The 72,089-nt window shown below is 39.9% G+C and overlaps 1 long non-coding RNA gene across 1 annotated transcript; it reads left to right on the top strand.

Moving 5' to 3' along the window:
- Nucleotides 1-30,005: 30,005 nt before the first annotated feature.
- Nucleotides 30,006-64,974, top strand: LOC149122741 (uncharacterized). The gene is made up of 3 exons (XR_016219384.1): nucleotides 30,006-30,124; nucleotides 30,418-30,493; nucleotides 64,840-64,974. It is a non-coding gene; the product is annotated as an uncharacterized LOC149122741 (long non-coding RNA).
- Nucleotides 64,975-72,089: the final 7,115 nt, after the last annotated feature.

The raw sequence follows: 72,089 nt of genomic DNA, 5'->3' as shown, positions 1-72,089 counted from the left end.
GTTGTCACCGATCAGGGAGAACATATGGTATTTGTCCCTTTGGGACTGGCTTATTTCACTCAGCATGATGTGTTCCAGATTCCTCCATTTTGTTGCAAATGACTGGATTTCGTTGTTTCTTACTGCGGTATAGTATTCTAAAGAGTACATATCCCATAATTTCTTTATCCAGTCTACTGTTGATGGGCATTTAGGTTGGTTCCAGGTCTTGGCTATTGTGAATTGAGCTGCGATAAACATTAAGGTGTAGACCGCTTTTTTGTTTGCCAATTTAAACTCCTTTGGGTAAATTCCAAGGAGTGGGATGGCTGGGTCGAACGGTAGGGTTATATTCAGGTTTCTGAGGAATCTCCAGACTGACTTCCATAGTGGCTTGACCAGTTTGCATTCCCACCAACAGTGGGTTAGTGTCCCTTTTTCCCCACATCCTCGCCAGCATCTATTGTTGGTAGATTTCTGTATGTGAGCCATTCTAACTGGGGTGAGGTGAAACATCATTGTGGTTTTGATTTGCATTTCCCTGATTGCTAGTGACCTTGAACATTTTTTCATGTGCCTGTTGGCCATTTGGATTTCCTCTTTTGAAAAATGTCTATTGAGGTCCTTGGCCCATCTCTTAAGTGGGTTGTTGGTTTTGTTTTTGTGGAGTTTCTTGATCTCTTTGTAGATTCTTGTTATTAACCCTTTATCTGCTGCATAGTTTGCAAATATATTTTCCCATTCTGTCGGTTGTCTCTTCACTCTCCTGACTGTTTCTTTTGTAGTACAGAAACTTCTCCATTTGATGCAATCCCAATAGTTGATTTTGGCTTTGACTGCCTGTGCCTCCCGGGTCTTTTCCAGAAATTCTTTGCCTGTGCCAATATCTTGAAGGGTTTCTCCAATGTTCTCTAATAACTTGATGGTGTCAGGTTGTAGATTTAGGTCTTTAATCCATGTTGAGTGGATTTTTGTGTAAGGTGTAAGGTAGGGGTCTTGCTTCATGCTTCTGCACGTGGAAATCCAGTTTTCCCAGCACCATTTATTGAATAGACTGTCCTTGCTCCAGGAATTGGTTTTAGATCCTTGATCAAATATAAGTTGGCTGTAGATGTTTGGATTGATTTCTGGTGTTTCCATTCTGTTCCATTGGTCTATCCATCTGTTTCTGTACCAGTACCATGCTGTTTTGATTACAACTGCCCTGTAGTATGTCCTGAAATCTGGTATTGTGATGCCTCCGGCTTTGTTTTTGTTGTACAAGATTGCTTTAGCTATTCGAGGTCTCTTGTGCCTCCATATGAATTTCAGCATCATTTTTTCTAGATCTGAGAAGAATATCTTTGGTATCTTGATTGGGATTGCATTGAATCTATAAATTGCTTTTGGGAGAATGGACATTTCGATGATATTGATTCTTCCAATCCATGAGCATGGAAGATTTTTCCATTTCTTGGTATCCTCTTCTATTTCTTTCTTTAAGATTTTGTAATTCTCATTGTAGAGATCTTTAACATCCTTGGTTAAATTTATTCCAAGGTATTTGATTGTTTTTGTAGCTATTGTGAATGGGATTGATCTTAGCAGTTCTTTCTCACCCGTGGCATTGCTTGTGTATGCAAAGGCTGTTGATTTTTGTGCATTGATTTTATATCCTGCCACTTTGCCAAACTCCTCTATGAGTTCCAATAGTCTCTTAGTAGAGTTCTTTGGATCCTCTAAGTAAAGAATCATATCGTCTGCAAAGAGGGATAGTTTGACTTCTTCCTTCTCAATTTGTATTCCTTTGATTTCTTTTTCTTGTCTGATGGCTCTGGCTAAAACTTCCAGAACTATGTTAAATAGCAGTGATGAGAGTGGGCATCCCTGTCTGGTACCAGATCTCAGTGGAAATGTTCCAACTTTTCCCCATTCAATAGGATGCTGGCCGTGGGTTTTTCATAAATTGCTTTGATTATATTGAGGAATGTTCCTTCTATACCCAATTTTCTTAGAGTTTTCATCATGAAAGTGTGTTGAATCTTATCGAATGCTTTCTCTGCATCTATTGAGATAATCATATGGTTTTTCTTTTGCAGTCTGTTAATGTGGTGAATCACATTGATTGATTTGCGAATGTTGAACCATCCCTGCATACCAGGGATGAATCCCACTTGGTCTGGGTGGATGATTTACCTGATGTGTTGTTGTATTCTGTTTGCGAGAATTTTATTGAGGATTTTTGCATCTATGTTCATCAGGGATATTGGTCTATAATTTTCTTTCAGTGCTGCATCTTTCTCTGGCTTAGGGATTAAGGTGATGCTGGCTTCATAGAAAGAATTTGGAAGGATTCCCTCTTTTTCGATTGTTCTGAATAGTTTGAGAAGAAATGGAATTAGTTCTTCTTTAAATGTCTGGTAGAATTTAGCAGTGAATCCATCTGGTCCTGGGCTTTTCTTTGTTGGGAGGGCCTTTATTACTGTTTCAATTTCTGTTTCAGTTATGGGTCTATTTAGGTTTTCTGTGTCTTCATGGTTCAATTTAGGTAGATGGCATGTGTCCAGGAATCTATCCATTTCTGGTAGATTTTCTTGTTTGCTGGCATACAAGTCCTTGTAGTAATTTCTGATGATTCTTTTTATTTCTGTGGTGTCTGTTGTTACGTTTCCTTTTTCATCTCTGATTTTATTGATTTGGGTCTTTTCTCTTCTTTTTTTAGTTATTTGGGCCAATGGGGTGTCAATTTTGTTTATTTTTTCAAAAAACCAGCTCTTTGCTTGGCTGATTTTTTGTAATTTTTTTTGATCAATCCTGTTGATTTTTTCTCTGATTTTAATTATTTTTCTTCTCCTACTAGAGTTGGGTCTGGTTTGCTGCAGTTTTTCTAGGTCCTTGAGATGCGCTGAAAGCTCATTTATTTGGTGCCTTTCAATTTCTTGATATAGGCCCCATTGCTATAAACTTGCCTCTTAATACTGCTTTTGCCGTATCCCATAAGTTTTGATATGTTGTGTTGTTATCCTCATTTACTTCCAGAAAGTTTCTGATTTCTCTTTTGATTTCTTGAATGACCCAGTGTTCATTCAGGAGCATGTTGTTCAGTCTCCATGTGTTTGCATACTTTCTGGGGTTTCCTGAGTTGCTAATTTCCAGCTTCATTCCGCTGTGGTCTGAGAAGCTGCATGGTATGATTCTAATTCTTTTAAATTTGCTGAGACTTGCTTTATGACCTAGTATGTGATCAATCCTAGAGAAGGTTCCATGCACTGCTGAGAAGAATATAAAGTCTTTAGATGTAGGGTTGAAAGTTCTGTAGATATCTGTTAGATCCATTTGGGTAATAGTGTCAATTAAATCTGCTGTTTTCTTGTTGATCTTCTGTCTGGTTGATCTATCTATTTCTGAGAGTAGAGTATTGAAGTCCCCCAGTACTATTGTATTGGAATCTAAATCTCCCTTTAAGCCCCTTAACATATCTTTTAAATAGACCGGTGCCCTGTAATTAGGTGCATATACATTTATAATAGTTACATCTTCCTGTTGAATTGAACCCTTAATCATTATATAGTGTCCCTCTTTGTCTCTCTTAACAGTTTTTGTATTAAAGTTTATTTTGTCTGATATTAATATGGCTACACCTGCTTTTTTTTTTGGTTTCTGTTGGCATGGAATATCTTTTTCCAACCTTTCACTTTCAGTCTGCATGCCTCTTTGTTAGAGAGATGTGTTTCTTGTAGGCAACAAATAGTTGGGTTTTGTTCCTTAAGCCAGTCAGCAATCGGTGTCTTTTAACTGAAGAGTTAAGTCCATTAACGTTTAATGTGACTATTGATACATAGTGACTTTGCCCTGCCATTTTCCCGGAGATATTTTCTAGTATATGCTTTGAGCTTCCCATGCTCTTTTACTGGTAGGTGTTCTTCCTTTCCCTTCTTTCATATTGATGGCCGTGTTTCTCTGTTTCTGAGTGTAGCACATCTTTAAGTATCTTTTGCAGGCTCGGACGAGTGGCCACAAAGTCTTTCAACTTCTGTTTGCTATGAAAGGTCTTTATTTCACCTTCATTCACAAATGAGAGCTTGGCAGGATATAATATTCTGGGCTGGCAATTTTTCTCTCTTAGCACCTGTGCTATGTCTCACCATTCCCTCCTAGCCTGTAGTGTTTCTGATGAGAAGTCAGCTGTGAGTCTGATTGGAGATCCTCTGAGAGTAATCTGATGTTTCTCTCTTACACATTTTAGGATCTTTTCTTTATGTTTCACTGTGGTGAGTGTAATTACAATGTGTCATGGTGAGGATCTCTTTTGGTCATGTTTATTGGGGGTTCTATGAGCTTCCTGTACTAGGATATCTCTGTCCTTCTCCAAACCCGGAAAGTTCTCTGCTAGTATCTCACTAAAAAGGCCTTCTAATCCTTTCTCTCTCTCCATGCCTTCAGGAACTCCTAGAACTCGAATGTTGGTTTTTTTTTTAATAGTATCCTGTAGATTCCCAACAATATTTTTTAGATTTCTAATTTCCTCTTCTTTTCTTTGGTTTGACTGTATCCTTTCCTGTGCTCTATCTTCTAAGTCCGATATTGTCTCTTCTGCTTCACCCATTCTGTTTTTCAGGCTATCTAATGTGTTTGTCATTTGATCTGTTGAGCTCTTCATTTCATTTTGATTTCTCTTCACTATCACACTTTCCTGTTCTACTAGTTTCTGCGTTTCATTTAGATTCTTCCTTAAAATTTCCTTTTCACGAGAGAGATTTTCAATCCTGTCCAATAAGGATTTCTGTAGTTCAAGGATTTGCTTTTGAAAACTTCTAAATGTTCTTATCATAAATTTTTTGAAATCCGTATCTTGCATTTCTTCTATCTCATCATCTTCATAATCTTGGTTTGGGGTGTTTTGTTTATTTGGAGGCGTCATAGTGTCATCGTTGATCTTGTTCCCTCAATTTCTGTGTTTATTGCTTGGCATGGTTAATTCTTTTTCCCTCACTGTGAGGTTTTTTTTTTTTTTATACTATGTCTGTGTTAAGTGGACTGCCTGCTGTTGGAGGAGCCTTGGAGGCTTCAGATGGGTGTGGCCTGAGAGCTCTGCTTGGTTCTTCAGGGTTACAGGTGTGCAAAGGTGACACCCTCAGGTTATGCGTGGTAAATCTCTCTTTATTTATTCAATTATTCATTTATTTTATTTTTTTTTTTTATTTTTTATTCAGGAGGTAAGTAACACTGCAATGCTGAGCAGAATGGATGGTATTTAGCTTCCGATATCTGGCTTCTACCCAAAGAGTCTGTGCAGGCTCGGTTTCTCCTGCGGACTCCCACTGGGTTGCCTAGGCTACTGAATTGTAGCCTTAACTCTCTCCTTTTATTATGTATATCCCAGCTCTTTGTCTCTTGCTCGCCTTTGCAAGGTTGGCGGAGAGAGGAACTTGTCTGTACCAGTACGCCCCCACCTTTTTTTTTTCCTTCTCTCCTGTAGTCAGTCTGTTGAACTTTCCCGCTTCAAAGCCCACTTCCCTCTAAAATTCTGTCTGCCGTTTCCCCGCCAATGTCTCCGGTTACTGAGCTCACCTCCGCTTCTAGCGCCGATGTGTGGACTCGGAGCCCTGGGCGTGCCTCCTCTCCCTGCTGGTGTCTGTGTCACATCGACTCCCCTTCCCGCACTGGCGCTCAGACTCTGTGGCTCCCGCGGTTCGGCTTCCGCGCGGTGGGCGACCCTGCTCTCCCAGTATGTCCTCTGAGTCTCAGCCACTAGCTCCGGAAGAGTTTCCTCTGAAATTTTTTCCTGATCCTTTTTCTGAGGCTACCGTAATTCCGCTTTTATTAAACTAAATTTTCCCAGACTATCGGTGCGCGCCCTCACTATTCTGCCATCTTGGCTCTGCCCACCTGTCTCTAAGATCCTGAATTTCTTTTGAAATCAAAAGTATACAATAGGATTATGAGAAGTAATTACTATTGATTTTATATGTTTTATTCCTTATCTAGAAGGATAGTAAGTAATTGCATAAACTTTTTTTCCTGCTGGGAATGTGTTTTCCTCTTTGGATGTTTGAAAGGAAGGAGATATCAGAGAAAAGTAAAAAAAAATGACCATTCTAGTATTACCTTATTGAGCAATAACTCTGCTGTGAACGCCAGAAGATCAGGAAAACAAGTTCTCCTAGTCAATCTGTGTTCATCAGCCTTTACAAAAACTTACTTAAATGTAATAAAGATTGATGTACAGTCCAGGATCCTAATTTACTGATATTTATTGAATACTATGTAACTATTTATCAAGACAGCAGGATTCTCCTGTAATTCATGTTGTCCTTTTAGCAGAAGTAATTCTGGATTGCATGGGCGCTCTAATATTGAGCAATAAGACAGCTGATTCTACTAAGGGTTGAAAGCAAAATGGTTGTAGTACAATTGAACTGTACAGATACACATAATTGGAGATCTAGAAATGTGGGTTGACTGGCCTTTCTCATGACTTAGAGAACTTTGAAAGATTATTTAACTAGACCTATAATAAAATAGTTCCCTATATATGACATGACATTATGTTGATATATGTGGACTTCTGTGATTGAGAATTCCAGGAGGTATCCCTTTACACAATTGTCATACAGAAATATTCTAAAAACTTAGACACTCAAAATTTGATGCAGTATCTACATTTATAACTGTCCTTGTTACCAATTCGTGATTTTCTCTAAATCCATGTAGAAAAGTTAATTCCTAATCTATTAGAATTCTTAGTAACTATAGATCTAAAGTTAAATAAGAAACAGCTTTCAGCCAACACAATCAGTAGTCTCTAATTTTGCCAAAGGTTCTCATCCCATGTATCTCTCTACCAGAGAGTACATCGGGTAAGATATTTCATGAACACAATTTTGAAGTGAAGAATCTGCTTTGGGAAGTAGACCTAGCTCTAGCTGGTTATAATCGATGTAGTTGAACATATCTGGAAGCAATCTCAGAAGGCTTCCTTAGGGTCATATCTCTATAGAAGAGAGAACTATTAAAAAGAAAGCACAGAGAAACCATAATCTGGCCCTTGTGAAAGATTTGCCTTAGAAAAGCAAGCAACACAAAATATTCTGGTCAACATCCTATGAATGAACTTACCCCTAAGATGAGAAAACAACATTTCACTCAAAGATATACTGATAAGAATCAACATCAAGTTCAAAATTTGAGTTGTCTACATTATGTGAATATTTGTTATTATGTGATTCAGTATGTCATCTGTGAGTAGTGAAAAAGGAAATTAAAGATGAGCTTAATAAAGAGGAAACATTTCTAAGCAGTCTGATCTGAAGACATGGTATTTAATGAATAGTGAGAACATCTTTAAAGGATTTGAAAAAGGAATAAAATTTGAAGGCTTCTGCATTTGAAAGGGACACTGATATTAAATCAGAACCAAAAATAAAAGCTATACCAGCACAAATCAAATAATTTAATAATTTAAAATGCACTGAATCTATGAATCAGTCATAGCTGAATATGGTCACATACAGAGCCAGGTAATTTAAAAAAGTGTGTGCCCAATAGCTCAGAAACATACTTAGTCAGAAGGAGGTACCTTTCTCTGAAGGGAGGAGAGAACTTCCACTTTGACTATAACCTTGTCTAAATAAGGTAAGAGTCGGTGAACTCAAAAGGCTTCCATAGCCTTGGAAACTCATGACTGGAGCATAGGGAGATTACTGATGCCATAAACAAGAGTGTCAATTTGTTAAGTCAACAACAGGAGTCACTGTGCACTTACTCCTCATGTAGGATCTCTGTCCTTAATGTGCTGTACATTGAGATTTAATGCTATAACGAGTACTCAAACAGTATTTTTCACTTTGTGTTTCTACGTGGGTGCAAACTGTTGAAATCTTTACTTAATGTATACTAAACTTATCTTTTGTATATAAAGAAAATTGAAAATGAATCTTGATATGAATGGAAGGGGAGAGAGAGCGGGAAAGGGAGGGTTGCGGGTGGGAGGAAAGTCATTGTGGGGGGGGAGCCAATGTAATCCAAAACTGTACTTTGGAAATTTATATTCATTAAATAAAAGTTAAAAAAAAAAGAAACATACTTTGTCTCCAGGGGGAAAAAAGATGGTCCTAGGCAATAATTTACTTAAAGACACTGTTCTACCAGTGAAATTTTAAGTTAGAAAATTGTTAGTGCTCATACATATAAACTCATAAAAGGATTTTATATTCCTAAATATTAATGTTCATGCCTTTATCATGAAATATTTTAACTCTGATGATGTTGATAGAAATGCTCATTCACAGAAGGCTTATTAAGAATTTAAACATTCAGTTTGCTGGGTTGCCTTGACAGTTCCCCCTACATGTCCTGATGAACGAAAGCATGGATTTTATATCGGTCAATACTTTTCCTTTGAGCTTTATATATCTATATATGTATATATTTGCCTATAGATATGTGATTTATTTATTTATTTGAAAGGCCGAGTTACAGAAAGGCAGAGGCAGAGAGATAGAGAGGAGGGAACCTCCATCTGCTGGATCACTCCACAAATGGCCTCAATGGCTGGAGCTGGGCCATTCCAAAGCCAAGAGCCAGGAGCCAGAAACTTCTCCCAGGTCCCCCATGTGGGGACAGCAGCCCAAGGACTTGGTCCATCTACAGCTTTCCCAGGCCATGGCAGAGAGCTGAGTCAGAAATGGAGCAGCCAAGACATGAACTGCCACCTATATGAGATGTTGCCCATGCAACTGGTGGCTTTACCCACTATGCCACAGTGCTGGCCCCCTTTTTATGATTTTAGATGGTGTAATTTTATTTTCATTCATGCCAATTTGTCTTAAACATGAAGATACCTCAGTATCAACTGATGTGGTTTTTTTTTTGTTATCTCAGAGTCATTCTTCAATGGAATCTCCTAATAAATTCTGGACTTTGCAAAAATTTGGATATTCTTACCAAATCCACTTTCATTTAGTCATTGATACTTTACATTTCATTTTGGACATTTTTAAACAAATAATTTGCCTGTTTTCATTTCAACACTCCATTCCTGTTGTTTGTGTTTAACTTGTTCAGTACAAAGACTGTACTGTGACTCATAGATTAGGCATTGGATCTCCAGTTTCAGAGGTATGAAACTCTCATGATTAATGACTAAGAGTTGTGTGAGAAAGAGAAGAGTGTTGCAGGAACTGATATCAGGAAGGAGTTTGAAGACCAGGTTTGCCTAGAGCAGTGTTGGGGATCATCCACTGTGTAATCATTGTTTTTAAAAATGTATTTATTTATTTGAAAGTCAGAGCTACACAGAGAGAGAAGGAGAGGAGAGGGAGAGAGAGAGAGACCCTCCATCTGCTAGTTCAGTCTCCAATTGGCCACAAAAGCCAGAGCTGTGCCAATACAAAGCCAGGAGATGGAGCTTCTTCTGGGTCTCCCACACATGTGCAGGGGCCCGAGGACTTGGGCCATTCTCACTGCTTTCCCAGGCCACAGCAGAGGGCTGGATCAGAAGGGGGCAGCCAGGACTTCAACTCGCATCCACATGGGATACTAGTACCACAGGAAGCAGCCCCACCCACCATGCCACAGTGCCAGCCCCTGCCTAATCATTTGATATGACCCTGCCAAGGCCACACACGTGGGTCATGAAATTTGATACAAATATATCAAGCTAATTTTTGAGCTGATAACTTCACATGGTTCGTGAATGATGCTATCAAGAACCAAATGTCTCTTGGTAGAGAAAAAGATTCCTATCCATAGCCTGGGGCCTTAAGGCCTTTAGAATTTCACTCTTTTTCTGAGATAAGACTCTTTCTTTTTTTTTTCTTTCTTTCTTTCTTTTTTTTTTTTTTGACAGGCAGAGTGGACAGTGAGAGAGAGAGACAGAGAGAAAGGTCTTCCTTTGCCGTTGGTTCACCCTCCAATGGCCGCCGCAGCTGGCGCGCTGCGGCCGGCGCACTGCGCTGATCCGATGGCAGGAGCCAGGAGCCAGGTGCTTTTCCTGGTCTCCCATGGGGTGCAGGGCCCAAGCACTTGGGCCATCCTCCACTGCACTCCCTGGCCACAGCAGAGAGCTGGCCTGGAAGAGGGGCAACCGGGACAGAATCCGGCGCCCCGACTGGGACTAGAACCCGTTGTGCCGGCGCCGCTAGGCGGAGGATTAGCCTAGTGAGCCGCAGCGCCGGCCCGAGATAAGACTCTTTCAAAAGGATTTTTTTTTTAACTTTTATTTAATGAATATAAATTTCCAAAGTACAGCTTATGGAGTACAATGGCTTCCCCCCGATAACTTCCCTCCCACACGCAACCCTCTCCTTTCCCGCTCTCTCTCCCCTTCCATTCATAACAAGATTCATTTTCAATTCTCTTTATATACAGAAGATCAGTTTAGCATATATTAGGTAAAGATTTCAACAGTTTGCACCCACATAGAAACACAAAGTGAAAAATACTGTTTGAGTACTCGTTATAGCATTAAATCTCAATGTACAGCACATTAAGGACAGAGATCCTACATGAGGAGTAAGTGCACAGTGACTCCTGTTGTTGACTTAAGAAATTGACACTCTTGTTTATGGCATCAGTAATCACCCTAGGCTCTTGTCATGAGTTGCCAAGGCTATGGAAGCCTTCAAAGGCTTTGAGCATAGACTTGAGAATGAGTGGAACTCGAGTTATTAAATTTGCAAATGGAAACAATTCAATACTAGATCCATACCAGTACATACTCAATGCTATGGTACTTCAGTAGGTTGCTAAATGCCAATTGATCAGGAGAAACAATAAACCACATTTCTTGCTTAGGCAATGTGATACTGTTTGTGTAGGAATATAGCATTTTGTGTTACTTGAGCTCAGTAATCAACAGGAATGTCTAGACATGAAAGGAATGGGTAATTGATACATGGGATATTACTCAAAGCAGAGATACTCCTTGGCATTTGATAAGGTGATCCCCTAATAAACTCATTGTAAACAGGAAAATAGCATGAGTAGAAAATGCACTTAATACATCTATCCTCAACATCCTAGCTTTGTAACACAGTACAGTATTAAGTGTTGGTCATTTCCATTGTGTGTCTGGGAGCTGCAGTTCACTGCTGTTGCCCAGTACTCTGAGATGGTACAAAATGGCATATTGGTAGCTTAGGAAAAGATTTAAAGTGTGTGTCCTATGGAATGTGTATCACTTATGCGCCATCATAAAGATAAAAAGTCGTAAACTACCACAAGTGTGGGACTGATGTATGTATCCTTGAATTTAGTATTATAGGCATTATATAAAAATAAGGTGATTTATAAAATAGTAACAGAAATACTCTAACAGGTAGATGTGAAACACCTTGGAAACCAAGTTGACAAAACTCAGAAAAGAGAGTCTACCTCGGAGACTTCACTGGCATGTATATCACATTGTTGTATTACGCTTTGGCATGAAATAAATGATTTGAAGAATAAATTAGGTGAAATGCAAAGACAAGTAAGTGTGATATTTAACATGTCAACAGGAAACATTTAGCTGGATGAATAATGTCTTAGGAAACACGCTTCAGTAATCACAGAATTCTTTATTATTGCCCTTGCAAGTTTAGTACAATCGTGTCATTATAGTGTACTTTAAACTCTTTCAATCTACCTATTTTCCTAATAATTACATTATTTTTAGAATATATGAAACCTGTATAACAAATAAATTTAAAAAAATAATATTTACCTTCTAGTAGGTTGAGAATTGTACATCACTTTTCATGGATGTTAGAGACCTTTTTCTGTTAGATAATACCTTTTTGTTGTATCAGTTGCTGTGGTCAAACAGGGTAGATAAAATCAGAAGTTAAAATTTAGTATAGTTTTCCAAACAATTCTCTTCTTATTTTCACTTATATGAAAGGATACAAAACTTATGTGTTTAATTTCATGTGTTTAAAAGTAAATTCCACAAAAATTTAGTTATACTTTTCTGAAAATGCAAGTGTTTGATTGGGTAATAATCTGAACAAATATGGATTTTCTCCTTATATAGCATATGTTTATGAACACACATACTTATACATGTAAATGTTCAGATCATGTGTAGGATATAATCTAAATAGATAATTAAATCAATTTGATAATTTCTCACTGTGTTTTTAAAATTGATTTATTGAGATGTTATGGGTCTTCATGAAGTTCTTTTTTTTCTTTTTTTTAAACTTTTATTTAGTAAATATAAATTTCCAAAGTACAGCTTATGAATTACAATGGCTTCCCCCCCATAACTTCCCTCCCACCCACACCCCTCCCATCTCCCGCTTCCTCTCCCATTCCGTTCACATCAAGATTCATTTTCAATTATCTCTATATACAGAAGATCAATTTAGTATATATTAAGTAAAGATTTCATCAGTTTGCACCCACACAGACCATAAAGTGTAAAATACTGTTTGAGTACTAGTTATGCCATTAATTCACTTTGGACAACACATTAAGGACAGAGATCCTACATGAGGAGTAAGTACACAGTGACTTCTGTTGTTGACTTAACAATTTGACACTCGTGTTTATGGCGTCAGTAATCTCCCTAGGCTCTAGTCATGAGTTGCCAAGGCTATGGAAGCCTTTTGAGTTCACCGACTTTGATCTTACTTAGACAAGGTCATAGTCAAAGTGGAAGTTCTCTCCTCCCTTCAGAGAAAGGTACCTCCTTCTTTGATGGTCCATTCTTTCTACTGGGATTTCACTCGCAGAGATCTTTCATTTAGGTCTTTTTTTTTTTTTTGCCAGAGTGTCTTGGCTTTCCATGCCTAAAATACTCTCATGTGCTCTTCAGCCAGATCTGAATGCCTTAAGGGCTGATTCTGAGGCCAGAGTGCTGTTTAGGACATCTGCCATTCTATGAGTCTGCTGTGTATCCTGCTCCCCATTTTGGATCGTTCTCTCCCTTTTTAATTCTATCAGTTAGTATTAGCAGACACTAGTCTTGTTTATGTGATCCCTTTGACTCTTAGACCTATCAGTGTGATCAATTGTGAACTGAAATTGATCACTTTGACTAGTGAGATGGCATTGGTACATGACACCTTGATGGGATTGTACTGGAATCCCCTGGCAAATTTGTAACTCCATGAAGTGCTTAAAAAATGTTCACAGTGAAAACATGCACATTTACTTTTTAAACTTTTGCACTCTAACTCTTAATAAGTCCATTTTTGTGCAAAATTTTAAAAATATCTTCACTTGTTTCTTATAACAGAGTTCACCCACTGAAACTAATAAAATCTAGTGTCCTTCATTAGATGCCTGAAGTTATGTAACCCCTACCACATCAATTTTAGAATACATTGATTAACTTGAAAAGAGAGCCTATATCACACATGCATCAATCACCCTTTTATTTGCTCTGTCTCCCCTAGACTTATGCAAGCACCATTCTGAGATTTGTCTCCAAAGATTTTCCTTTTCTTTCCAAATTTATATTATATATAAACAGAGCTCTCTAATGTGTAGCCATGTATGGCTGGATTCATTTATTTAGTACACAATTTTCAATACCCATCCATGCTTTAGTATATATTAATATTTTGTCAAGTAAATTTGTTCTGTAGTAGAAGACTATTATGTTTATGAACTGTCCATTCACCTATTCATGAATATTTAAGTTGTTTCAATTTCCATTTTTTAATTTTTAAAGATTTATTTATTTAAAAGAGTTAGAGAGAAGGAGAGACAGAAACAGTGAGTGAGGAGCTCCAACTGTTGATTCACTCCCCAGAGGGCTGTGATGGCTGGGAAGAGGGTAGGCAACTCCAGGAACCAGGAGCTTCATCTAGGTCTCCCACGTGGTTGATGGGGGCCTACATTTTGGCCATCTTCTGCAGTTTTTCCCAGGCCATGAGCAGGGAGCTGGCTTACAAGCGGAAAAACCAGGACACCTGCCAGCGCTCATTAGGGATGCCAGTGATGGCAGGCAGTGGCTTTACCTGCTACACCATGATTCTGATACCCTCTTTGTACTTTTTTGAAACATTCTTTTTCAAGTTGTGTGGAAATACTTTTTCCTTCCTTACCACTGAATTTAATCTAATTCTGAGTTCATTGGGCCTATTTCCCAATCTTTCCAACTTTTTCTTGCTGCTCTTTCTGTTTACTTTCTGTTCATCTAACCTCTTTTTTCAGACAAAACACAAAGTTTCCCTTTTGTCAGTAGGCTTTTCCTCTTGTAACACTTGGATCTCAAGAGTCCTCACTCTTTTCTGTGCTTGTCACCTAGTTTGTGCCCTTAATACTACATTTGTTTATTTTCATGGCAGATAATCTCTGAATGTAATTTTTTCTTGGGGGACGTGATCTATTCTGCCTATCCTCTTTCCCTCACCTGTCCTAGTAAAATATTTTAGCTTCACAGTTGTTAGGATAAAATTAAACCCACTATACCATAACAAATATTTTTCTATAAGACATTAACATAAGCATTATGAATAAAGCTTCAGGATAACTCTAATACTCTAAATGACTTTTATGCAAATGAATACAAAATTAAAATATTGGATTCCAGTAGAGAATTTAGCTATCAAATATTCATATGTTATTCACTGAGGAGAAGAATCTAAATGTACATTCCTTTAATATATAGCCAAAAATGAGATTTAAAATCCCATAGGCCTTTATGCTCTGCCTATAGCAATTCTCATAGGGCAAACTGTAATAACCTTACTCTACCCTCAGATTGCTTGCTAAAGAAGCACAGGAATAATCTGATTTGAGAAACTTGATTTAACCATAGACTCCTGTATTTGTAGGTGTGGCTTTCACCTGTCTCTGGTGGTCACATAAGATGTTTGCAGCTCAATCTAGGAATCCTCTGTGTGTTGTATTTTAGCCTCATTGCCCATGATGTAGAACCAAGAGACAGTAATCTTTAACTTGTAAGTGGGTAAAATAATGCTGTCACTTACTGTAATTGATGAAAGTTTTATGCAGTACTGAGGATGTGCTTTGGTCATCATGTTCCCCATTGGATTCCATTTCTAATGGCGAAAGCAAAGATTTGGTGTGAAATGTGTTTGGGACCAGTTTCATTGGCATGCCACCTCTCTATGAAATGTTACTGGAGCATTAAATCAATAGTAATAAATCTAGAGCAGATAGTAGTGTTTTGGATGTGAGGCACATAATCCCTGTTTCAAGAAGTCACCTCTATCATTACAATAGAAACATAGCAATGACCAATGTGCAAATGATGAGATGTTACTGTGCTCTAATACAATTTCATTGTAAAACCAGATAATGAAATGATTTTTAAAAGGTATTAATAAAGTTTGTGTTTCTTTATTTCTTCATTTTAGTTCCAAGAAGCAGAAGCACAACACCAGGAAGTTGAAAACAGTGCTGAAAATTCAAAAGAACATCTGACAATCTGCAATTCAAAGTACCATGCAAAATAATGAGTCTTTATAAACCATATAAGATGTAAACTATGATATATAGAGCAGTTTTGTTCCTAAATACATCTATGTGAAGTGAGGGAAATGTTAGCTTTAAGGTGTATTAAATGTATACTTTTATATACATATTTAAATATGGTACATCATCCAAAAAACACACCTAAAACTGATACACTGTCACCAATCATTTGCTTGTTAAATTTTTATGAACTTTGCTTGTAATATGTTGGTGATTATTCAGTTATGTGTCTCTTTAGGTTGATGTGAGAATAACAATTTTTAAATTACATTTTAGGCTTGAATGTGAAAATTCCAAGTTAAAGGAAATAATCAAAAAACAAGAGGGTACAATTGAACATCTTCAGGAAAATCTCACAAGACTAATTTCAGTAAGTCCATCTCTTAATGTCTGCCTTAGCACATGGAGTCTTTAGTTTCTAATTGGAAATTGTGAGAAAATTTTTGATAATGTGAAAAGCTTCATCAATAAATAATTTAATGTATTCATATGCTCTTCAACATCCTTAGGGTGATGCTGCCCCACAGATTAGAAAACAACACTAGTTTCAAAGACACATCCATAAGAACCAACATAGCAAGTACAAAACAGACTGTCTCTAAAAGTAATCCTCATAAAGTGAGTGCTTATGAGTGTGTGGTTGAAGATACAGTCTATGAGAAGTAAATGGAAGTAAGAGATAAAGTAAAAATGACCTCAGTAAAGTGGACAAGGGTAAAATTATAGAATTGGTCTTTGGAGTTAGTTGATGACTTGAATAAAGGAACTCAAACAATTTTAAAAGGAATAGAAAGGCCGGCACCATGGCTCACTAGGCTAATCCTCCGCCTTGCGGTGCTGGCACACCGGATTCTAGTCCCGGTCGGGGTGCAGGATTCTGTCCCGGTTGCCCCTCTTCCAGGCCAGCTCTCTGCTGTGGCTAGGGAAGTGCAGTGGAGGATGGCCCAAGTGCTTGGGCCCTGCACCCCATGGGAGACCAGGATAAGTACTTGGCTCCTGCCATCGGATCAGCGCGGTGTGCTGGCCGCAGTGCGCTGGCCGTGGCGGCCATTGGAGGGTGAACCAACCAACGGCAAAGGAAGACCTTTCTCTCTGTCTCTCTCTCTCACTGTCCACTCTGCCTGTAAAATTAAATAAATAAATAAATAAATAAATAAATAAATAAATAAAAGGAATAGAAAAGCATGGGGCTACAATTCAAAGCAGCTGCATTTTAAAATGGAGTGAATATGAAAATCACAAGGTGCAGGGAATTATAAATACCAGGGACAATAAAGTAATTTTAAACTCCCTGAAAGAAAATGCACTTAGATTTTATTATGGCTACATATTGAATATAAACCATATAGCTCATAACTATATCTGCTAATCAGCTAAATAATACCATTATATTCAGGAATTAAAAAACCCGAGAGATATTTAAGGTAAAGACACTATTCCATTTCTGAAATTTTGAGGTAAAAAAGTCATTGATACTGATACACACAGACTAACAGTAGTAATTAATTCCATACTTGGGAAATAATCACATTGCTATCTTCATCTTAACACACTTTATTTTTTTTTAAGATTTATTTATTTTACTTGAAGGTCACAGTTACACAAAGAGAGCAGGAGAGTCAGAGAGAGGGAGAGCGAGAGGGGGAGAGGTAAAAAGGGGAAAGGGGGAGAGAGAGAGGGGGGAGAGAGAGAAAGAGAGAGGTCTTCCATCTGATGGTTCACTCTCCAGATGGCCACAATGGCCGGAGCTGTGCTGATCTGAATCCAGGAGCCAGGAGCATCTTCCAGGTCTCCCATGTGGGTGCAGGGGCCCAAGGCCTTGGGCCATCCCCCACTGCTTTCCCAGGCCATAGCAGAGAGATGTATTGGAAGTGGAGCAGTCAGGTCTTGAACTGGCGACCACATGGGATGCTGGCTCTGCAGCGGTGGCCTCCCCTGCTATGCCACACTGCTGGCCACATCTTAACACACTTTAAGACTGTGTTAGAGGCCGGCGCCGCGGCTCACTAGGCTAATCCTCTGCCTAGCGGCACCGGCACACTGGGTTCTAGTCCTGGTCGGGGCGCCGGATTCTGTCCCGGTTGCCCCTCTTCCAGGCCAGCTCTCTGCTGTGGCCAGGGAGTGCAGTGGAGGATGGCCCAGGTGCTTGGGCCCTGCACCCCATGGGAGACCAGGAAAAGCACCTGGCTTCTGGCTCCTGCCATCGGATCAGCGCGGTGTTCCGGCTGCAGTGTGCCAGCCGCGGCGGCCATTGGAGGGTGAACCAATGGCAAAGGAAAACCTTTCTCTCTCTCTCTCTCTCTCTCTCTCTCTCTCACTATCCACTCTGACTGTAAAAAAAAAAGGAAGACCTTTCTCTCTGTCTCTCTCTCTCTCACTGTCCACTCTGCCTGTCAAAAAAAAAAAAAAAAAAAAGACTGTGTTAGTCAATAGAAATGCTCAATCCAGCAGGAAGTATCTTTGAAATTAACATTCAATTAAATCTGTCCTGTGGACAGTTCATCCCAGCTTTGATGCTATATCTCATAACTTTTCCTTTGTACCATGTTTATATATTTGTAGTTTATATAAATTGGTTTTTATTCATGCCAATTTGTTTTAAACCTAATGGATTCTCAGTCTCAGTTGATGTGTTTATGATCTCTCAGGAATCCTTTAATGGTTCCTATTATTAATAAATTGGATTTAATTTTCTCATTGATATTTGTTAAGTACATTATACATTTTTCCAATAAATTTATTAAATATTTTTATGTCAAGGCTCATTTTTCATCATTTATGCATAAAAAGACCAATACAAAGATAATTGCTGTTGTCTGTGGTTTGTTAATATGGCATCAGATCTCTGTTTTCAGAGTCATGAGAGCTCTTGTGTCATGAATCACAGTGATGTTTTGAGTAGAGGAGGGAGGTGTAGGAGCCGATGTCAAGAAATGAGTTGAAGACTGGAGTTGTCTTGTGCAGGGTTGAGGATTTTCCAGTTGCTTAATCATTTGCTCTGACTCTGTCAAGGCAACCAAACCTGGGTCTTGAAATTCAATACAAATATGCCAGGCTATTTTTTTTTCTAGTTTTATTTATTTATTGGAGAAGCAGAGTTAAGAGAGAGAGGGAGTGACAGAGAGAGAGGTCTTCCATCTGCTGGTTCACTCTACAAATGACCACAATGGCACAGAGCTGGGCTGATCAGGAGCCAGGTGTTTCTTCTAGGTCTCCCACATAATTCCAGAAGCCAAGCACTTGGGGCATCTTCCACTGCTTTCCCATGCCATTAGCAGGGAGCTGGATCAGAAGTAGAGCAGCTGGAACAGGAACAGGTACTCATGGGATGCCAGTGCTGCAGGCAGAGGCTCAGCCTACTATGCCACAGCATTGACCCCACAGGCTAATTTTTAAGTTAATTTTGTGTGGCCAGTGAATGATTTTATAACTCTCCAAATAGCCATTGGTAGAAAATAAAAGTTCTCACTCCTGGTTGAGGACTGTAAAAGCCATTAAAATCTCTAGTTCTGAAACACTTTTTCTGAGCTATGTTCCTAAGAATGATAATGAAAGTATCTCTGTGGGCCGGTGCTGTGGTACAGCAGATTAAAGCCCAGGCCTGAAGTGCGGTATCCCGTATCAGTGCTGGTTTGAGTCCAGCTGCTCTACTTCCAATCCAGCTTTCTGCTATGGCCTGGGAAAGCAGTAGAAGGCCTAAGTCTTTGAGACCCTGGACCAATGTGGGAGACCTGGAAGAATCTACTGTTCTTGACTTTGGATCGTCTGAGCTCTGACCTTCGCAGCCATTTGGGGATTGAATGAGTAGATGGAAGACCTCTCTCTCTGTTTCTACCTCTCTCTGTAACTCTTTCAAATAAATAAAAATAAATATTTTAAAAAAAGGTCATTATGTCATTGCTAAATTTAGAGGTGGAAATAATTCAACACTATAGCATTATACCAATCACTCACATAGTCATTGCTCTGATACTTCAGAAGTTTGCTTAAATGTTGCAGTTTTATCAGGGAAGAAATAGTGAACTGAGTTTTCTGGGTAAGTTTTGTAACACTAAGTAGGCAGGAAGATAACACCTTCTGTGTGTTACCTGTGTTCATTAATCAACAGGAATATCTAGACATGAAGAAAAGAAGAGGAATTGATTTGTGTGGTGATATTATTCAAAGCACAGATGCCCCTTAAACTCAAGATTCTTAACTGGAAAATGTAAATGAAGAGCACATTTAAACACCTAACCTCAACATCCTCATTTTGCAATACAATATTCTGTGAAGTGTTGGTCACTTCCATTGTGATCTTGTGACTGCCTGGGAGCTGCAGTTCACTGCTGTTGTCCAGCACTCTCAGAGGGTACAGCATGGCATATTGCTAGCTTAGAAAAAGATTCAACTTGTGTGTCCTATGGAATGTATCTCTTATGTGCCTTCATAAAGATGAAAAGTCGTATGTCACACTATCACAAGTATGGGACTATTTGCATAAGCCATTGAATTTAATATTGTAACAGTTATCTAACAGTAGCAAATATTTTATCAGGTAGATGTGAAACATCTTCAAGAACAAAGTGATAAAATTCAGAGAAGACAGTCTACATCAGAGACTTCACTGACATGTTGTTGCAATAAGGTTCTTCAGGAGACAAATGGTTTTAAGAATGAATTAGGTGAAATGAGAAGACAAGTACATATGATATTTAGTATGTCCACAGGAAAGTTGTAGGTGGTTGAATAATATAAGTGTCTCAGGGTAGGACCTTCCCTAACCACAGCTCTCTTCAATATTTTCATTACAATTGTAGACAAATTTTATGATAACAATGTACTTTTAAAATTTTTTCTTTATCTAAAGGGAATACATTTCATGTATTTAATGTAACAGTTTTAAAAACATAATGATACTTATCACCCTTAACCTTTTCATTTTTCCTTATTATTATATTATTTTAAAATGTTTACCTTTCTATAAGTTAAGTTATATATCTTACCTCATGGAAGTTCTTTTTTATTAGATAATACTTTTTGTGATATCAATTGCCATGGTTAAACAAGGAAGGTAAAATCAGAAGGTAATATTTATTACAAGTTTCTAAAAAATATTTCTTATTTTCACTTGTGATTGTTTACGAAACTTAAGTGGATACTTTCATGTATCTCGGAATAAATTCTTCAGAGCCAGCACAATGTTTCCTTTTTGTCAATAAACTTTCCCTTCTGGGCCGGCGCCGTGGCTCAATAGGCTAATCCTCCACCTTGCGGCGCCGGCACACCGGGTTCTAGTCCCGGTCGGGGCGCCGGATTCTGTCCCGGTTGCCCCTCTTCCAGGCCAGCTCTCTGCTATGGCCAGGGAGTGCAGTGGAGGATGGCCCAGGTGCTTGGGCCCTGCACCCCATGGGAGACCAGGAAAAAGCACCTGGATCCTGGCTCCTGCCATCAGATCAGCGCGGTGCGCCGGCTGCAGCGGCGGCCATTGGAGGGTGAACCAACGGCAAAGGAAGACCTTTCTCTCTCTGCCTCTCTCTCTCACTGTCCACTCTGCCTGTCAAAAAAAAAAAAATAAACTTTCCCTTCTGTAACACTGTTGACTCTCACAGTCTTGACTCTTGCCATCCAGGTTGTGAAGCATAATAAAGACCTGTGCTGCAATTATTTTATTTATATTCATGACAGATAATACAACCAGAATGTAAATTTTCCTTGGGAGAGAAGACCTTTTATGCATGTCAAATTTCTTTGTATAGATTGAAAATACTTTCACCTCACAGACATTTGGATAAAATTGAACACATACACCATACCAAATATTTCTTCTTTGAGGCATTAAGAACAAAGCTACAACATAACTCTAAATGCATTTTAAGCAAATAATTGCAACATTAAAGTATTCAATTCCAGTAGAGGAAAATTTATGAAATATTTGTATGTTATTCATCAAGCAAAAAATTAAATTTACATTGCTTTAAATAAAAAAACTGGGATTTACAGTTTTATAACCATCTATGGTCTGCCTACAGAGGTTCTGACAGCAACATTGAATAACCTTAGTCTACCCTAAGAGAGCTTGTGAAAGAAGCTCAGGATTGAACTGATTTGAAAAAGTTGATTTTTTGTGGCTTTTGCCTGTCTTTGGGGGTCATGCAAGATGTATACAAATCAATCTAGGAAGCCTCCATGGGTTGTACTTTAGGATCATTGTCCTCTACATAGTGTCATGACACAGTAATTTTTATCTAATGAGTTGGGAAAAATACAGTTATCTAGCCTAATTGGTGAAATTTTTATGAAGTATTGGGGATATATTTTGGTTTTCATGTTCTCTATTGGATGCCATTTTCAATGGTTGAACAATTATTCAGTGTGACTTGTGTAGGAGACCACTTTTGTTGGCATGCCATCTCTCTAAACTATCAAATATTACAGAAATATGAAATAAATAATAATAACTGTAGATCAGATAGCCATGTTTTAAATCGGGAGCCACATGATCCTTGTTTCAACAACACATCTCTACTCTTACCACACAAATGGCACAATGACCAATGTGCACATGATGAGATGTTGCTGTGTTCTAATACAATTTCATTGCAAAACCAGATAATGATTAGATTTGTAGTTACCAGTAAAGTAAAGCTTCTTTTTAAAATTTCTTCATTTTAGTTGCAAGAAGCTTTAAACAGTTCTGAAAAGTCCAAAGAATACCTGGAAACCTACAATTCAAAGTACCATGCAAAATAATGAATCCTAATGAATCTTTATAATGCACACAAGCCATAAACTATGATATATAGTGTGGGGAGCAACTCGGACTAGACTAAGTTACTGGAATTAAGACTTATTCTATGCATCTGCTCTCCCACAATATGGCGCTGGGAGAGGAGAAAACAGCTTCTACGCAGCTGCCTCTTGCCAACTTGAGTGATGACCTCCAGGAGCTGATCCTGCTCCTGATTGGAGGAGAGCAGCGTACTCGGCGTGTGGGCAGCCGAGTTGGGATTGGCGGAGGAGGACTATAAAGGAGGAGAGAGACGGCATGCACCAGGAACATCTAAGGGGAACATCTGAGGGAACATCTAAGGGGAACACCTGTGCAGCCCCTGAGAGAGCCGGCCGGCGGTGTGCCGCTCCCCCACGGAAGTGGGGAATGTGGCAGGGGGAACCGCCCTTCCACGGAGGTGGAAGGGACGGTGGCCAACCCGGGAAGAACCAGCAGCAAACCCGGGAAGGGCCGAGCAGACGAAAGAACAGCGCAGGGTCCTGTGTCGTTCCTCCACGAAGACGGGGAGCGACATAATGGTGCCGTGACTCGGATATGAAGCCTAGGCAGGGCTTAGTGTCGTTCCTCCATGAAGAGGGGGAGCGACAATATAGAACAGTTAAGGTCATAAATACGTCTAAGTGAAGTCAGGAAAAATGTTCAATTTCAGGTCATATCGAAATGTATACTTTTTATAAACTCCTTAGGCGATGCATATTATCCTCAAATAGAAACATAGAAATGATATAGGATTGCCAATCATTTCCTTGTTAAATTTTTATGAATTTCCCTAATGATGCTCCCTAAGATTATCCATTTATGTACCTTTTAGACTGATGTGAGAATAAAAAATTTTAAATGTATATTTTAAGCTTGAGTGTGAGGTTTCCAAGTTAAAAGAAACAATCAAAAATCAAGCAAGCACAATTGCACACCTTCAGGAAAATCTCACCAGACGAACTTCAATAAGTCCAACTCTTAATTTCTGCCTTACTGAATGGATTTTTACTCTCTAATAGAAAATTGTACGAATGTTTTGATAATATGAAAAGCCTCATTGATAATTGTGTTTAGTGTATTCATACCATTTTTATTCGCTACTACCAGTTCAAGTCTAGTTAGTTTTACAAAAATCAATTTTTATTAAGTTAATGATATTGGTAATAAGGTTTCAATTAAAAAATGTGATGTCTATATTTTAGGGATTTGTTTGTTTATTTGAGAGAGTTATAATGAGAAGTGAAGAGACACACAGAGAGAAAGAGCTCTTCCATCTGCTGATTCACCTAACATGGCTGCAATGCCCATGGCTGGGCCAGGCTAAAGCCAGGAACCAGGGACTTCCTCAAGATCTCTCACAGGGGTGCCAGGGGCCCACACACTGGGGCCTTCTGCTGCTGGCCATAGGCCATTAGCAGAGAACTGGATCAGAAGTGGTACAACTGGGACAGGAACAGGCGCTGGTGTCCCAGGGGGTGGCTTTACCCTCTATGCCATGAAGGCATCCCCTATTTCACTTTTGTGAAACATTCATTTCCTAGTTGCTGTGTGGAAATAATATTTTTCTCCCTTACCATTGGGTTTAATTGAACTCTGAGTTCACTGGGCCTGTTTCTCCATCTCCAAGATTCTTCACGTTGCTCTTTCTGTCTTCTCTGTTCTGTTCATCTAATGTCATTTCCCTGGACTCTGCAAAAAGTTTCCCCCTTTTCAGCAGACTTTTCTTCCTGGGAAACTTCCTCACTCTTTTCAGTGGTTGACTATCCAATTTGTGTAGCATAATCCAGATCTAAGCATTATATGTCTTGTATGGTTTTTTGTCAGATAATCTTTTTCTGAATGTAAATTTTCCTTGGGGAAGATCTATGATGGATGTCACCTTTCCTTGTATAGATTGAAATATTTTAGTTCACAGTTGTCTGGAAAAAATTAAACACACAGCCCCATACTAAATATCTCATCTTGGAGGCATAGACTTAAGCTGAATAAAACTTTAGGATAATTCTTATACTCTAAATGCATTTTAAGCAAACAATTACAAAATTAAAATACTCAATTCTCATATAGGAGAATTTGTCAAATATAAAAATGTTACTAACAAAAAAAAATCCTGGATTGACATTCTTTTAGTACATAGCTAAAGGTGGGATTTATAGGTTTATACTCTTTATGCTCTGCATACAGCAGCTCAGGTAGCCAAATATAAGCTTACTCTACCTTCAGAGTGCTTGCAGAAGAAGCCAAGGAGAGAACTGATTTGGGAAACAAGGTTTAGCCACAGCCTCCCAAATTTACAAGTCTGTGGCTTTTACCTGTCTCTAATGGTCACAAAGATATGTGCAACTCAGTCTAGGAATCCTCTCTATATGTTGCATTTTAGGATCATTGCCCACTTCATATTACTAAGAGTCATCTATAACTTGTTGGTTGGGGAATGAAGACTGTTACCTAGCGCAATTCATGGAAGTTTTATGTAGTCTGGGGATATATTTGGGCCTTCATGTCCCCTTTGGATTCTGTTTTCAATGGTTGAACAATGATTCAGTGTGACTTGTGTAGGGGACCACATTTGTTGGCATGCTACCTCTCTAAACTATCAAATATTATAGAAATATGAAATCAATAATAATAACTGTAGACCCAGATAGCTGTGTTTTAGATTTGGAGCCACATGATCCTTGTTTCAACAACACATCTCTACTCTTACCACACAAATGGCACAGTGACCAATGTGCACATGATGAGATGTTGCTGTGTTCTAATACAATTTCATTGCAAAACCAGATAATGATTAGATTTGTAGTTACCAGTAAAGTAAAGCTATTTTTAAAATTTTTCATTTTAGTTGCAAGAAGCAAAGGCACGATACCAAGAAGCTGTAAAAAGTGCTGAAAAGTCAAAAGAACACCTGGAAACATATGATTTAAATGACCATGCAACATAATGGCCCCCTAAAATGCACGTAAGCCATAAGTTATGATATATAGAGGACTTATGGTCATAAATATGTCTGTGTAAAGTCAGGGAAAATGTTCAACTTCAACTTGTATTTAAGTGTATATTTTTTACATACTCCTTAAGTGTTGTGAATTATCTTCAAAAATATACATAGAAATGTTTTAGGGTTGCCAATCATTTACTTGTTAAATTTTCATGATTTTCCCTAGTAGCACTTCATAAGATTATCCACTTATGTGCTTTTTAGATTGATCTGAGAATAAATTTTTTAATTGTATATTTTAGGCATGAGTGTGAGATTTCTGAGTTAAAAGAAACAATCAGAAAACTAACAGGCACAATTGCACCCCTTCAGGAAAATCTCATGGGATTGACTTCAGTAAGTCCATTTCTTTATTTCTGCCATGGTAAAAGGAGTTTTTATTTCTCCATTAGGAAAATATAAGAATATTTTTGATAAGGTAAAAGGTGCCACTGACAGGTATATTTGTTATATTCAGATGGGTATTACCTGCTATTGCAGTACCAATCCAGTTAGCTTTATGGAAGAAATTGACTAATGTCATAAAATGCATGATACATGTAGTAAAGTTTCAATTCAAAACTATGATGTCTAAAATCAAATTTTATGAATACTACTTTCATCCATTTTTGATTTTGAGTTATTTCCACCTTTGGGATATTATTAATAATGTTGCTTTGGACACGGACGGAAGGCTATCACTTGGAGTCCCAAGTGATATAAGCAAATATATATGTATGAAACAAAGCAAATATAATTATTGGACCTAGAGTTGTGATTATCTTTTATAATCTGGTGTCTTCAAGGGAATTTTGAAATGTATTATTATTGCTTTTTAAATTTCTAAAATATATATTAAGTCCTTATGCAAGCTTCTCCCTCAAAGGAATACATTTTCCTCTGGATTTTTAGGAGTAAAGTGATGTCAGGGAAAATAGAGAACTGCTTCAGCAGAGTAATACACAGTATATAATATTCCTAGCACTGCAGGTTCAGAAGCAAAATTTTCCCATTAGTCTGTATTGTCAGCCTTTATATAGATGTGGTTCAATTTCAGAAAAGATTTGTGTGTGATCAAGGATCCAAGTTTATTGATATATAATAATACCATGCAACTATTTATCATAAAAACAGGATTCTCCTGTCATTCACATTTTCCTTAAAATCAGAAGTAAGACTCAGGATTGCATGTAATTTCCTGTATTGAAAATGAAGTTGTTGATGCTACTACTTAATTTCTCTATCAGTGGTAAGGGATTAGTTGCAGTACACAAATACTTTTGTCTAGGGATCTAGAACATTTGTGTTGACTAGTCATTTTCATGAATTGTGAAATAAGGAAAGGTTATTTTTCTCTAGACCTTTGATAAATTAGTGTCATATGTGTGAGTTGCGAGTATTTTGATAAAAGGTCTTCTGTGGATGAAAATACCAAGAGACATCCCTTTACAAAATTATCCTACTGAAATATGTTAGGCAAGTAAAGATTCAAAAGTTTGTTGTAGTACCTGATATTCATTGAGCAGGTTAAAATATATAGATGTTTTCCTGTAAATTCATATAGAAATGAGTTAGGAATATGGCATAGAGTTGTTAGACACTTAGAAGTCTAGCCTGTGACTCAAAAGTTCAATAAGAAATAGCTAACAACCAACTCAATAAGTAGCCCCTCACTTTTCCAGAAAGTTTTCATCCTATAAATCCCTCTGCCAGAATGTACTTGGGTTAAGATGTTTTGTAGATTCAGTTTTGAAGTGATGACTCTTCATTAGGAAGTAGACTGCCCTAGCTGACCTCATTTGATGTAGTGGAATGTGTATCCGAAAGGAATCTCAGAAGAATTACCTAGAGCCTATCACTGTTCAAGGAGGGAAATACTCAAAAACAGAGGTAAACTGTAATCTGGCCCTTGTGAAAGCTTTGCATTAGAAAAGGCAAACAAGACAAATCTGTTGTTCAACATCCTTATAGTGATGCTGCCCTCACAATTACAAAGCAACACTAGATTCAAAGACATGCTGTTAAGAACCAACATAAAACATACAAAATAGACTGTCGACAAAATGAATCCAGAAAAATGAGTGTTTCTGAGAATGTGGTAGAAGATAGCATCCATGGGAAGTAAAATAGAAAAAGGAGATAAAGTAAATCAACCTCATTAATGGGGACAAAACTCAAATGATAGAGTAGGCGATTTGAGTTGAAGACTCGGATAAAAGCCACTCAGAAATTTCTAAGAGAAATAGAAAAGGATGGGACTACAATTAAAAGATCCTACATTTAAAATGGACGTGAATAGGAAAGTTATAAATGAGAAAGTAAGTTACAAGTACCAGGGACAAGGATATCATTTTAAATTCCCTGAAAGAAAATTCAGCCATGTTTCCTTATGGCTACATATTAAGTCTCACTGAGTATCAAAATATACACATCATGAGAGTATTTTTTCATCAGCTCAAAATATATACCTTGTATTCAGGAAATAAAAGACCTGAGAGATGTTTAAGGTAAGGGGGGAGTTCCACTTGTGAAATTTTTAGATTAAGAAATCATTGATATACATATAGACTAATGTTGAAAATGATATCTTTACAAACGGGTCATCAAAGAAGGAGGTACCTTTCTCTGAAGGGAGGAGAGAACTTCCACTTTGACTATGGCCTTGTCTAAATATGATCAGAGTCGGTGAACTCAGGGGGCTTCCATAGCCTTGGCAGCTCATGACAAGAGCCTACGGTGATTACTGATGCCATAAACAAGAGTGTCAATTTCTTAAGTCAACAACAGGAGTCACTGTGCACTTACTCCTCATGTAGGATCTTTGTCCTTAGTGTGCTGTACATTGAGATTTAATGCTATACCTAGTACTCAAACAGTATTTTTCACTTTATGTTTCTGTGTGGGAGCAAAGTGTTGAAATCTTTACTTAATGTTTGCTAAACTGATCTTCTGTATATAAAGAGAATCGAAAATGAATCTTGATGTGGATGGAAGGGGAGAGGGAGTGGGAAAGGGGCGGGTTGCAGGTGGGAGGGATGTTATGGGGGGGGAAGCCATTGTAATCCATAAGCTGTACTTTGGAAATTTATATTCATTAAATAAAAGTTAAAAAAAGAAAATTGTTATAATATATATATATAATATAATATATATAATCATTATATCTTCCTGTTGAATTGATTCCTTAATCATTATATAGTGCCCCTCTTTGTCTCTCCTAACAGTTTTTGTGGTAAAGTTTATGTTGTCCGATATTAAGATGGCTAAGCCCACTCTTTTTTCATTTCTGTTGGCATGGTATATCTTTTTCCAGCCTTTCACTTTCAGTCTGTATGGATCTTTATTGGAAAGATGTGTTTCTTGTAAGCAGCAAATAGATGGGTTTTATTCCTTAAGCCAATCAGCCAATCGGTGTCTTTTAACTGGACAGTTCAGGCCATTACGTTCAATGTGACTATTGATAAGTAGTAGCTTTGCCCTGCCATTTGCCAAAGATATTTTCTGATATATGTTTTGAACTTCCTGTGATCTTTTGGTGTGAGATTTCCTTAATTTACCTTCTTTCATATTGATGACCGTGTTTCTGTTTCTGTGTGCAACACATCTTTAAGCATCTTTTGCATGGCTGGACGAGTGGCCACAAAGTCTTTCAATTTCTGTTTGTTGTGAAAGGTCTTTATTTCACCTTCATTCACAAATGAGAGCTTAGCAGGATATAATATTCTGGGCTGGCAGTTGTTCTCTTTTAGTACCTGGGCTATGTCTCGCCATTCCCTCCTAGCTTGTAGGGTTTCTGCTGAGAAGTCAGCTGTGAGTCTGATTGGAGATCCTCTGAGAGTAATCTGACGTTTCTCTCTTGCACATTTTAGGATCTTTTCTTTATGTTTCACTGTGGAGAGTTTAATTACAACGTGACGTGGTGAGGATCTCTTTTGGTCATGTTTATTAGGGGTTCTATGAGCTTCCTGTACTAGGATGTCTCTGTCCTTCTCCAAACCTGGGAAATTTTCTGCTAATATCTCACTAAAAAGGCCTTCTAATCCTTTCTCCCTCTCCATGCCTTCAGGAACTCCTAGAACCCGAATGTTGTGTTTTTTAATAGTATCCTGAAGATTCCCGACAATATTTTTTAGATTTCTAATTTCCTCTTCTTTTCTTTGGTTTGATTGTATATTTTCCTGTGCTCTGTCTTCTAGTCTGATATTCTCTCTTCTGTTTCACTGATTCTGTTTTTTAGACTTTCTAATGTGTTTTTCATTTGATCTATTGAATTCTTCATTTCATTATGATTTCTCGTCACTATCACAGTTTCATTTTCTACTAGTTGTTTCATTTCATTTTGATTCCTCCTTAATATTTCATTTTCAAGAGAGAGATTTTCTATCTTGTCCATAAGGATTTCTGTAGTTCGAGAATTTGTTTTTGAGAACTTCTTAATGTTGTTATCAATTTTTTGAGATCCACTTCTTGCATTTCTTCTATCTCATCATCTTCATAATCTTGAATTGGGGTGTCTATTTCATTTGGGGGCGTCATAGTGTCTTCCTTTTTTTTATTACCTCGGCTTTTGTGTTTGTCATATTGGAGATATTCTTTTTTTTTTCTTTTTTTTCTCATTATACTGTGACTCTAGATTAAGACTACTGTCTGCTTTTGATGGATCCTTAGAGGCTGTGATGAGTGTGGCCAGAGAGCTGTGGTTCTACAGGGTTAAGGGTGTGCCAAAGGTGATTCACCCTGATTGTTCTCTTGCTCGAGCTCTCTCTCTCTCTCTCTTTTTTTTTTTTTTTGACTCAGTTTGGAAGTAATTCCACACAGCTGAGTGGAATTGAGAGTAGTTGATGTATGAAATCTGGCCCCTGTGGGTATTCGTTTGCTTACCAGAGTCAGGTTTTTCTGCTTGGCTAATGAGAGACATCCACTTTACATATGCAAAATGGCGTGCACTGCTTTACTTACGTAAAATGGCGCCTGCCCTTTGTCTTGCTCAGCTTTGTAAGGTGAGTGGAGAGAGAGGCTAAATGTCCATGCTGGTTCCCCTTATTTATTCGATTTTTTCTCTCCTCCAGCCAGCCTGGTGAACTTTCCCCAATGGGGTTTCAAGCCTCGTTCTCTGCAGGCTTTTTCTACCTTTCCCCGCCAATGTCTCGGGTTACCGAGAGGTTTTTAGCTCACCTCCCCTTCCAGCGCTGGCGTGCAGACTCTGCAGCTCTGGTGGGTCCGGTGGGTCCGGTGCCCTGGTGGCTCCCATGGCTCAGCTTCCACACAGTGGGCAACCTTGCTCTCCCCTTAGGTCCTCCGAGTCACAGCCACTAGATCCGGAAGAGTTTCCTCTGCAGTTTTTCCCTGATCCTTTTCCTGAGGCTACCGTAAGTCCACTTTTATTAAACTATCTTTTCCCGGACTATCGGTGTGCGCCCTCACTATTCCGTCATCTTGGCTCTGCCCCACAATGTGCTCTTATGAATGGCCAATAATTTTTAAAACTAATTTAACCAAAATTATTTAAGTAGTATTGTGTTTGCGTGCATTGTTCACATTTTGTCTTTAGCTATTGAAAATTTTCACATTCTTTTTAATGTTTAATTCTTAGTCTGAAGAAAACATATCTAAAGTATTTCATAGATAAAATTCTAATAAAACATACTTTCTTCTCTCTTTGCCTCAATCATCATTCCATCCTTATTTTCTTTTTTCTTTAATTTTCACAATGATTTTTTTAATTTTCACAAACTAACGAAGCAGTTTATTAATTCACCAGAATAAAATGAAATGTAAAAAACTTAATATGCCTATTATAAACTTAATATGCCTATGATACTTATTGTTGGGGCTGACATTGTGATACAGCAGGTTAAGCTACCATCTGCAACACCAGAATCCCATATGGGCACCAGTTCAAGACCAGACTGCTTGCTTGCTTGCTTGCTTGCTTTCTTTCTTTCTTTCTTTTAAGAAGGTTTTACTTAATGAATACACATTTCATAGGTACACCTTTAGGAATATAGTGTTTTTTTCCCCCCATACCCACATTCCCACCCCCACTCCCGTCCCACCTCCTGGGTATACTTTCGGTATACTTTATAGTCACAGGCTTAAAAAGCACCACTAACCGTAATGTCTAGCAAGTCAAAAGAATTAAGAGTACTATTCTATGGGAATACAGTTTAAGAATTACAAATAATAATCAAATCCAAAGATGTTAGTTTCATTCTTATATTTTTTTGCATTCTATATTAATTTCCACAGCAGAGATGACATATGATATTTGTCTTTTTGAGACAGGCTTATTGCACTAAGCATAATGGTCTCTAGCTATATCCATTTTGTTGCAAAAGATAAGATTTCATTCTTTTCAGAGATGAGTAATATTCCTCGGTGTATATATAATACATTTTCTTTATGCCATCATCAGTTGATGGACATCTGGGTTGATTCCATATCTTAGCTATTGTAAATTGAGCTGCAATCAACATAGGTGTACAGAAAACTCTTTGATAAGCTGATTTCATGTCATTAGGATAAATTCCCAGTGCTGGGGTGTATGGGGTGTATGGTAGATCTATTTTCAGATTTCTGAGAAATTCTCATATGTCTTCCATTGTGGTTTTACTAGTCTACGTCCCCACCAGCAGTGTATTCTGGTGCCTTTTTCTCCATGTGCTCAGCAGCATTTATTCTTTTGATTCTGGGATGACAGCCATTCTAAGTAGGGTGAAGTGAAAACTCACTGTGATTTTTTTGCATTTTCTGATGGTTAGTAGTCCTGAGCATTTTTTATATCTCTAGGTCATCCTTTGCAAAATGTGTGTACATGCCCTTTGCTCATTGCTCAACTGGATGATTTGTTTTGCAGTTGTTGAGTTTCTTAAACTTATTATATTTTTTGGATATTATTCTGTTAATGGATACATAGTTTGCAAAATTTTCTCCCATTTTGTTGGTTGTGTCTTCACTTTGTTATTGAGTTTTTCCTATGCTATGCAGAACCTTCATAGCTTGTTGTAAACCCTTTTGTTTATTTGTGCGTTTATTGCCTGTTTCTGGGGTCTTATCTAAGAAGCATTTACCTATTCCATCATGTTGCAATTTTCCAATATTTTCTTTTAGATTTTGTTTTTATAAGGTGTAATGTCTAGTTCTTGTTTCATTCTTCTGCATGTAGAAATCCAGTTTTCCCATCACAATTTGTTGAAGAGAGTATCCTTTCTCCATGGATAGATTTTTAGCTCCTTTGTCAAATTTTTGTTGGTTGTAGATGTGTGAATTATTTTCTGCGGGGTTCTATTCAGTTATATTGGTCTACTTTTATGCCAGTACCAGGCTGTCCTACATTATGTCCTGCACTATGTCATGAGATCTGGTACTGCTATGCCTGTCTCTTTTTTGTTGTTTAGCTTTGCTTTAGCTATTCAGGGTCTCTTGTGACTCCATATAAATTTTAGCATCAATGTTTTCTAGATCAGAGATGAAAATCCTCAGGATTTTGGTTGGGATCTCATCGAATCTGTACAATGCTTTTGGTATTTTTTTCACTTTTATTTAATGAATATAAATTTCCAAAGTACAGCTAATAGAGTACAATGGCTTCCCCCCAATAACTTCCCTCCCACCCACAACCCTACCCTCTCTCCCCTTCCATTCACATCAAGATCCATTTTCAATTATCTTTATATACAGAAGATCAATTTAGCATACATTAAGTAAAGCTTTCAATAGTTTGCACCCACACAGAAACACAAATTGTAAAATTTGAATACTAGTTATAGCCTTAAATCACAATGTATAATTTCTCTTGGTATTATGGGCATTTTCATAGTATTAATTCTTCCACTACATGAAAATGGAAGATTTTTCCATTTTTCTGTTGTCTTCTATTTCTTTGTTCACTGTTTGGCCATTTTCATTGTAGAGACCTTTCACATCCTTGGTTAAATGTTTTCCAAAGTATTTAAGTTTTTGGCAGCTGGATCAAATGAGCCTGATATGGCAACTTGTTTCTCAGCCAAGGCATTGCTTGTTTAAGCAAATGCTATTGATTTTAATGTGTTGATTTCATGTCCTGAAACTTTACCAAACTTTCATATGAGTTCCAGTAGTCTCTCAGTGGAAGCCTTCTAGTTCCTCCTACATATAGAATCATTTCATCTGCACACTAGGAAAATTTGACTTTTTCCTTCACAGTTTGTTTTCCTTTGATTTCTTTTTATTTCTGAATAGCCCTGGCTAAAACTTCTAGAATTATATTGAACAGCAATGGCAAAAGTAGGCATCCTTGACTGGTTCTAGGTCTTAGTGGAAATGGTTGCAGCATTTCCCAATTAAATATGCTGCCATGATTGTGTTGAGCTATGTTCCTTCTAGATCCAATTTGCTTATTTTCTTAAAATTTTATTTAAGTTATACAAGTTCCATGTGTTTCATATATACAGATTTAGGAACATAGTGATGCTTCTTACCCTACCCTGATTCCCACCCACACTGCAACCCTTATTCCTCCTCCCTCCTCATTTCCACTCTGTTTTTTTACACAGATCTACTTTCAATTTACTTAATGATTGTAGAGTTAATACCATACTAAGTAAAAGAGTTCAATAAATACTATGAAAGAAAAAACTGTTCTTCAACAAGAGACGGAGGCTGTAAAAAATCATTGAAAAGATGCTGTGTTTTATCAATTGCTTTCTCTGCATCTATTGAAGTAATCATGGTTTCTGTTCTTTGATGTATTAATGGTGATGTATCACATTTCTTAATTTGGGTATGTTGAACTATCCCTGGAATATATAGTATAAATACTATGCAGTCTGTGTGAATGATCATTTTGATATATTGTATCCAATTAGACGGTACCTTGTTAAGGGTTTTGCATCAATATTCATCAGTGGTATAGTTCTTTAGTTCTCCATATTTGTTGTATTTTTATTCTGGTTTTGGAATTAAGATGCTGCTGGATTCATAGATGGAGTTTGGCAGAATTTCCTTCCCTTTCAATTGTTTTTGAGTAGTTTAAGATGAATTTGGGTTAGTTCTTTAAAGTTTTGGTAGAATTCAGCAGTGAATCCGTCCAGGTCTGCGTTTTTGTTTGTTCAGAGTCTTTATTAGTGATTCAGTGTCCATGTTTGCTATTGGTATATTTAAGTTTTGTATGTTTTCATGCCTCAATTTTGGTAAATTATGTGTGTCCCCAGAAATCTATCCATTTGTTCTAGATTTTCCAATTTGTTTGCAAATGACTATAATTCCAGTGGTGTCAGCTGTAACATCTCCTTCTTCATCTCTGACTTCAATTTGAGTCTTATGCCTTTTTTTGTGAGTTGAACCAATAGTTTATCAATTTGTTTATTTTTTCAAAAAACAGCTCTTCATTTCACTGATCTTTTCTGTCATATTTTTCATTGTAATTTTATTGGTTGTTCTCTAATTTTTATTATTCCTTTCCTTCCAATATTTTGGGGTTTCATTTGTTCTTGTTTATCTGCATCCTTGAGATGCATTGTTAGGTCATTCATTTGATATCTCTTCAATTTCTTGATTGTAGGCACCAACTGCTGTAAACATTCCTTGTAATATTGCTTTGCTGAATCTCATAAGTTGTGATATGTTTTATGGACTTCTTCATTTGATCCAAAGAATTTATGATTCCTCTTTTGATTTCTTCTATGACCTACTGTTCATTCAGGACCACATTTTTCAGTCTCCAGATGTTTGTTTATTTTCTAGAGTTTCTCATGTTGCTAAATTTCAGCTTCATTCCTTTGCTGTCAGAAAAGATGCATGATATTTTTTCAGTGTTTTTGAATTCGTTGGGACTTGTTTTATGGCCTAGCATATGTTGCGTCCTAGAGACTGTTCTTTGCAATGATTTATTTATTTATTTATTTAATGAGCATAAATTTCCAAAGTACAGCTTATGGGTTACAATAGCTTCCTCCCCCCCCATAACTTCCCTTCCACCCACAATGCTCCCCTCTCCCACTCCCTCTCCCCTTCCCTTCACATCAAGATTAATTTTCAATTATCTTTATATACAGATCAATTTAGCATATATTAAGTAAAGATTTCCACATTTTGCTCCCACACAGAAAGTGTAAAATACTATTTGAGTACTAGTTATAGCATTAATTAAACACCTAAGAGTAATTGTGTATTAATTACAGAGTTCAACCAATAGTTTTAAGTAGAATATAAGGAATAGAGAGGGAGGGAGCACAGCGAAGGTCCACTAAGGGAAGGTTCAAAGAGGGGTGAGAATTTGTAGTTTTTAAGGATTGAAAAGCCCTTCCTGAAACTGGGGAGATAGGGTGGACACGCGAGGAGGACGCGGACAGCTGAGACTCAGGACACCAGCAGGAGTGTGTTCGCACCAGTGCTGGAAGCCGAGGTGAGACGGGGCACTCGCCCAGCACTGTGGCACAGCTGCCGCCGCCCCTCCCCCACCACACCCTGGGACGGACACTGAGACACGCACGACTGAGTGGGGGAGGAAATAGAAAATGGAACAGAGTGAGTGGCGCGTGTGGAGAGAGTGCAGGATTCAGGGGTACTAATTGAGAGACTGAGTAAGCCAGTATCTCTTGGCGCCTCCCCCAAGCTCCAGTGGGCGGGAAGCAGCCATTTTGTCTGTTTACATTTGGGCTTAAAGGAGAACTGTCTTTGCCTCCATACTAACCTTTGGAGGCGGAGCCCAAAGGTGGAGCAGAGCAACAGGACACTTCTTGCTCAAGGGAGGGCAGCTCAAAGCCCTGACACCCGACTACTCAAGTTACAAGAAAAAAAAAATGAATAGCGCCTGCCAGTGAGGAAAAAGCACAGGATCCAGAGCTGCAGTGGGCAGAGAGCAGCCATCCTGTCTGTTTACCTGCAGGCTGTGTAGAGCAGCCTGATTACACTCACAGCAGCCTATAGTAGAGGGAAATCAATTAGATCCATTGGATCCATATTGCAGATTAGCTTTGTTGTTGCTTTGATTTTTTTGCCTAGTTGATCTGTCCATTAGTGAAAGCATGAGTTAAAGTATGCCCTATCATTGTATTATAGTGTATTGTCTCCCTTTAGATCTATTAACATTTGTTTTAAATAGTTGAATGCGCTAGCATTGGGTCTATCTACATTTACTCTAGTAACATTTCCTGTTGAGTTGCTCACTTAATTATTACATGATGACCTTCTTTATCCTTTTAGCAGTTTCAATAAAATATATTTTGTCTGATATTTAGAAAACTTTTCTCTTTAGTTTTTATTTCCATTAGCCTGGATTTTTTTTTTTTACATTGTTTCACTTAAGTCTATGTGTGCATTTGTAGGTGAGGTGTATTTCTTGTAGGCATCATATAGATGGGTCTTTTACAGAAATCCATTCTGCCAGTCTGTATCATTTAGTTGAAATGTTTAGTGCATTTACACTCAAGATTATTGTTAATAAGTAATGACTTGATCTTGCCACTTTTCCGTAAATATTCCTCTGGTTTGTTTTGGATTTCCGTTGTACTGTGATTAGGTTTTCTGCCTTCACATGTTTCATTATGCTGGTTATCTTTCTCTATTTCTTTTTTTTTTAAGATTTATTTATTTATTTGCTTCACTTAATATATACTAAATCAATCTTCTGTATATAAAGATAATTTGGCCGGCGCCATGGCTCAATAGGCTAACCTTCCACCTGCGGTGCTGGCACACCGGGTCCTAGTCCCGGTTGGGGCACCGGATTCTGTCCCGGTTGCCCCTCTTCCAGGCCAGCTGTCTGCTGTGGCCTGGGAGTGCAGTGGAGGATGGCCCAAGTCCTTGGGCCCTGCACCCTTGTGGGAGACCAGGAGAAGAACCTGGCTCCTGGCTTCAGATCAGCACAGTGCGCCAGCCACAGCACGCTGGCCACAGCGGCCATTGGAGGGTGAACCAATGGTAAAGGAAGACCTTTCTCTCTGTCTAACTCTGTCTTTCACTATCCACTCTGCCTGTCAAAAAAAAAGATAATTGAAAATGAATCTTGATGTGAATGGAATGGGAGACGGAATGGGAGATGGGAGGGGTGCGGGTGGGAGGGAAGTTATAGGGGGAAAAGCCATTGTAATTCATAAGTTTGGAAATTTATATTTACTAAATAAAACTCTAAAAAAAGATTTATTTATTTATTTGAAAAGCAGAGTTATAGAAAGGCAGAGGCAAAGAAAGAGAGAGAAAGAGAAAGAGAAACAGAGAGAGAGAGAGAGAGAGAGAGAAAGGTCTTCCATCCACTGGTTCACTCCCCAAGTAGATGCAATAGCTAGAGCTAGGCCAAATTGTAGGCAGTATCCAGGAGCTTCTTCCAGGTCTCCCATGTGGGTGCAGGGGCCCACGGGCTTGGGCCATCCCCCAATGCTTTCCCTAGCCATAAGCAAAGAGTTGGATCAAAAGTGGAGTAGCCAGGACTGGAACCAGTGCCCCTATGTGATGCTGGCCCTGCAGGTGGTGGCTTTACCTGCTATACCACCATGGTGGCTCCTTTTTTATGTTTCTGAATGTACTGCACACTTAATATCATTTGTAAGTCTGGCTGGGTGGTGACAAATTCTTTCAATTCCCATTTGTTTTGGAAGGACTTTATTTCACCTTCATTCTTAAGTGAGAACTTTACTGGATAGAATATTCTTCGCTGACAGTTTTATTTATTTATTTTTTTCTTAAGGACTTAGAGTATGTCTTCAGTTCTCTCCTAGCCTCTGGGGTTTCTGATGAGAAAACTCTGTAAATCTATTTAAAGATCCTTTAAAAGTAACGTGGCATTCTTATCTCTTAGGAATTTTAGGATCTTTTTTTTGTCTTTTACTTTTGGAAGTTTGTAAATATTATGTCTTCATGAGCATATTTTCTGATCATGTCTATTTGTTCTATGTGCTTTCTGTAGTAAGAAGTACTTATTTTTGCCCCAATTAGGAAAACTTTATGCTGGTATTCCACTGAATAACTTTTCAATGTTATTCTGCTTTGCTACTACTTCAAAAATGTCTAAGACACATATAAGAGCACTAAGAGCACTGTTTTGTTTTTTCTTCTCCTTCTCTTCCTCCTCCTCCTCCTTTTTCCTCAAATTTCTTCCATTCTTCTTTCCTTCCTTCTTCTTAACTGAGCTTTTTCAAAAGCTTTGTCTTTCAGTTCATATATTCTTTCTTCTGCCTCACTGAATCTGTTGTTCAGGCTTTCCACTGGATTTTTTATTTAACACATTGACTTCTTCATTTCTAATATTCCCAATTGATTTTTCTTTACTATTTCTGTTTCTGGAAATTTTTCTCATCCATGGCATTCAGATTGCTATAATTCATGTAATTGTCTGTTTTTGAGTAATCTTACCATCTTGCTTTTGAATTCCTTTTCAGGCACTTCATCAATCTCAACTTCACAGTCTATTATTGATAATATTGATAATTGATAATAAATTGTTGCATTTCCAGCTTCATTCCACTGTGGTCTGAGAAGCTGCATGGTATGATTCTAATTCTTTTAAATTTGCTGAGACTTGCTTTATGGCCTAGTATGTGATCAATCCTAGAGAAGGTTCCATGCATTGCTGAGAAGAATGTAAAGTCTTTAGATGTAGGATTGAAAGTTCTGTAGATATCTGTTAGATCCATTTGGGCAATAGTGTCAATTAAATCTGCTGTTTCCTTGTTGATCTTCTGTCCGGATGATCTATCTATTTCTGAGATGGAGTATTGAGGTCCCCCAGTACTATTGTATTGGAATCTAAATCTCCCTTTAAGTCCCTTAACATATCATTAAATAGACCGGTGCCCTGTAATTAGGTGCATATACATTTATTTTTTTTTAAGACTTCTTTTTTTTTTTGTTGATTAGTATTTTTTTTATCTTTTATTTAATGAATATAAATTTCCAAAGTACGACTCATGGGTTACAATGGCTTCCCCCCCCCCATACCGTCCCTCCCACCCACAACCCTCCCCTTTCCCACTCCCTCTCCCCTTCCATTCACATCAAGATTCATTTTTGATTATCTTAATATACAGAAGATCAGCTTAGTATACCTTAAGTAAGGATTTCAACAGTTTGCTCCCACACAGAAACATAAAGTGAAAAATAATAGATGATTTTTTTTAAATGATGATGAAATCAGATCAGACCTATTGTCATGTTTAATCCCAGTGAGAGTCAAGTTGGGAATTGATAATTTCTTTTTTTTTTTTTTTTTTTTTTTTTTTTTTACAGAGGATCAGTTTAGTATACATTAAGTAAAGATTTCAACAATTTGCACCCCCATAGAAACACAAAGTGAAATATATTGTTTGAGTACTCGTTATAGCATTAAATCTCAATGTACAGCACATTAAGGACAGAGATCCTACATGAGGAGTAAGTGCACAGTGACTCCTGTTGTTGACTTTACCAATTGACACTCCTGTCTATGGCATCAGTAATCTCCCTATGCTCCAGTCATGAGTTTCCAAGGCTATGGAAGCCCTCTGAGTTCTCCGATTCTTATCTTGTTTAGACAAGGTCATAGTCAAAGTGGAGGTTCTCTCCTCCCTTCAGAGAAAGGTACCTCCTTCTTTGAAGACCTGTTCTTTCCACTGGGATCTCACTCACAGAGATCTTTTGCCAGAGTGTCTTGGCTTTCCATGCCTGAAATACTCTCATGGGCTTTTCAGCCAGATCCGAATGCCTTTAGGGCTGATTCTGAGGCCAGGGTGCTATTTAGGACATCTGCCATTCTATGAGTCTGCTGAGTATCTCACTTCCCATGTTGGATCACTCTCCCCTTTATTTATTCCATCGGTTAGTGTTAGCAGGTACTAGACTTGTTTATGTGCTCCCTTTGACTCTTAGTCCTTTCATTATGATCAATTGTGAACTGAAACTGATCACTTGGACTAGTGAGATGGCATTGGTACATGCCACCTTGATGGGATTGAATTGGAATCCCCTGGTATGTTTCTAACTCTACCATTTGGGGCAAGTCAGCTTGAGCATGTCCCAAATTATACATCTCTTCCCTCTCTTATTCCCACTCTTATGTTTAACAGGGATCACATTTCAGTTAATTTTCAACACTTAAGAATAACTGTGTATTAATTACAGAATTAAACCAGTCATATTAAGTAGAACAGACAAAAAAACTACTAAGAGGGATAATGTATTAAGTTGTTCATTAACAGTCAGGGCTATGCTGATCAAGTCACCGTTTCCCATAGTGTCCATTTCACTTCAGGAGGTTTCCTTTTTGGTGTTCAGTCAGTTGTCACTGATCAGGGAGAACATATGGTATTTGTCCCTTTGGGACTGGCTTATTTCACTCAGCATGATGTGTTCCAGATTCCTCCATTTTGTTGCAAATGACTGGATTTTGTTGTTTCTTACTGTGGTATAGTATTCTAAAGAGTACATATCCCATAATTTCTTTATCCAGTCTACCGTTGATGGGCATTTAGGTCGGTTCCAGGTCTTAGCTATTGTGAATTGAGCTGCAATAAACATTAGGGTGCAGACCGCTTTTTTGTCTGCCAATTTAAATTCCTTTGGGTAAATTCCAAGGAGTGGGATGGCTGGGTCGAACGGTAGGGTTATCTTCAGGTTTCTGAGGAATCTCCAGACTGACTTCCATAGTGGCTTGACCAGTTTGCATTCCCACCAACAGTGGGTTAGTGTCCCTTTTTCCCCACATCCTCGCCAGCATCTGTTGTTGGTAGATTTCTGTATGTGAGCCATTCTAACTGGGGTGAGGTGAAACTTCATTGTGGTTTTGATTTGCATTTCCCTGATTGCTAATGACCTTGAGCATTTTTTCATGTGCCTGTTGGCCATTTGGATTTCCTCTTTTGAAAAATGTCTATTGAGGTCCTTGGCCCATCTCTTAATTGGGTTGTTGGTTTTGTTTTTGTGGAGTTTCTTGATCTCTTTGTAGATTCTGGTTATCAACCCTTTATCTGTTGCATAGTTTGCAAATATTTTTTCCCATTCTGTTGGTTGCCTCTTCACTTTCCTGACTGTTTCTTTTGCAGTACAGAAACTTCTCAATTTGATGCAATCCCAACAGTTGATTTTGGCTTTGACTGCCTGTGCCTCCCGGGTCTTTTCCAGAAATTCTTTGCCTGTGCCAATATCTTGAAGGGTTTCTCCAATGTTCTCTAGTAACTTGATGGTGTCAGGTCATAGATTTAGGTCTTTAATCCATGTTGAGTGGATTTTTGTGTAAGGTTTAAGGTAGGGGTCTTGGTTCATGCTTCTGCACGTGGAAATCCAATTTTCCCAGCACCATTTATTGAATAGACTGTCCTTGCTCCAGGAATTGGTTTTAGATCCTTGATCAAATATAAGTTGGCTGTAGATGTTTGGGTTGATTTCTGGTGTTTCCATTCTGTTCCATTGGTCTATCCATCTGTTTCTGTACCAGTACCATGCTGTTTTGATTACAACTGCCCTGTAGTATGTCCTGAAATCTGGTATTGTGATGCCTCCGGCTTTGTTTTTGTTGTACAAGATTGCTTTAGCTATTCGAGGTCTCTTGTGCCTCCATATAAATTTCAGCACCAAGTTTTCCAGATCTGAGAAGAAGGTCTTCGGTATCTTGATTGGTATTGCATTGAATTTATAAATTGCTTTTGGGAGAATGGACATTTTGATGATATTGATTCTTCCAATCCATGAGCATGGAAGATTTTTCCATTTTTTGGTATCCTCTTCTATTTCTTTCTTTAAGGTTTTGTAATTTTCATCGTAGAGATCTTTAACGTCCTTGGTTAAGTTTATTGCAAGGTATTTGATTGTTTTTGTAGCTATTGTGAATGGGATTGATCTTAGAAGTTCTTCCTCAGCCATGGCATTGTCTGTGTATACAAAGGCTGTTGATTTTTGTGCATTGATTTTATACCCTGCTACTTTGCCAAAATCTTTTATGAGTTCCAATAGTCTCTTAGTAGAGTTCTTTGGGTCCTCTAAATAAAGAATCATGTCATCTGCAAAGAGGGATAGTTTGAGTTCTTCCTTCCCAATTTGTATCCCTTTAATTTCTTTTTCTTGCCTAATACCTCTGACTAGAACCTCCAGAACTATATTGAATAGCAGTGGTGAGAGTGGACATCCCTGTCTGGTCCCAGATCTCAGTGGAAATGCTTCCAACTTTTCCCCATTCAATAGGATGTTGGCTGTGGGTTTTTCATAGATTGCTTTGATTGTATTGAGGAATGTTCCTTCCAAACCCAGTTTGCTTAGAGTTTTCATCATGAATGGGTGTTGTATTTTATCAAATGCTTTCTCGGCATCTATTGAGATAATCATATGGTTTTTCTTCTACAGTCTGTTAATGTGGTGTATCACATTGATTGTTTTGTGCACATTAAACCATCCCTGCATACCAGGGATAAATCCCACTTGGTCTGGGTGGATGATCTTTCTGATGTGTTGTTGCATTCTATTGGCGAGAATTTTATTGAGGATTTTTGCATCTCTGTTCATCAGGGATATTGGTCTGTAATTCTCTTTCAGTGCTGCATCTTTTTCCGGCTTAGGAATTAAGGTGATGCTGCTTCATAGAAAGAATTTGGGAGGATTCCCTCTTCTTCGATTGTTCTGAATAGTTTGAGAAGAATTGGAGTTAGTTCTTCTTTAAATGTCTGGTAGAATTCAGCAGTGAATCCATCTGGTCCTGGGCTTTTCTTTGTTGGGAGGGCCTTTATTACTGTTTCAATTTCTGTCTCAGTTATGGGTCTGTTTAGGTTTTCAATGTCTTCCTGGTTCAATTTAGGTAGGTTGCATGTGTCCAGGAATCTATCCATTTCTGATAGGTTTCCCTGTTTACTGGCATACAAGTCCTTGTAGTAATTTCTGATGATTCTTTTTATTTCTGTGGTGTCTGTTGTTACGTTTCCTTTTTCATCTCTGATTTTATTGATTTGGGTCTTTTCTCTTCTTTTTTTAGTTAGTTGGGCCAATGGGGTGTCAATTTTGTTTATTTTTTCAAAAAACCAGCTTCTCGTTTGGTTGATTTTTTGTAATGTTTTTCTTGATTCAATCCTGTTGATTTCTTCTCTGATTTTAATTATTTCTCTTCTCCTACTAGATTTGGGTCTGGTTTGCTGTAGGTTTTCTAGATCCTTGAGGTGAATTGAAAGCTCATCTATTTGGTGCCTTTCCAATTTCTTGATGTAGGCACCTATTGATATAAACTTTCCTCTTAACACTGCTTTTGCTGCATCCCATAAGTTTTGGTATGTTGTGCTGTTATCCTCATTTACTTCCAGAAAGGTTTTGATTTCTCTTTTGATTTCTTCTATGACCCAGTGTTCATTCAGGAGCATGTTGTTCAATCTCCATGTGTTTGAGTATGCTCTAGGGATTCCTGAGTTGCTAATTTCCAACTTCATTCCTTTATGGTCTGAGAAGCTGCATGGTATGATTCTAATTCTTTTGAATTTGCTGAGACTTGCTTTATGGCCTAGTATGTGGTCAATCCTAGAGAAGGTCCCATGTACTGCTGAGAAGAATGTAAAATCTTTAGCTGTAGGATTGAAAGTTCTGTAGATATCTGTTAGATCCATTTGGGCAATAGTGTCGATTAAATCTGCTGTTTCCTTGTTGATCTTCTGTCCGGATGATCTGTCTATTTCTGAGATGGAGTATTGAAGTCCCCCAGTACTATTGTATTGGAATCTAAGTCTCCCTTTAAGTCCATTAACAAATCTTTTAGATAAACCGGTGCCCTGTATATTTAGGTGCATATACATTGATAATTGTTATATCTTCCTGTTGAATTGATCCCTTAATCATTATGTAGTGTCCCTCTTTGTCTCTCTTAACGGTTTTTGTGGTAAAGTTTATGGTGTCTGATATTAAGATGGCTACACCCGCTCTTTTTTCATTTCTGTTGGCATGGTATATCTTTTTCCAGCCTTTCACTCTCAGTCTGTATGGATCTTTGTTGGAAAGATGTGTTTCTTGTAAGCAGCAAATAGATGGGTTTTGTTCCTTAACCCAATCAGCCAATCAGTGTCTTTTAACTGGACAGTTCAGGCCATTCACGTTCAATGTGACTAATGATAAGTGGTAACTTTGCCCTGCCATTAGCCAAAGATAAGTTCTAATATATGCTTTGAATTCCCTGTGATCTTTTGCTGTGAGCTTTCCTTCCTTGGTTTCCTTCCTTTACCTTCTTTCATATTGATGACTGTGTTTCTGTGTTTCTGTGTGTAACACATCTTTAAGCATCTTTTGCAGGGCTGGACGAGTGGCAACAAATTCTTTCAATTTCTGTTTGCTATGAAAAGTCTTTATTTCATCTTCATTCACAAATGATAGCTTTACAGGATATAATATTCTGGGCTGGCAGTTGTTCTCTCTTAGTACCTGGGCTATATCTCACCATTCCCTCCTAGCTTGTAGAGTTTCTGATGAGAAGTCAGCTGTGAGTCTGATTGGAGATCCTCTGAGAGTAATCTGACATTTCTCTCTTGCACATTTTAGGATCATTTCTTTATGTTTCACTGTGGAGAGTTTAATTACAACGTGTCGTGGTGAGGATCTCTTTTGGTCGTGTTTATTAGGGGTTCTGTGAGCTTCCTGTACTAGGATGTCTCTGTCCTTCTCCAAACCTGGGAAATTTTCTGCTAATATCTCACTAAAAAGGCCTTCTAATCCTTCCTCTCTCTTCATGCCTTCAGGAACTCCTAGAACCCGAATGTTGGTTTTTTTAATAGTATCCTGAAGATTCCCAACAATATGTTTTAGATTTCTAATTTCCTCTTCTTTTCTTTGGTTTGACTGTATCCTTTCCTGTTCTCTGTCTTCTAAGTCGGATATTCTCTCTTCTGCTTCACCCATTCTGTTTGTAAGGCTCTCTATTGTGTTTTTCATTTGATCTATTGAATTCTTCACTTCAGTCACTATCCCAGTTTCCTGTTGTACTAGTTGTTTCATTTCATTTTGATTCCTCCTTAATATTTCATTTTCACGAGAGAGATTTTCTATCTTGTCCATTAAGGATTTCTGTAGTTCCAGAATTTGTTTTTGAGAACTTCTTAATGTTCTTATCAATTTTTTGAGATCTGCTTCTTGCATTTCTTCTATGTCATCATCCTCATAATCTTGAATTGGGGTGTCTTTTTCATTTGAGGGCATCATGGTGACTTCCTTGTTTTTTTTTTTAATTTTTATTTTTTTTATTTTTTGACAGGCAGAGTGGACAGTGAGAGAGAGAGACAGAGAGAAAGGTCTTCCTTTGCCGTTGGTTCACCCTCCAGTGGCCGCCGCGGCCGGCGTGCTGCGGCCGGCGCACCACGCTGATCCGATGGCAGGAGCCAGGAGCCAGGTGCTTTTCCTGGTCTCTCATGGGGTGCAGGGCCCAAGCACCTGGGCCATCCTCCACTGCACTCCCTGGCCACAGCAGAGAGCTGGCCTGGAAGAGGGGCAACCGGGACAGAATCCGGCGCCCTGACCGGGACTAGAACCCGGTGTGCTGGCGCCGCTAGGCGGAGGATTAGCCTAGTGAGCCGCGGTGCCGGCCTTCCTTGTTTTTATTACCTCGGTTTTTGCGTTTGTTATTTGGCATATTGGAGATATTTGGTTTCTTCACTGTGGTGCTTTTTCTTGTTATACTATGACTCTAGATTAAGTGGACTATCTGTTTTTGATGGAGCCTTAGGGCTTGAGATGGGTGTGGCCTGAGAGCTCTGTTTGGTGTGCCAAAGGTGACACTCCCAGGTTAGGCATGATAAACCTCTCTCTCTCTCTCTCTTTCTTTTTTTTTTTAACAAAAGGCAAGTAATTCCGCACAGCTGAATGAAGTTGGAGGTAGTTAGCAGGCAAATGATATACCCACAGGAGCCAGAGATCAGAAGCTCTTTCCCAAGGACCACACAGGGAATCTGTTCTGCCCTCAGAGTGGGCTCAAATTCTCCTTCAGTCTCCCACTGGGTTGCCAAAGTTACGGAATTGTAGCGTCTCTGGAGAGTGCTCACGTGAATTCCATGAGTTCTCTCCCCCACTGTCTCTTTTTTCACAGTCTCAGTTCAGTAGCACCACAAATTTACTAGGTCCTAATCTCCTGTTAATTCGCCCCACCCAGAGTCAGGTTTTTCTGCTAGGCTCAGGGCCGGTGCAGACCTGAGGTCACTCTGCTTATGACGTATGTCCAAGATGGCGCCTGCTCTTTGTCTTGCTCGCCCTTGAGTGGTGAGCGGAGAGAGAGAAACCCGTGGCCGTACCAGTCACCTTTTTTTTTCCCTCTCTCTCTCTTCCAGTTAGCCTGGGGAAGTTCCCCCCCCACCCGGGGTCATTCCCTCTAGTCTCCTCTCTCCGCTTGCCTGCTGGTGTCTCAGGCTATTGAGGTTCGGCTCACCTCGCGTTCCAGCGCTGGTGTGTTGAGTCTGCCACTGGTGTCCTGAACTGTGGGCTCCCACGCTCTCCACGCAGGTCCGCTCCCCTTCCAGCGCCGATGTGTGGACTTGGAACCCTGGACGTCTCAAGTCTCCCCGCTGTTGTCTGTGTGGCACGCACTCCCCTTCGAGCACTGGCACGCAGACCCTGCAGCTTGCGCAGCTCGGTCCCGCGGCTTGGCTTCCGTGGCTCGGTCCCGCGGCTCGGCTTCCGCGCGGTGGGCGACCTTGTTCTCCCAGTAGGTCCTCCGATTCACGGCCACTCAATCCAGAAGAGTTTCCTCTGCAATATTTTCCTGGTTCTTTTTTCTGAGGCTACCGTAACTCCCCTTTTATTAAACTAAAATTTCCCGGACTATCGGTGTGCACCCTCACTATTCCGCCATCTTGGCTCCCGGAGAACAAGACTCGTGCATATATATTTACAATAGTTACATCTTCCTGTTGAATTGAACCCTTAATCATTATATAGTGTCCCTCTTTGTCTCTCTTAACAGTTTTTGTATTAAAGTTTATTTTGTCTGATATTAATATGGCTACACCTGCTTTTTTTTGGTTTCTGTTGGCATGGAATATCTTTTTCCAACCTTTCACTTTCAGTCTGCATGCCTCTTTGTTAGAGAGATGTGTTTCCTGTAGGCAACAAATAGTTGGGTTTTGTTCTTTGAGCCAGTCAGCAATCGGTGTCTTTTAACTGAAGAGTTAAGTCCATTAACGTTCAATGTGACTATTGATACGTAGTTACTTTTCCCTGCTATTTTCCCAGAGATATTTTCTAGTGTATGCTTTGAGCTTCCCATGCTCTTTTACTGGTAGGTGCTCTTCCTTTGCCTTCTTTCATATTGATGGCCGTGCTTCTGTGTTTCTGAGTGTAGCACATCTTTAAGTATCTTTTGCAGGGCCGGACGAGTGGCCACAAAATCTTTCAATTTCTGTTTGCCATGAAAGGTCTTTATTTCACCTTCATTCACAAATGAGAGCTTAGCAGGATATAATATTCTGGGCTGGCAATTTTTCTTTCTTAGCACCTGTGCTATGTCTCGCCATTCCCTCCTAGCCTGTAGTGTTTCTGATGAGAAGTCTGCTGTGAGTCTGATTGGAGATCCTCTGAGAGTAATCTGAAGTTTTTCTCTTGCACATTTTAGGATCTTTTCTTTAAGTTTCACTGTGGAGAGTTTAATTACAACGTGTCGTGGTGAGGATCTCTTTTGGTCATGTTTACTGGGGGTTCTATGAGCTTCCTGTACTAGGATGTCTCTGTCCTTCTCCAGACCCGGAAAGTTCTCTGCTAGTATCTCACTAAAAAGGCCTTCTAATCCTTCCTCTCTCTCCATGCCTTCAGGAACTCCTAGAACCCGAATGTTGTTTTTTTTTTAATAGTATCCTGTAGATTCCCAATAATATTCTTTAGATTTCTAATTTCCTCTTCTTTTCTTTGGTTTGACTGTATCCTTTCCTGTTCTCTGTCTTCTAAGTCCGATATTCTCTCTTCTGCTTCACCCATTCTGTTTTTAAGGCTCTCTAATGTGTTTGTCATTTGATCTGTTGAGCTCTTCATTTCATTTTGATTTCTCTTCACTATCACACTTTCCTGTTCTACTAGTTTCTGCGTTTCATTTAGATTCTTCCTTAAAATTTCCTTTTCACGAGAGAGATTTTCAATCCTGTCCAATAAGGATTTCTGTAGTTCAAGGATTTGCTTTTGAAAACTTCTAAATGTTCTTATCATAAATTTTTTGAAATCCGTATCTTGCATTTCTTCTATCTCATCCTCTTCATAATCTTGGTTTGGGGTGTTTTGTTTATTTGGAGGTGTCATAGTGTCATCGTTGATCTTGTTCCCTTGATTTCTGTGTTTATTGCTTGGCATGGTTAATTCTGTTTCCCTCATTGTGAGTTTTTTTTTTTTATACTATGTCTGTGTTAAGTGGACTGCCTGCTGTTAGAGGAGCCTTGGAGGCTTGAGATGGGTGTGGCCTGAGAGCTCTGCTTGGTTCTTCAGGGTTACAGGTGTGCAAAGGTGACACCCTCAGGTTATGCGTGGTAAATCTCTATTTATTTATTTATTTATTTATTCATTTATTTATTTTCTTTTATTTTTTATTCAGGAGGTAAGTAATACTGCAAGGCTGAGCAGAATGGATGGTATTTAGCTTCAGATCTCTGGCTTCTACCCAAAGAGTTTGTGCAGGCTTGGTTTCTCCTGTGGACTCCCACTGGGTTGCCTAGGCTACTGAATTGTAGCCTTAACTCTCCCCTTTTATTATGTATATCCCAGCTCTTTGTCTCTTGCTTGCCTTTGCAAGATTGGCAGAGAGAGTAACTTGTCTGTAACAGTACGCCTCTCCTGTAGTCTGTTGAACTTTCCCACTTCAAAGCCTGCTTCCCTCTAAAATTCTGTCCGCCGTTTCCCTGCCAATGTCTCCGGTTACTGAGCTCACCTCCGCTTCCAGCACCGATGTGTGGACTCGGAGCCCTGGGTGTCCCTCCTTTCCCCGCTGGTGTCTGTGTCACATCGACTCCCCTTCCCACACTGGCGGTCAGACTCTGCGGCTCCCGCGGTTCAGCTTCCATGCGGTGGGTGACCCTGCTCTCCCAGTAGGTCCTCTGAGTTACTGCCACTAGCTCCGGGAGAGTTTCCTCTGCAATTTTTTCCTGATCCTTTTTCTGAGGCTACTGTAACTCCACTTTTATTAAACTAAATTTTCCCGGACTATCGGTGCGCGCCCTCACTATTCCGCCATTTTGGCTCCGCCCCCCAACTGGGTTCAGTGTACAGCACATTAAGGACAGAGATCCTACATGAGGAGTAAGTGCACAGTGACTCCTGTTTTCACTTTACAAATTGACACTCCTGGTTATGGCATCAGTAATTTCCCTATGCCTTCTTCTGTATCCTAGCCTATCACATAGTCACAAAATTCCCATAGTAACAGAGTACAGGGGATCCATACTCTGCCCTGGGAGCCTCCCCACCCAATGACAGAGCCATCCTGTCCTTGAAGCCAGGCACCTTTCAGACAGAGGGTGGTTGGTGCTCCACCCTGGTAATTTGAACCTAGTGCTGTGGTTGGGATGGGATGGGAACAACGGGAAGGGATGGGAGCAATGTGCCATTTGGTGCCATGTATCCCACTGACTGTCCATACCAGACTTCATTGCTTTATTTTGGGAAGATGCCTTTTCCCATGCTGGTCAACAGGTGCTATGGTGGGGGGAGTGGAGGGAAATGATGCATTTTCTATTCATAGATATATAGGAACCTTATCCCCCACCAGCTCTTCTACCTGGACTCAAAGTAAATGGGAGCCATTAGTTTCTCCCTCAGACAAGGTCACCTATGGAGCATAGGCATCTGCTGACTCCTGTCACCTTGCTCAGGGAAGATGGCTTCCCTGCTGCTCACTATCATGGAAGCCACTGGTGGTGTCCTGCTAGCTGCTCTGTGTCTGTGAAATTTTTGCTGCTCTACAGAGTCTCATTCTGTAGATTTTTCACTGAAAACTTTTTCACAACTGTCTCCTGGAATGCAGGTGCATCCCTGTTTTCCTGATATGTTCTCTTAATAAAAACCAGCTTGTCTTTCCTTATTCATGCATCTTGGAATTCCCCAACCTCTCAGTAATTCTTGAGTGGCACATACTTTGTTTTAAACTCTGATTTTCAACAATTGGGTGAATTTTGTTACTATGTTGAATTCAGTTTCTCCATTGGTATTTATGAACTACTTTAAACATTTTTGTGAATAATCTGACAGTTATTTTCATACCAAGGCTCAATTCTAATGATTTTTCCATAAAAGTTAATTACAGAGATAATTGTAGCTGTCAGTAGTTTGTTAATTTGGCATCAGATCCCTATTTTTATAGTGATTCATGAATTACGTTGATATTTTGAGTAAGGCAGAGGTTTCTAGTGGCTGGTATTACAAAGGAGAGTGAAGACCAGATTTGCCTAGGACAGTATCAGAGATCATCCACCTGCCTAATCATTTGTTCTGGTGGGACATGAAAATCAGTACATATATAGAAGGCTAACTTTTAAATTGATAAATTTGTATGAACCTTGAATGACATCAAAGAGGTTCTTCTTTCTTGGCTTTCAGCCTTAAAAGCCATTAGAACTTCACTCTTGTTCTGACATAGAAATCTACCAGTACAATTTGAACAAAGGATTGACAATGAGAGAAACTCTTTAGTTACTAAATTTAGACAGAGAAATAATTCATCCTGTTGAAATACAGCATCGCATACTAGCTCCACCCACATAGCAATTGCCCTGATATTTCAGTAAGTTGTTAAGTATTAGAAATTTGTTGAGAGCCAAAAAGGAAACCTGTTGAAGTGAAATGGACACTATGAGAAACACTAACTTGATCAGCCCTTGTCCTGACTGTTGATGTACAATTTAATACTTTATCCCTTTTAGTATTTTTTTTGACAGGCAGAGTGGACAGTGAGAGAGAGAGACAGAGAGAAAGGTCTTCCTTTGCCGTTGGTTCACCCTCCAATGGCCGCCGCGGCCGGTGCGCTGCGGCCGGCGCACCGCGCTGCTCCGATGGCAGGAGCCAGGAGCCAGGTGCTTTTCCTGGTCTCCCATGGGGTGCAGGGCCCAAGCACCTGGGCCATCCTCCACTGCACTCCCTGGCCACAGCAGAGAGCTGGCCTGGAAGAGGGGCAACCGGGACAGAATCCGGCGTCCCAACCGGGACTAGAATCCGGTGTGCCGGCGCCGCTAGGCGGAGGATTAGCCTAGTGAGCCACGGCGCCAGCCCCTTTTAGTATTTTTTTGTTCTACTTAATACTATTGGTTGAACTCTGTAATTAACACAGAATTATTCTTTGGTGTTTAAACTTAACTGAAAAGTGATCTCTGTTAAATATAAGAGTGGGAATAAGAGAGGGAGGAGAGGTACAATTTGGGATATGCTCAAGCTGACTTGCCCTAAATGGTGGAGTTAGAAACGTGCCAGGGGATTCCAATTCAATCCCATCAAGGTGGCATGTACCAATGCCATCTCACTAGTCCAAATGATCAGTTTCAGTTCACAATTGATCACACTGATAGGTCTAAGAATCAAAGGGATCACATAAACAAGACTAGTGTCTGCTAATACTAACTGATAGAATAAAAAAGGGAGAGAACGATCCAAGATGGGAAGTGGGATACACAACAGACTCATAGAATGGCAGATGTCCTAAACAGCGCTCTGGCCTCAGAATCAGCCCTAAAGGCATTCAGATCTGGCTTGAGAGCCCATGAGAGTATTTTAGGCATGGAAAGCCAAGACACTCTGGCAAAACCAACCAACCAACAAACAAACCACCTAAATAAAAGATCTCTGCAAGTGAGATCCCAAGGGAAAGAATGGGCCATCAAAGAATGTGGTAACTTTTTCTGAAGGGAGGAAAGAACTTCCACTTTGACTATGACCTTGTCTAAATAAGATCAAAGTAGATGAACTCAAAAGGCTTCCATAGCCTTGGTAACTCATGACTAGAGCCTAGGGAGATTACTGACGCCATAAACATGAGTGTCAAATTGTTAAGTCAACTACAGGATTCACTGTGCACTTACTCCTCATGTAGGATCTCTGTCCTTAATGTGTTGTCCAATGTGAATTAATGGTATAACTAGTACTAAAACAGTATTTTACACTTTATGTTCTGTGTGGGTGCAAACTGATGAAATCATTACATAATATATACTAAATTCATCTTCTGTATATAAAGATAAATTTTTTTTACTGACTTCTTTTTTTTTAACTTTTATTTAATGAATATAGATTTCCAAAGTACAGGTTATGGATTACAATGGCTTACCCCCCATAATGTCCCTCCCACCCGCAACCCTCCCCTTTCTCACTCCCTCTCCCCTTCCATTCACATCTAGATTCATTTTTGATTCTCTTTATATACAGAAGATCAGTTTAGCATACATTAAGTAAAGATTTCAACAGTTTGCTCCCACACAGAAACATAAAGTGAAAAATACTGTTTGAGTACTAGTTATAGCATTAAATCTCAATGTACAGCACACTAAGGACAAAGATCCTATATGAGGAGTAAGTGCGCAGTGACTCCTGTTGTTGACTTAACAAATTGACACTCTTGTTTATGGCATCAGTATTCACCCTAGGCTCTTGTCATGAGCTGCCAAGGCTGTGGAAACCCCCTGAGTTCACTGACTCTGATCATTTTTAGACAAGGCCATGGTCAAAGTGGAAGTTCTCTCCTCCCTTCAGAGAAAGTACCTCCTTCTTTGATGACCTGTTCTTTCCACTGGGATCTCACTCGCGGAGGTCTTTCATTTAGTTTTCCCCCCTCCCCCAGAGTGTCTTGGCTTTCCATGCCATAGAACCAGCTATAGCCTATTCATTTTAAATTAATAACTAAAGATTATCCACTCTTCAGCTTCCAGGCTTTGGCTTGGCCCAGCCTCTGCTGTTGTGGACATTTGGGGAGTGAACCAGAGGTTGAAAGATCTCTCTTCTTATGTCTCTCCCTCTCTAACCTTGCCTTTCAAATAAATAAATAAGTCTTTGAAGTAAAAATACATACACACACGGGCACACACACACACACGGTACCAACACAGTGGGTAAAGCCATGGCCTGCTGTGCCAGCATCCCATATGGGTGCTGATTCCAGTCCCAGCTGCTCCACTTCCAATCTAGCTCCCTGCTATGTGCCTGGGAAAGCATCAGAAGGTGGGTCAAGTGCTTGAACCACTGCATACATGTGGGAGGCCTGGAAGAAGCACCTGGCTTTAGATTGCCTCAGCTGAGGCCAATTTGGGAAGTGAAGCAGCAGATGGAAGATCTATCTCTACCCCTTCTCTGTAACTCTGCCTTTCAAATAAATAATAGATTTTAAAACTGGGGGAAAAGGGCAGTTTTGTTGCCTTCCCTTTCCCTAGAGTAAGATAATCAAAATCTGTTAGGCAAATGAATAAGGGAAATTCTGAGATCATGTATTGACCACAGAAGAGAATGGATTCCCTGTACATTTTTTGGAAGCCCATGCTAGTTGGAACCAAGGGAAGGATAACAGAAAGGGGGAGGCCTATATCCCTCTTATTTGTCTTCTTTGTTCATTGGAGCAGTGGAGAGTTGAGTAATGTAACATTGGTGTTTGTCTCCATACAGTTCACTTCTATTTAGCTGGTTCTTTTTTTGCGTTTCTTTTTTATTTATTTTAAGAGATTTATTTGAAAGGCATAGAGACAGGGGTCTTCCATCTGCTGGTTTTATCCCCCAATGTTTGGTCAAGGCTGAAGGTCCACGAGCCCCCGCCCAGGTCTCCCACGTGGCGCGGGTTCCAAGCACCTGTCCATCACCGCTGCACTCATTGGCTGGAGTGGTACAGAGAGTGGGGCGGCAGGGACTCAAACTAGCACCCATGATGCGGGCCCTGCAGCTGTGGTTGCACCCCCATGCCATGGTGCCGGCCTCGATAAACCTTTCTATGAAGTGGCATTAGGGATAAAAACAGTCTGAGGTGCACGCGCGGTTCCGTTGTAAGAGGGGCTGAGGCCCCACGGGTGCCCGGGGGCCACAGGAACACCTGCAGCCATGGCCCGCAGGTCCCCAGTATCTCCCCTCTCCTTCCACCCCACCCACAGGCCCGGCCCAGGCCCCAGTGATGCCTCAGGGATTTCCTTCCCAAACTAGTCACTTCAGGTCATTTTGTGATTCCTGCACAGATTCAGTAATGCATTCTTCTTCTCTACTACAAAGATCTTATGTTGGTCATATTTCCAGTTACCACAATCAAATCAACTCACACCTGGACTCTGAGTATTCAATGACATTATTTATCAAAATAAATATATTCAAATATTCAAAGACCACTTCAAAGCTTAACTGCCTTCAAGAGTTTTTGGCACTTGGAACAGCCACTGTGGTTTTCTACACTTGAGCACTCACTATTTTATATACCATTTAACAATTCAAACATCACTTCAGGTTCAGCAATACACAACACTAGAATGGATGATTCTACATAATAAACATGTTACATTAGTTTGGACTTAAAACCTAGAACTAAAACCATGTGGTAACATGGATGGATTAAAGGAAAGATGTAGAGCTAGGTAGCTAAGGCCACAGGATCCCAGACCTATTGATTATAAGTGAGTCTAGATGAACAGCATTCAATTTCATTATCTTCTCACAGTCCTGCTTTTCCAGCGAGACCCATGCCACTGAGAAGCTGTAATGTGTGATGAGCTCCACCTGCCAGGTATGGGGATACTTATTTGAAAGACAGGACACCAGGAGAGGAAGATTCTCAGATTCCCTGGCCCTTGCTTTAGTCTTTTTTTTAACTTTTATTTAATGAATATAAATTTCCAAAGTACGACTTATGGATTACAATGGCTTCCCCCACATACCGTCCCTCCCACCCACAACCCTCCCCTTTCCCACTCCCTCTCCCCTTCCATTCACATCAAGATTCCTTTTCATTTTTTCAATTATTTTAATAAACAGAAGATCAGCTTAGCATACATTAAGTAAGGATTTCAACAGTTTGCTCCCACACAGAAACATAAAGTGAAAAATAATAGATGATTTTTTTAAATGATGATGAAATCAGATCAGACCTATTGTCATGTTTAATCCCAGTGAGAGTCAAGTTGGGAATTGATAATTTCTTTTTTTTTAACAGAAGATAGGTTTAGTATGCATTAAGTAAAGATTTCAACAGTTTGCACCCCCATAGAAACACAAAGTGAAATATATTGTTTGAGTACTCATTATAGCATTAAATCTCAATGTACAGCACATTAAGGACAGAGATCCTACATGAGGAGTAAGTGCACAGTGACTCCTGTTGTTGACTTTACCAATTGACACTCCTGTCTATGGCATCAGTAATCTCCCTATGCTCCAGTCATGAGTTTCCAAGGCTATGGAAGCCCCTTGAGTTCTCTGACTCTTATCTTGTTTAGACAAGGTCATAGTCAAAGTGGAGGTTCTCTCCTCCCTTCAGAGGAAGGTACCTCCTTCTTTGAAGACCTGTTCTTTCCACTGGGATCTCACTCGCAGAGATCTTTTTGCCAGAGTGTCTTGGCTTTCCATGCCTGAAATACTCTCATGGGCTTTTCAGCCAGATCCGAATGCCTTTAGGGCTGATTCTGAGGCCAGAGTGCTATTTAGGACATCTGCCATTCTATGAGTCTGCTGAGTATCTCACTTCCCATGTTGGATCACTCTCCCCTTTATTCTATCGGTTAGTGTTAGCAGGTACTAGACTTGTTTATGTGCTCCCTTTGACTCTTAGTCCTTTCATTATGATCAATTGTGAACTGAAACTGATCACTTGGACTAGTGAGATGGCATTGGTACATGCCACCTTGATGGGATTGAATTGGAATCCCCTGGTATGTTTCTAACTCTACCATTTGGGGCAAGTCAGCTTGAGCATGTCCCAAATTATACATCTCTTCCCTCTCTTATTCCCACTCTTATGTTTAACAGGGATCACATTTCAGTTAATTTTCAACACTTAAGAATAACTGTGTATTAATTACAGAATTAAACCAGTCATATTAAGTAGAACAGACAAAAAAACTACTAAGAGGGATAATGTATTAAGTTGTTCATTAACAGTCAGGGCTATGCTGATCAAGTCACCGTTTCCCATAGTGTCCATTTCACTTCAGGAGGTTTCCTTTTTGGTGTTCAGTCAGTTGTCACCGATCAGGGAGAACATATGGTATTTGTCCCTTTGGGATTGGCTTACTTCACTCAGCATGATGTGTTCCAGATTCCTCCATTTTGTTGCAAATGACTGGATTTTGTTGTTTCTTACTGTGGTATAGTATTCTAAAGAGTACATATCCCATAATTTCTTTATCCAGTCTACCGTTGATGGGCATTTAGGTTGGTTCCAGGTCTTGGCTATTGTGAATTGTGCTGCGATAAACATTAAGGTGCAGACCGCTTTTTTGTTTGCCAATTTAAACTCCTTTGGGTAAATTCCAAGGAGTGGGATGGCTGGGTCGAACGGTAGGGTTATCTTCAGGTTTCTGAGGAATCTCCAGACTGACTTCCATAGTGGCTTGACCAGTTTGCATTCCCACCAACAGTGGGTTAGTGTCCCTTTTTCCCTACATCCTCGCCAGCATCTGTTGTTGGTAGATTTCTGTATGTGAGCCATTCTAACTGGGGTGAGGTGAAACCTCATTGTGGTTTTGATTTGCATTTCCCTGATTGCTAGTGACCTTGAACATTTTTTCATGTGCTTGTTGGCCATTTGGATTTCCTCTTTTGAAAAATGTCTATTGAGGTCCTTGGCCCATCTCTTAAGTGGGTTGTTGGTTTTGTTTTTGTGGAGTTTCTTGATCTCTTTGTAGATTCTGGTTATTAACCCTTTATCTGTTGCATAGTTTGCAAATATTTTTTCCCATTCTGTCGGTTGTCTCTTCACTCTCCTGACTGTTTCTTTTGCAGTACAGAAACTTCTCCATTTGATGCAATCCCAACAGTTGATTTTGGCTTTGACTGCCTGTGCCTCCCGGGTCTTTTCCAGAAATTCTTTGCCTGTGCCAATATCTTGAAGGGTTTCTCCAATGTTCTCTAGTAACTTGATGGTGTCAGGTCGTAGATTTAGGTCTTTAATCCATGTTGAGTGGATTTTTGTGTAAGGTGTAAGGTAGGGGTCTTGCTTCATGCTTCTGCACGTGGAAATCCAGTTTTCCCAGCACCATTTATTGAATAGACTGTCCTTGCTCCAGGAATTGGTTTTAGATCCTTGATCAAATATAAGTTGGCTGTAGATGTTTGGATTGATTTCTGGTGTTTCCATTCTGTTCCATTGGTCTATCCATCTGTTTCTGTACCAGTACCATGCTGTTTTGATTACAACTGCCCTGTAGTATGTCCTGAAATCTGGTATTGTGATGCCTCCGGCTTTGTTTTTGTTGTACAAGATTGCTTTAGCTATTCGAGGTCTCTTGTGCCTCCATATGAATTTCAGCATCATTTTTTCTAGATCTGAGAAGAAGGTCTTTGGCATCTTGATTGGGATTGCATTGAATCTATAAATTGCTTTTGGGAGAATGGACATTTTAATGATGTTGATTCTTCCAATGCATGAGCATGGAAGATTTTTCCATTTTTTGGTATCCTCTTCTATTTCTTTCTTTAAGGTTTTGTAATTTTCATCGTAGAGATCTTTAACGTCCTTGGTTAAATTTATTCCAAGGTATTTGTTTTTGTAGCTATTGTGAATGGGATTGATCTTAGCAGTTCTTTCTCACCCGTGGCATTGCTTGTGTACGCAAAGGCTGTTGATTTTTGTGCATTGATTTTATATCCTGCCACTTTGCCAAACTCCTCTATGAGTTCCAATAGTCTCTTAGTAGAGTTCTTTGGATCCCCTAAGTAAAGAATCATATCGTCTGCAAAGAGGGATAGTTTGACTTCTTCCTTCTCAATTTGTATTCCTTTAATTTCTTTTTCTTGTCTGATGGCTCTGGCTAAAACTTCCAGAACTATGTTAAATAGCAGTGATGAGAGTGGGCATCCCTGCCTGGTACCAGATTTCAGTGGAAATGCTTCCAACTTTTCCCCATTCAATAGGATGCTGGCTGTGGGTTTTTCATAAATTGCTTTGATTATATTGAGGAATGTTACTTCTATACCCAATTTGCTTAGAGTTTTCATCATGAAAGGGTGTTGAATCTTATCAAATGCATTCACTGCATCTATTGAGATAATCATATGGTTTTTCTTCTGCAGTCTGTTAATGTGGTGAATCACATTGATTGATTTGCGTATGTTGAACCATCCCTGCATACCCGGGATGAATCCCACTTGGTCTGGGTGGATGATTTTCCTGATGTGTTGTTGTACTCTATTGGCCAGAATTTTATTGAGGATTTTTGCGTCTATGTTCATCAGGGATATTGGTCTATAATTTTCTTTCAGTGCTGCAACTTTCTCTGGCTTAGGGATTAAGGTGATGCTGGCTTCATAGAAAGAATTTGGGAGGATTCCCTCTTCTTCGATTGTTCTGAATAGTTTGAGAAGAATTGGAGTTAGTTCTTCTTTAAATGTCTGGTAGAATTCAGCAGTGAATCCATCTGGTCCTGGGCTTTTCTTTGTTGGGAGGGCCTTTATTACTGTTTCAATTTCTGTCTCAGTTATGGGTCTGTTTAGGTTTTCTATGTCTTCCTGGTTAAGTTTAGGTAGGTTGCATGTGTCCAGGAATCTATCCATTTCTGATAGGTTTTCCTGTTTGCTGGCATACAGGTCCTTGTAGTAATTTCTGATGATTCTTTTTATTTCTGTGGTGTCTGTTGTTACGTTTCCTTTTCCATCTCTGAATTTATTGATTTGGGTCTTTTCTCTTCTTTTTTTAGTTAGTTGGGCCAATGGGGTGTCAATTTTGTTTATTTTTTCAAAAAACCAGCTTCTCGCTTGGCTGATTTTTTGTAGTTTTTTTTTTTGGATTCAATCCTGTTAATTTCTTCTCTGGTTTTAATTATTTCTCTTCTCCTACTAGATTTGGGTCTGGTTTGCTGTAGGTTTTCTAGGTCCTTGAGATGCACTGAAAGCTCATTTATTTGGTGCCTTTCAATTTCTTGATATAGGCACCAATTGCTATAAATTTGCCTCTCAATACTGCTTTTGCCATATCCCATAAGTTTTGATATGTTGTGTTGTTATCCTCATTTACTTCCAGAAAGTTTCTGATTTCTCTTTTGATTTCTTGAATGACCCAGTGTTCATTCAGGAGCATGTTGTTCAGTCTCCATGTGTTTGCATACTTTCTGGGGTTTCCTGAGTTGCTAATTTCCAGCTTCATTCCGCTGTGGTCTGAGAAGCTGCATGGTATGATTCTAATTCTTTTAAATTTGCTGAGACTTGCTTTATGGCCTAGTATGTGATCAATCCTAGAGAAGGTTCCATGCACAGCTGAGAAAAATGTAAAGTCTGTAAATGTAGGGTTGAAAGTTCTGTAGATATCTGTTAGATCCATTTGGGCAATAGTGTCAATTAAATCTGCTGTTTCCTTGTTGATCTTCTGTCCGGATGATCTATCTATTTCTGAGAGTGGAGTATTGAAGTCCCCCAGTACTATTGTATTGGAATCTAAATCTCCCTTTAAGTCCCTTAACATATCTTTTAAATAGACCGGTGCCCTGTAATTAGGTGCATATACATTTATAATAGTTACATCTTCCTGTTGAATTGAACCCTTAATCATTATATAGTGCCCCTCTTTGTCTCTCTTAACAGTTTTTGTATTAAAGTTTATTTTGTCTGATATTAATATGGCTACACCTGCTTTTTTTTGGTTTCTGTTGGCATGGAATATCTTTTTCCAACCTTTCACTTTCAGTCTGCATGCCTCTTTGTTAGAGAGATGTGTTTCTTGTAGGCAACAAATAGTTGGGTTGTATTCTTTGAGCCAGTCAGCGAAACGGTGTCTTTTAACTGAAGAATTCAGATCATTAATGTTCCATGTGACTATTGATACGTAGTTACTTTTCCCTGCCATTTTCCCGGAGATATTTTCTAGTGTATGCTTTGAGCTTCCCATGCTCTTTTACTGGTAGGTGTTCTTCCTTTCCCTTCTTTTATATTGATGGCTGTGTTTCTGTGTTTCTGAGTGTAGCACATCTTTAAGTATCTTTTGCAGGGCCGGACGAGTGGCCACAAAGTCTTTCAATTTCTGTTTGCCATGAAAGGTCTTTATTTCACCTTCATTCACAAATGAGAGCTTGGCAGGATATAATATTCTGGGCTGGCAATTTTTCTCTCTTAGCACCTGTGCTATGTCTCACCATTCCCTCCTAGCCTGTAGTGTTTCTGATGAGAAGTCTGCTGTGAGTCTGATTGGAGATCCTCTGAGAGTAATCTGAAGTTTTTCTCTTGCACATTTTAGGATCTTTTCTTTATGTTTCACTGTGGTAAGTTTAATTACCACGTGTCATGGTGTGGATCTCTTTTGGTCATGTTTACTGGGGGTTCTATGAGCTTCCTGTACTAGGATGTCTCTGTCCTTCTCCAGACCCGGAAAGTTCTCTGCTAGTATCTCACTAAAAAGGCCTTCTAATCCTTCCTCTCTCTCCATGCCTTCAGGAACTCCTAGAACTCGAATGTTGGTTTTTTTTTAATAGTATCCTGTAGATTCGCAATAATATTTTTTAGATTTCTAATTTCCTCTTCTTTTCTTTGGTTTGACTGTATGTTTTCCTGTTCCTGTCTTCTAAGTCTGATATTCTCTCTTCTGCTTCACCCATTCTGTTTTTAAGGCTTTCTAATGTGTTTGTCATTTGATCTGTTGAGCTCTTCATTTCATTTTGATTTCTCTTCACTATCACACTTTCCTGTTCTACTAGTTTCTGCGTTTCATTTAGATTCTTCCTTAAAATTTCCTTTTCACGAGAGAGATTTTCAATCCTGTCCATTAAGGATTTCTGTAGTTCAAGGATTTGCTTTTGAAAACTTCTAAATGTTCTTATCATAAATTTTTTGAAATCCGTATCTTGCATTTCTTCTATCTCATCATCTTCATAATCTTGGTTTGGGGTGTTTTGTTTATTTGAAGGCATCATAATGTCATTGTGGATCTTGTTCCCTCGATTTCTGTGTTTGTTGCTTGGCATAGTTAATTCTTCTTTCGTCACTGTGCGTTTTTTTTTTTAATTTTTTTTTATTTTATACTATGTCCGTGTTAAGTGGACTGCCTGCTGTTGGAGGAGCCTTGGGGGCTCGAGATGGGTGCAGCCTGAGAGCTCTGCTTGGTTCTCCCTGGTTAAGGGTGTGCAAAGGTGACACCCTCAGGTTATGCATGGTAAATCTCTCTCTTTTTATTTATTTATTTATTTATTTATTTAATTTATTCAGGGGGTAAGTAACACCGCATGGCAGGGCTGTGCAGAATTGATGGTATTTAGTTTCCAATCTCTGGCTTCTACCCAAAGAGTCTGTGTAGGCTCCTCTGGACTCCCACTGTGTTGCCTAAGCTACCGAATTGTAGTGACTCAGTTCCTTAGCTCTCCCCTGTTGATATGTAAATCTAGAGAGGGGGCCTGCTCTTTGTCTCTTGCGAATTCTTCAAGCCTTGCAGCCTTGCAACCTTTGCAAGGTTATGGGAAAGAGAAACCCCCAAGCTTTTTTTTTCCTCCTTCTTTCCGGTAGTGAGTTTGCTGCACTTTCCGGCCCCCCTCTAGATTCTGACCCCCGTTTCCCCACCAATGTCTTGGGTTATTGAGCTCACCTCCCCTTCCAGCGCTGATGTGTGGACTTGGAGCCCTGGACATCGCAACTCTCCCCGCTGTTGTCTGTGTGACATGCACTCCCCTTCGAGCACTGGCGTGCAGACCCTGCGGCTTCCGCGGCACCCGTGGCTCCCGCGGCTCGGCTTCCACGCGGTGGGTGACCTTGTTCTCCCAGTAGGTCCTCTGATTCACAGCCACTCGATCCAGAAGAGTTTCCTCTGCAATATTTTCCTGGTTCTTTTTTCTGAGGCTACCATAACTCCCCTTTTATTAAACTAAATTTTCCCGGACTATCGGTGCGTGCCCTCACTATTCCGCCATCTTGGCTCCGCCCTTGCTTTAGTCTTATGTTTTTACTTCTTTTGTTGCTTCTTGATGTCAAGAGTTACACTTTATGCTGAAATGAGGAATTGTGTCTTACCTCTTTTGGGCCTTTTTCTAAGAAGAGTGTATATATTTTTCTTGGATATAAGGATAGCTTCTGGGGTGGGTGGATTTTTTGGAAGTTTTCACAAGCCAGCCAGTAGCCTATATTTTCTTCACAGAATTCAGTTTTTAGAAAAGCCTCCAATACAACCAGAGCATCTGAAGGTAGGGAAGAGAAGGTAGAAAAATAAAAAGAAACATGAGGAATATGAGGAAGCTAATGATCAAATAATCCCTTGTGCTTTTCTAGTACTAGGGTTAGCTATTCTCTAGTTTTTACTCAATCCTGTAATCCTGCAGATTTAGCACTTTAGCGACAAAGATGCCAGTAGGCAAAATACTTAAGTTGGTTCCATACTACTAAAACATAAATACTTCAGTTTGTTTTAATGCCAAAAGTGTATTTATAGGAGAGGCATAAATCCTCAGGGAACTAAGTCTCTTGCAAACACTGCATGCAATGAAAAGCATCCTCAGCTTCAACCAAGAGCACTGCCATTGCAGAGCTGAAGGGTGATTGATCTTCTCCACCTGGTGTGAATATGCTGAGAAATAAACGGAGATAAACAGACCTTCTAGGTTAAGTCAAATTCTCCTTGGTGAGCTGCTCATTTGAGGACACAGCCTTTCTGCACTCTTGTGCAGAATTCAATTCAAGTCTAATTCACAATTGCTGGCCAGCAGCTCCTGGAATGCTTCTGACCACAACAGTGCTTCCTTCAGGGAAGGTCTGCAAGAGCAGTTCTCTAATGAGTTGTGTTCAGAGCAGTTCCCCTCCCAGCTCAGCAGTGAGCTCTTCAGATTGCAAACACAGGAATCTCAACTTACTTGATGAAAGCTTGCTACCTGCTTTTCTTGCCAATTGTAGCCTTCCCAGGAATGGTGGAGTTTTGCCATAGGTAGCTCAACCCGGTCTTCAATACTCTTAATCTTAAAAAAAAAAAAGACCATTCACTACTGAGCCTGAATGCATTTTTACCAAATAAAGTCACCCAATAGCTATAAACCAAAAGCCAACAACAGGCTTACCCACCTAATATTAAACTCAGCCCCGAAGTACTGAGCAGTTTCATCAGTTCCTCAGAATGTAACTACACTGTGCGGACTAAAGATAGGACTGCCCAAATTTTAATTATCAATACACTGCACAGCTAATAAAGCAGATGCTGTCTCTGGCCCACAAAAAGAGACAGTTTCCCTGCAAGGTTAACCGCAATCAGGAGACATTTTGCACCTGATGGAACCCGCAGCGGGACTGCCTTGAGCCGGAACCTCTCCTTCCTTTTCCACCTTTGGTCCTGGATGGGCCAGAGACCACACACAGGAGGTGCCACCGGTCACCCGTGTCCCCCTGTCCACCTGCAATGCTCCTGGGAGGCAGATGCCACAGAACAGTGATTTGTTCCATGATTGTCACTGTGTGAGATCAGCCCATCATGAGAAAATGACCATGGACTCCAATGAGATATCAACCGCAGAAGCACTGCCCCCAGCAGCAGTGCAGGAGGGTGGATGATGGAAGGCACAGCATGGCCAGGATCTCTAGGGACCCCGCAGGACTCTGCTGCCCTGGATGCCTACAGCAGGCAGCTGCACGAGGGCCCAGTGCGCCTCCAGCACCCTATTACCAAGCCCTTCCCCCTGTCTGCCCATGCAGACCACACAGATGCTGCGTCAGTGAGCAAATCAGCACTGCGCACTTGGTTTTCCTGCTGAGACTTGGCCATCATTGCTTCCCCAAGTGCAGCACGTGCTGCAAGCCTCAGCCAGCAGGGCTGGCGGGAGAGGTGGGCGGTTGCACTCACCAGGTCTGCCTCATCTTCTGCCCCTCCTGACTCTCGGGCCACTGCCTGCATTCTAGCCCCAAGGTACTAAACGCCCAAGAACCTAACACCACCCATGTCACCCACACACACCGCAACTAACAGCTGCCCACCAATGACCACCGCCTTTATAGCCAGCCTGGCATGGGGTGGGTCTGGCAGCGCTGGTCCTGCCCCAGGGCAGCAAGGATTGGCCCAAGCCCCCTGCTGGGCTGAGCCTGAGCTGCCCTGCAGCAGATTCTGGAAGCAAGGGAGCTGCTGATGGCTGAGGCCCTGGCTCAGAGCACACTTAGGGAGACCCCATGCCCGACAAGGGCGCTGGGGCCCTGGACTTTCTCAGGCTGGAGTCCTAGTGTGGAGGCTGGCTCGGCTCTTCTTCCCCCAGCCCTGCCCGCAGGTGGAGCGGGGTTCCCACAGGGGCATCTTCCTTCATGGGAGAGTGGGTGAACCCCAAATGCCGTGACTCCTGGTGCTGAGTGCTGGCCTACAGCCTTCTGGGAGGGAGTAGGAGACAGTGACTTTGTGGGGAGGTGACACTTTAGTTGGGCCTGTATTTTGGGTTAGCTCTGGATGCACATCCCAGTGCACCTGGACCTGCGGGTCTGCTGCAGGCCTCCTGGAGGCTCTGGGAGCTGGGCGTCCTGGTGGCAAGGGCAGGAGGGTGGGAGGTCGAGGTGCTGAACTCCCACTGGGTGCACCAGGCACTTTGGGGCTGTTCAGAGTAAGGAGTCGAGGTCACCTCCTGAACCACTCCTGGTCCCAAACTCCTGGTTTGGGATTTGCCAGAACCCTGAATTAGGGGTGTAGTGGTTGGCTTCAATGCACTGTTTTTGTGAATTCTTTAAACACAGCTTCTCCCTACTCCTACAGGCTTTCAGGTGATTGACGAGGACAGAGTCCCTCAGCTGCAAAGTGACTGAAGTTTGGAAACTACGTCCAGAACTTCACAGTGTGTATTCAGGTGGTCATCCTTCAGGCCTGCAGGTAGACAGCAAGAGCAACAGTAAGATATTAATTACTGTAGATACTCTCCTTTCTTTCCGGTAGACCCACCAAAAGAGAATGGGAGATGAGTACTTGAACATTGGAACCAGTCATCATTCTAGGGTGAGCTGCCAGTACTTGGAGCTCAGGAGTGGACATGGAGAGCAAAACACGCACTGTTACTAAAGAGTACAGTTAGGTATTTTACTGTGAAAAGGGAAAACATTTAGAAGTGAGCAAGACAGCTTAAGAAAAGGTCTGTATATTTATTTTTGTTTATTTGCAAGGCAGAGAGAGCCCTTCCATTTACTGCTCATTCCTCAAATGTCTGCACCAACCAGAGCTGGGTCAGGCTGAAGCCAGGAACTCAGTGTGGGTCTCCCACACAGGTGGCAGGGACTCAAGTACTTGAGCCATCAGCTGCTGCCTCCCAGGGTTCTGTTAGCAGGAAGCCAGAAGCAGAAGCAGAGCTAGGGCTTGAGCTCTGGGCATTCTGACTGGGATGTGGAAGGCTTTACCACTATGCCAAACACATGCTCCAGTAAGGTGTTTCAACATATTTGCAAAATGTAAGAATGTGGTTTTAAATTTATGCTCTTCATCTTAAAAATTTGCATAATCTTATATTCAGTTTCATATGATTCAATACTTATTATTAAATGCAAGTAACATTTAGACACATGCTTTACTCACCAATACAAACCTCAGTAATTTTTTCACTTAGAACCTTGAATATTAGCATTCATTCAGACTGAAGTTCACTCATAGGCTGAGAATTCTGACAAAGAGACAGTAGGGAAAAAAAATCTAGATGTGTATCTGATACCTAATAAGATTCTGAACCTGACTGATAGAATCTGAGTAACTGTTCAGAGAGTCACTTCATACCTCTCCCCTCTGTAATGAGAAGACTGTCCTTTGGCCACTTTAACATGATGTTATGTAAATCTTACCTGAAAAGCCTTTTATAAATTCTGAAGTACCATACAGAAGCATATTATGCATTTCCATATGTGTGAAAAAAGGCAATGTCAAAGGCATAGCTATTCCAGAGAGAAGTTAGGAGGATTAGCTCAGTTTGTAAGTGTGTAAGTACCATTAAATATCAACATATTTGAAATAGATTTATAGAGTGTGGCATTCATGATAGATATTTAATAAATGCACTCTGGATAATAAGCAAATATCAGAAATAATGCCACACCCATCAGTGTTTAAACTCTTCAGACAGCTCCATGCCAGGGAAGTGCAGTGATCCCTGTAAATTAACAAAAATCAATCTGTGTATACCCATGGTTTATATGCAGCCTATACTAGATGTTTTTGTGTTTAGTGAAATTACTTGATTTTTTTAATGAATGCTTTCAGACTGATACCTGATGCTGAGTGGCAGACAATTTTTTCTGAAAAGTATGTGGTTGCAAAATATAAATATCAATCAGTTTATAATTTTTGTGTCTGAATATTTTTATGCATTGAGACAATACCTACAATAATCAGAAGACTTTTCCTCAAAAAGTTGCTACATTGATGCATCTTCATTTATGTATGTAATGTATGTTTAGGTAAAAGGAAGAGAGAGAGAGAGAGATCGATCTCTATCTTTCATCTGCTGGCTCAGTTCCAGATGGCCACAAAAGCTGTGCCTGAGCCAGGCCGAAGCCAGGACCCTGGAACTCTGTCCCAGTCCCCCATGTGGGTGCAGGAACCCAAACTCTTGGGCAATCTTTGCTGCTTTCCCAAGCAAAGAGCTGGATAAGAAGTGAAGGCATGCTGCTGTTGCAGTTGGCAACTTACCCATTTGTGCCACAATGCTGGCCCTGGATTGATGACATATTGAAGTGTTGCCACTGGCTTTTGGCTAAATAGGATGACTTAACATGTTTTACACTCTGTGGAAGAGGAACAAATAAGGCAGTTGGTTGTCAAAGTTGCCCATGGAAACCACAGCCTGAGAAAGATGAATCAACTCACCTTGTATTTTCCACATTGCATCTACACCACCCTTTTCTGGACAAACATCTGATTGTATGCCCTTGTGATGGAGGTTCTCAGGGTGCTGGAACTTTTTGTAATTTTTTTAAAAATATAGATGAAGAAGAAGGCAAATAAACAAAAAATTACAAACTGCTGCCAAAACCAAGAAGAGATTATTGAGAGTAAAAGGTCACCTGTTGGAGCCAGCACTGTGGCACATCAGTTTAAAGCCTGGCCTGAAATACAGGCATCCCATATGAGTGCTGGTAGAGTCCCGGCTGCTCCACTTACAGTCCAGCCTCCTGCTAATGCACCTGGGAAAGCAGTAGAGCATGGCCCAAGTCCTTGGGCCCTTTCGCTCATGTGGGAGACCCAGAAGAAGCTCCTGGCTCCTGGCTTCAGATCAGCTCAGCTCTGTCCACTGTAGCCATTTGGGGCGTGAACCAGCAGACAGAAGATTCTCTCTCTCTCTCTTTCTCTCTCTACCTCACTCTCTACCTCTCTATATAACTTTTTCAAATAAATAAAATAATTTTTCTAAAAAAATGTATCCTTCCATACTTCTTTCCTCCCTGTTAATTACTAGGAATTAAAAATTGCTATGGGGCCAGCACTGTGGCAAAATGGGTTATACCAACACCTGCAGCACTAGCATCCTCTATGGGCACCAATTGTATGTTCTACTTCTGATCCAGCTCCCTGCTAACATACCTGGGAAAGCAGCAGCATATGGTACAAATCCTTGGGTCCTGCTCCCAAGCGAGAGACCTGGATGAAATTTCCCTGATGCCTGGCTTTTTTTTTTTTAAAGATTTGCTTATTTATTTGAAAGAGTTACACACACACACACGCACACACACAGAGAGAGAGAGAGAGGGAGGTCTTCTATCCGAAGATTTACTCCCCAACTGGTTGCAATGACTGGAGCTGTGCTGATCTGTAGCCAGGAACCAGGAGCTTCTTCCAGGTGTCCCACTTAGGTGCAGGGGCCCAAGGACTTGGGCCATCTCCTACTGCTTTCCCAGGCCATAAGCTGAAAGCTTGATCAGAAGTGGGACATCCGGGTCTTGAACCAGCGCCCTTATGGGATGCCAGTGCTTCAGGCCAGGGTGTTAATCTGCTGTGCCATAGCACTGGCCCCTACTCCTGGCTTTGCCCTGGCCCAGCCCCAGGTTTTCAGTAATTTGGGGAGTGAACCAGCAGATGGAAGACCTTTCTCAAGTAAATAAAACAAATCTTAAAAATATATAAATATATTTATGTAATAATGATGTTCATGGTTTAGAGATTTAGGGACCAAAATATATGCTTTTAAAAACCCACTCAGTATCATTCTGTATATTGCTCTTTGCTTTGCTTTTTTCAATCATGAAAATGTTTTAGGTCCTGAATTTATCAGTGCTGTAAGCTTCTTTCTTGTATACCTTTGAAAGCTTAAGTGGTTTTTATTTTTATTTTTTAAAGGAAGATTGATGCATGTATTTGAAAATGTAGCAGAGTGGAAGAGACAGATTATCTATCTGCTGGTTTACTCCTCAGGTGGCTGCAGTGGCCTGGGCTGGGCCAAACTGAAGACAGGAACTTCATCTGGGTGTCCCATGTGGGTGGCAGGGCCCCAGTTATCTTCTGTTGCTTTTCTGGGACCATTAGCAGAAGCTGGATTTGAAGGGGAGCTGCTGGGACTCAGATAGCACCCATATGGGATACCGGCATTGCAGGCAGTGTCTTACCTCACGCTACAGCACTGGCACCAAGTGGTCATGTTTTACCTAGGGAAAAGAAAAATTAAAACCTAGGAAATTAAATGCCATGGGCAAAGGATGTGGTGAGTGGAAAAAATGAAAACTTTCAGTACCTAGTAGTTGGTCATATGAAAGAAATGGGACACTTACCTATATTATTACCTTTAGTCCAGTTTGAGTTCCTTTATTATTATTTTTTTTACTTAATTGGGAGTCAGAGGGAGAGAGAATGAAAATGCACTCTGATTCTCTGCTTTACTCCCCAAAATGCCTGCAACAGCCAGAACTGGGTCAGGCTGAAGCCAGCAGTGTGAACTCAATTTTTTTTTAATTTATTTGACAGGTAGATATAAAGATAGTGAGAGAAACAGAAAAAAAGGTCATCCGTCTGCTGGTTCATTCCCCAAATGGCCACTACAGCTGACACTATGCCAATTCAAAGCCCGGAGCCAGGTGCTTCTTCCTGGTCTCCCATGAAGGTGCATGGGCCCAAGCACTTGGGCCATTTTCTACTGCTTTCCCAGGCCATAGCAAGGAGCTGGATCAGAAGTGGAGCAGCAAGGACTCAAACCAGTGCCCATATGGGATGCCCATAATGTTTTCTTTAATTGGAGAAATTTTCCTTTGATAGAATGAGCATAGGACCCCACAATATTCTCTATTACTCATAATAGGGTCTGAGATGTAAAAGTCATGATTAATTTCTTAGAAGAAAATTTACATACCCAGAAGCAAAGAGAGAAAATTAGCCTTTTGTTTTTCTCATGAATGAATCAGAGTTTAAAAACTAATACTTAACTTGTATGTTAGAGGAGTTAGTGACTTAACCAACTCTTCTATTAGAAACACTACGTTGTGGCCAGTGCTGTGGCACAGCGGGTTAAAGCACTGGCCTGAAGTGCCAGCATCCCATATGGGCTCTGGTTCTAGTCCTGGCTGCTCCTCTTCTGATCCAGCTCTCTGCTATGGCCTGGGAAAGCAGTAGAAGATGGCCCAAGTCTTTGGGCTGTTCTGAGGCTCTTAGCGTAGTGAAGATATCTTAGATTCTCATTAGTGAAATCTTTAGAAATATCAGAAAGCATGTAACTTTCTTTAATGATCTGAAACAGAGATGAGATCCATCAGGGCAGAACTGCTCAGCAGCCACACTGCAGGAATATGTATCTTTCTGATGATATCTTCATCTGCTTCTTGCAGTTGCAGCCAGTCTATGAGCTCTTGGTCTGTTTTCTGGCCTTGGGAGGGCCTGGGGTGCTCTATATTATCTGTAAGGATTCAAAATTTGTTATATATTAGTGTCTAATCATAAAATTTCCAAAGTGACAAGCTGGATGTAATAAACTATTCCAGACTGCAAAAAAAGAAAAATACAAACATGGTGTACTGTCTATAAATTACAGCGGTAAATCTGTATTATAGAGATACATATCTCTACACAATTCTCTGTTTCTTTCACTCTGAAAGTCTACATTCAGCTCTCGATGTTATGATTACTTAGGAATAGATTTCATATACTTACTTTCATAATCAGTGAACTCGGAATTATTATTGTAGTATTGAGGATTGTACTGACTAAAACACTGTTTATTCCATGTTAAATAACATCATCGTATCTTTGGATTCCATTTGTCCTGCTACTGATGTATTCACAGGAGAGGGGAGGTGGGAGGAAAACCCAAGATCCATCAGGGTGGAGGAGGAATGTCAGAGGCTGTGGTTCTATTGTACTGCAGCTTTGGTTCTGGAAGAACACATTAATGGACCCAGATGGTTTGAAGCTAACTGATGGCTTATGTTCTGTACTCTTGTCTGTGGTACTGCATTTTCATTTATGTAAAATTTATTTTCTTCAAGTAATATATTAATTTGGATGAAAATGAAGATGTTAAAGAATTTTAAGAATGGGTCTGTTTAACCCTCATTGGCTTTGTTTTTAGGCACTTAACTCAGAAAAGAAAAGATAGAAAAATATATTTTGGGTTCTCTTCATCTGTACTACGACACTCTGTGGTTAAGATATGTCATTTTGTCATATTTGATTCTCTAGACTTCCTGAAAAATCCCCTACTTCATTAGATGGAGACCGTGTCTCACCATGGCAGTGAAAAGGTTAAAATGTTCCAGCTTTGCATTTAGCTAGGTCATGGACACATGCCATGGCACTTGCCAGCCAATTGTGTCAGGGGCATCATCTGAATCAGAATTACTTGCATGAAAAAAAGGAGTTGCAGATTCTTCCAGTGAAAGTGGAGAGGAGCAGGAGCTGCAGAACATTGCCAGGGGTGAGTGTGCCATGGGATGCCATGTGGTGGCTGGTGTCTGGGGTGCTGGTTCTGCAGAAGATAGGGCTTATGGGGGCTGGTGCTGTGGTGTAGCAGGTAAGGCTGCCACCTGCAGTGCCATCATCCCATATGGTCACCAGTTCAAGTCCCGGCTGTTCCCCTTCCGATCCAGCTGTGCTATGGCCTGAGAAAGCAGTAGAAGATGGTCCTCGTCCTTGGACCCCTGAACCCACATGGGAGACCTGGAAGAAGCTCCTAGCTCCTGGCTTTGGATCAGGTCAGCTCTGGCCATTGCATCCAATTGGGGAGTAAACCAGCAGATGGAAGATTCTCTCTCTTCCTCTCTCTCTCTCTGTGCTTCTCCTCTCTCTGTGTAACTCTGACTTTCAAGTAAATAAATCTTTTTTTTAAAAGAGCTTATGCTTACGGGTAGTGGTCATGGAAAATGTATGGGACATTTTGCAGCAAGATGTTGGATGAATTTTCCAACCCCTGAACCTCCTAGAGATTAGAATAGACTTCTAATGCATAACTTCCTCTTATGCTTAATTAGGTTTTTGTTTTGAATTGTTTTTGATGAAACAGCAAGGAATTCTGAGTTATAGACTTCCTATTTCAGAAACAGGAAAACACTGATGCCTGCATTATAATTAAATAATGCCTATCACCCTTTCTTAAGCAACAAATGATCACAGATTCTCTCTTTGCTGCTAATTAATGAGCATGGTGATTCTTCCCACCGTAACCACCTTCCCACCTACACTCCCTCCCCTCTTCCTCCTTCCTCTCCTATTGACATGGAATGCCTTACATAGCTAGGCTGAACATTTAACCCGCTTGGCCCTAGGTGTTCATACACTTCAACTCTGTGTAATTATTCATATGCCCTTTTTATGACCAAGCTTATGTCAGAACAACAAATTATATATTCACCTAATACTGAGAGTCATCAAATTGATTTCTATTTTCTTCTCTATTAGGCAGTTCTTGAGGGGAAGAAATATTTATTTTGTATATCATGTATTTATTCAACTAAAAGACTGTCAAGATGCTGAGTTTTAATGTCAAAGCAAATATGTTTCTAGACCCCATGAAGTTTACAGTCTGACAAGAAAGAGCAATCTACCCAAAGAAT

This window comes from Oryctolagus cuniculus, chromosome 13, assembly GCF_051225735.1.
Source record: "Oryctolagus cuniculus isolate XC-2025 breed Fujian yellow rabbit chromosome 13, ASM5122573v1, whole genome shotgun sequence".
NCBI lineage: Eukaryota > Metazoa > Chordata > Mammalia > Lagomorpha > Leporidae > Oryctolagus > Oryctolagus cuniculus.
Note: the sequence above shows the minus strand (reverse complement) of the source record. Positions and strands in the feature narration are given on the sequence as shown.